The 69,335-nt window shown below is 47.6% G+C and overlaps 3 protein-coding genes across 5 annotated transcripts; 2 read left to right on the top strand and 1 right to left on the bottom strand.

Moving 5' to 3' along the window:
• The first annotated feature begins 10,859 nt into the window (after positions 1–10,859).
• On the top strand, positions 10,860–22,071 carry LOC121271660 (apoptosis regulator BAX-like). The gene is made up of 6 exons (XM_041177778.1): positions 10,860–11,062; positions 13,777–13,825; positions 15,464–15,631; positions 16,368–16,503; positions 18,721–18,825; positions 20,791–22,071. The coding sequence occupies exons 1-6, from the start codon at positions 10,948–10,950 to the stop codon at positions 20,884–20,886; spliced, it is 669 nt and encodes a 222-aa protein (XP_041033712.1). The 5' UTR covers positions 10,860–10,947; the 3' UTR covers positions 20,887–22,071.
• A 14,085-nt stretch (positions 22,072–36,156) lies between these two features.
• LOC121271643 (cytidine deaminase-like) lies at positions 36,157–45,755 on the bottom strand. Of its 2 annotated transcripts, XM_041177749.1 has the most exons (5): positions 45,648–45,755; positions 43,469–43,628; positions 40,826–40,937; positions 39,982–40,039; positions 36,157–36,531 (listed from the first exon to the last, which is right to left on the bottom strand). In XM_041177749.1, exons 2-5 carry the CDS (start codon positions 43,623–43,625, stop codon positions 36,418–36,420), a joined length of 441 nt encoding a protein of 146 aa, XP_041033683.1. In that variant the 5' UTR covers positions 43,626–43,628; positions 45,648–45,755; the 3' UTR covers positions 36,157–36,417. The 2 variants fall into 2 exon arrangements, with proteins under 2 accessions (XP_041033683.1, XP_041033682.1); XM_041177748.1 differs by lacking the exon at positions 45,648–45,755 and having other exon boundaries at positions 43,469–43,728.
• On the top strand, positions 44,213–64,390 carry LOC121271642. Of its 2 annotated transcripts, XM_041177746.1 has the most exons (9): positions 44,213–44,384; positions 46,378–46,503; positions 47,266–47,300; positions 49,804–49,912; positions 51,459–51,768; positions 52,421–52,588; positions 55,051–55,201; positions 59,623–59,718; positions 62,646–64,390. In XM_041177746.1, the coding sequence occupies exons 1-9, from the start codon at positions 44,369–44,371 to the stop codon at positions 62,736–62,738; spliced, it is 1,104 nt and encodes a 367-aa protein (XP_041033680.1). In that variant the 5' UTR covers positions 44,213–44,368; the 3' UTR covers positions 62,739–64,390. The 2 variants fall into 2 exon arrangements, with proteins under 2 accessions (XP_041033680.1, XP_041033679.1); XM_041177745.1 differs by lacking the exon at positions 44,213–44,384 and having other exon boundaries at positions 44,663–46,503.
• Positions 64,391–69,335: the final 4,945 nt, after the last annotated feature.

Genomic DNA, 69,335 nt, shown 5'->3' with positions numbered 1-69,335 from the left:
TACAATTCTGCTGCTGTTAATGGCCCACAGCATCTCATGGATGCCCAGTCTTGCGTTGCTAGATCTGTTTGAAATCCATCCCATTTAGCATGGTGGTAGGGCCACACGAAGCGATGGTGGGTATCCTCAATGTGTAGATGGGACTTTGTCTTCACAAGGACATGTGCAGTGGTCACTCCTACTAATACTGTCATGGACAGATGCATCTGCAACAGGTAGATTGGTGAGGACGAGAGCAAGTAGGTTCTCCTCTCATTGGTTCCCTCACCACCTGCCGCACACCCAATCTAGCAGTTGTGTCCTTTAGGACTCAGCCAGCTCCGTCTGTAGTAATGCTACCGAGCCACTCTTGGTGATGGACATTGAAGTCCTCCACCCACAGTACATTCTGCACTCTTGCCACCCTCTGTTCTTCCAAGTAGAGTTCAGCATGGAGGAGTACTAATTCATCAGCTGATGGGGGGTTTAGGGGGTGGGAGGCAGTATGTGGTAATCAGCAAAAGGTTTCCTTGCCCATGTTTGACCTGAAGCTATAAGACTTTGTGGGGTCCAGAGTCGATGTTGAGGACTCCCAGGGCAACTGTACACCACTGTGCCGCCACCTCTGCTGGGTCTGTTCTGCTGGTGGGACAGGACATACTAAGGGATGGTGATAGAGGTTCTGGAACATTGGCTGTAAGGCACGATTCCGTGAGGATGACTACATCAGGTGATGCTTGACACTGGGCAGAAGGCGCTGTCCGGTGCTCAGGTTGATGCTGAGTTCTCCACCTGGTTTTATTCTTCTTCAGCTTTTCTGCTGCAGTCTGATCTCACTTGGTCATTTCAGAGACAGTTAAAGGTCAACCACATTGCTGTGGGTCTGGAGTCATGTGTAGGCCAGACCAGGTAAGGAGGCAGATATCCTTCCCTATAGGACACACCCGACGGGGTTTTTAATAATTAGGCGGGTGGTTGGGGGGGGGGGGGGGGGGGGGGGGGGGGGGGATCTCCCCTCTATAGTGAAGCAGAATGAAAAGCCAGCACTTGTGGTTCAAATGGGGACGAATAGTTTGCCTATCAAGCTTCATTGCCCTTCAGTGGGAGACAGGGCTAACTTCCTCAGAATAGGAAACATAAATAATTCAATGGGAGATTGTGGCTGAGAGCAGATTATGAGTTCACTGTCGTATTGTTCATTGTGACAGATTGGAGTTAGGCTGTCTCAGATTTTCAATATTTGAGTATTGCTGTGAGTGTATGTTGTGTGTGTGCTGTGCATGCAAAAGTGTACATGTGATTTTGTGTATGCACAACTGTGTACATACATGTACGTGTGTCCACACAGGTGTACATTTATCCTATTGTTACATAAGTGCAATTCCTTCCTCCTGTCTCAGAGGGAGCAGACAATCCAGTGGTTGTTAGAGTTTCAGCTGTTTAATTAATGTAAGGAGTTGTTAAACTTTTTAAATTAACTATTCATGGGATATAAATGTGTTGTCTGTGCTGTCCCTGACCCATTTCAGAAGAAAATACTGAGTATTTTTGTAGAGCATTACAATCAAAATAAAATGATTACATGTGCAAATAAATGGGAAGTTGTGATTCGTCAGTGATTATCCATAATTGCCTTAAGGAGAGAAACTGCCTTAATAATCACAGCTTTCGTGATCATGGTACCTTCCAAAATATTTCACATCCAAGATAGTAAACCTCACAACATCAAATGTGATGAATAACAATTTCTAATTCACATCTTTCGACAGTGCCAGGGAAACTTTTAATCCAGCTGAACAGGTTGTCAGCAGGAACTCCCCTCCCTCAGCACTGACCCTCTGACAGTGCGGCGCTCCCTCAGCACTGACCCTCCGACAGTGCGGCGCTCCCTCAGCACTGACCCTGCGACAGTGCGGCGCTCCCTCAGCACTGACCCTCCGACAGTGCGGCGCTCCCTCAGCACTGACCCTCCGACAGTGCGGCGCTCCCTCAGCACTGACCCTCCGACAGTGCGGCGCTCCCTCAGCACTGACCCTCCCACAGTGCGGCGCTCCCTCAGCACTGACCCTCCCACAGTGCGGCGCTCCCTCAGCACTACCTCGGGAGTGTCTGCCTTGAGTTTCTGCTCAAGTCTTTGAATAATACTACATTAACTCTCCCATCAACAGCCACCCTTCTGTAGCCTAACTCTCCTATCTCAACCCATCCCTCTAGTGCTCTAACTTCATACCCTTCCCAACACCTACCCGTGATGCTCCCACACAGGGCCAGGCTGACACATGGAGACGAGAAACAAGGTCAAAGACAATTTGATGGCTTGGATACTCTTCTGAAATGGCCGAGCATGTCACTCAGTTGAAGGCAGTTCGGGATGGATCTGTTAATTTCCTTATCATTTCTGATCTGACCTACTGGCCTTCTTAAAATTTGATCAAGGATTTTTTATCATGGGGTCCTGTCCCTCGAAAGTGTCCGTGTTTCCTTCCTGTAGTGGTTCCCCTTTTCCCTCGGAGACCCTTCCCACACTCAAATTCGTAACACCAGATTCACAAGTGTATGACTTGAACAGAATGACCAGCGAAACAAGTTTCTTCTGACAATTCACAATTGCTTTATTGAATCACCCACAACCCCACAAAACCCAAGGTTTGAAACAACCTATTCCCAGTACCCGACACAAAGTCACCATGACTCGGTTAAAACTTACAAAAACACAGGCAAAACACCACATCCTGTCCTGAAACCTTAAGATCCAAGGAAGAGGCATACAAATTGGCTAAAAAAAAACAGACCTGAGGATTGGGAGCAGTTTAGAATTCAACAAAGGGGGACCTAGGGATTGATTAAGAAGGGGAAAATAGAGTACACGAATAAGCTTGTGGGGAACATAAAAACTGATTGTAAAATTTTCTATCGGTATGTGAAGCAAAAAAGATTGGTGAAGACAAATGTAAGTCCCTTACAGTCAGAAACGGGGGAATTTATAATGGGGAACAAAGAAATGGCTGACCAACTAAGTACATACTTTGGTTCTGTCTTCTCAAAGGAGGACACAAATAACGTACCAGAAATGTTGGGGAACACAGGGTTTAGTGAGAGGGAGGAACTGAAAGAAATCAGCATTAGTAAGGAAATGGTGTTGGGGAAATTGATGGATTGAAGGCTGATAAATCCCCAGGACCTGATAATCTACATCCCAGAATACTTAAGGAAGTGGACCTAGAAATAGTGGATGCATTGGTGGTCATCTTCTGAGATTCTAGAAAATTCTAGAGTCCATTCTAAAAGATTTAATAGCTGAGCATTTGGAAAACAATGGCAGAAACGGAGAGAGTTAGCATGGATTTACGAAAGGGAAATCATGCTTGACAAATCTGGAATTTTTCAAGGATATAACTAGTAGAGTTGATGAGAGAGACCCAGTGAATGTGGTTTATTTGGACTTTCAGAAGGCTTTCGACAAAGCCCCACATAAGAGATTAGTGTGTAACATTAAAGTGCATGGGATTGGGGGTAGTGTATTGAGATGGAAAGAAAACTGGTTGGCAGACAGGAAACAAAGAGTAGGAATAAACGGGCCTTTTTCTGAATGGCAGGCAGTGACTAGTGGGGTACCGCAGGGATTGGTGCTGGGACCCCAGCTATTCACAACATATATTAATGATTTAATATATCCAATGATATTTAATGATATCTTCAAACTTGCAGATGACACAAAGCTGGGTGAGCTGTGAGGAGGATGCAAAGATGCTTCAGTGTGATTTGGACAAGCTGAGTGACTGGACAAATGCATGGCAGATGCTGTATAATGTGGATAAATGTGAGATTATCCATTTTGGTAGCAAAAACAGGAAGGCGGATTATTATCTGAATGGCTATAAGTTGAGAGAGGGGAATGTGCAACGAGACCTGGGTGTCCTTGTACACCAGTTGCTGAAGGTAAGCATGCAGGTGCAGCAGGTGGTAAAGAAGGCAAATGGTATGTGACCTTCATAGAAAGAAAATTTGAGTACAGGAGCAGGGATGTCTTGCTACAATTATACAGAGCCTTGGTGAGACCACACCTGGAATATTGTGTGCAGTTTTGGTCTCCTTATCTGAGGAAGGATGTTCTTGCTATAGAGGGAGTGCAGCGAAGTTTACCAGACTGATTCCTGAGATGACGGGACTGCCATATGAGGAGAGATTGAGTCGGTTAGGATTATATTCACTGGAGTTCAGAAGAATGATGGGGGATCTCATAGAAACCTATAAAATTCTAACAGGACTAGACAGGGTAGATGCAGGAAGGATATTCCTGATGGTGGGGGAGTCCAGAACCAGGGGTCATAGTCTGAGGATACAGGGTAGACCATTTAGGACTGAGATGAGGAGAAATTTCTTCATCCAGAGAGTGGTGAGCCTGTGGAATTCACTGCCATTGAAAGTAGTTGAGGCCAAAACACTGTATGTTTTCAAGAAGGAGTTAGATATAGCTCTTGGGGTGAAAGGGATCAAAGGGTATGGGGAGAAAGTGGGAGCAGGCTATTGAGTTGGATGATCAGCCATGATCATAATGAATGGCGGAGCAGGCTCGAAGGGCCGAATGGCCTACTCCTGCTCCTAGTTTCTATTTTTCTATTGACTAGTAGTAAAAGCAAAGTTCTGTGGATGCTGGAAATAAAAACAGAAAATGCTGGAAAAACTCAGCAGGTCTGACAGCATCTGTGGAGAGAGAGAGAGAGACAGAGTTAGCATTTCGAGTCCATATGACTCTTCAGAGCTCTGGAGCTTCAGCTCTGAAGAAGAGTCATACGGAATCGAAATGTTAACTCTGTTTCTCTCTCTACATATGTTGTCAGACCTGCTGAGTTTTTCCGACATTTTCTGTGACTAGCGGTCTCAGCTACCACTGAGAAATTAGCTTTTCAATATATGTATCAATGAATTGGATGAAGGAATAAAGAGCCTAGTATCTGATGACACTAAGTTAGGTGCCACAGTAAGCCATGCACATGGGGGCATTGATAGATTAAGCATAAACTATATTCTGTAACCAAATCAGCTCCTAGATTGATCAGCAACCTTGTCCGGCCAGAATGTTCATCAGTTCCGACTAAAGATTGAAACATCCCTTCAATGAACATGTGTGAGGTTACAGTATTGAGTTCTCATGTTGGGGGAACATGAATTATTTGAATATTTTGAAATGCAATTTGAATTTTGGGCAAAAACAGAATTACCTGGAAAAACTCAGCAGGTCTGGCAGCATCGGCGGAGAAGAAAAGAGTTGACGTTTCGAGTCCTCATGACCCTTCGACAGAACTTGAGTTCGAGTCCAGGAAAGAGCTGAAATATAAGCTGGTTTAAGGTGTGTGTGTGGGGGGCGGAGAGATAGAGAGACAGAGAGGTGGAGGGGGTTGGTGTGGTTGTAGCGACAAACAAGCAGTGATAGAAGCAGATCATCAAAAGATGTCAACAACAATAGTACAATAGAACACATAGGTGTTAAAGTTAATTTTGGGATCTTCTTCTATATTTAAAGCACCATTTCAAAACTGGTAGTTGCTATATAGGCAAATGGAACAGTCAATTTGAAAGATAAAAGCAAAATACTGCAGGTGCTGGAAATCTGAAACAAAAACAGAAAATGCTGGAAAAACTCAGCATGTCTAACAACATCTGCAGAGAGAAAGACAGTTAATGTTTCGAGTCCGTCTGACTTCTTCAGAGCTAAAGAGAAGTAAAAATGTGATGAAATGTATACTATTTAAGGGGGGTGGAGCAGGTGAAGCTGGGTTGGTGGAGTGGGTGGTAAAGTGGCAGATGGATTTTAACACAGAGAAGTGTGAGGTCATACATTTAGGGAGGTCAAACAGTTACAGGGATTACAAAATAAATAGGAATATACCAAGAGGGGTAGATGAGAGATCTTGGCGTACAAGTACACATGTCCCTAAAGGCAGCAGTTCAATAGACAAGGTTGTAAAGAAGGAATATGGAATGCTCTCATTCATTGGCAGTATAGAATATAAAAGTAAGGATATAATGTTGGAATTGTATAAAACACTGGTGAGGCCACAACTGGAGTATTATGTGCAGTTCTGGTCACCACATTACAGGAAGGACGTAATAGCTCTGCAGAGAGTGCAGAGGAGGTTTACAAGAATGTTGCCAGGGTTAGAAAAGTGTAGCTACGAGGAGAGATTGAATAGGTTGTTATTGTTATTTTCCTTAGAACAAAGAAGGCTGAGAGGTTACTTGATTGAGGTGTACAAAATTATGATGGGAATAGAATGTTTCCCTTGGTGGAGAATTCTAGAACCAGGGGGCATAGATTCAAGATAAGTGGCAGAAGGTGTAGGGGGTACATGAGGAAGAACTTTTTTACACAGAGGGTAGTGGGTGTCTGGAATTTGCTGCCCAAGTTGGTGATGGAGGCAGAAACTCTAAACTTCTTAAAAAAGTACCTGGATCTGCACCTTAAGTGCTGTAAGCTGCAGGGCTATGGGCTGGGCGCAGGAAGTTGGGATTAGAAAGGGCACCTGGGTATCCTCGGGCTGGCATGGACAAGATGGGCCAAATGGCCTCCTTCTGTGCTGTAACTTTTCTATGGTTCTATGGATAGAAGGCCAGCAATAGGTGGGGGCAAAGGAGAGATTGACAGGGATGTCATAAACAAAAGGACAAAAGGGTGTTAATGGTAGTGGTTCTGGCTAAAGGAGGTGCTGATGGTGGCATTAAGGACAGAAAGCAGGATGTGGTAATAGCAGGACAAGGGTAAGGGCCCTGGAAAGAACAACATGAACAAGTGACAGATGGTCCTGGTGGGGGTGGGGGAATAAAGATCAAAAATAGGGTAAAAGTTGGGGACAAAACAATGAATAAAAATGAAAATAAATAAAAATAAGTGGATAAAAACTAAAAATGAATTTTGAAAAAAGGAGAAAAAGGGGTGAGGACGGAGGAGAGAGCTCATGATCTGAAGTTGTTGAACTCAATGTTAAATCCGGAAGGCTGTAAAGTGCCTAGTCGGAAGATGAGGTGCTGTTCCTCCAGTTTGCGCTGAGCTTCACTGGAACAATGCAGCAGGCCAAGGACGGACATGTGGGCATGAGAGCAGGGTGGTGTGTTGAAATGGCAAGCGACAGGGAGGTCTGGGTCATGCTTGCGGACAGACCGAAGGTGTTCCGCAAAGCGGTCACCCAGGCTGCGTTTGGTCTCTCCAATGTAGAGGAGAGTGCATTGGGAGCAGCGAATGCAGTAGACTAAATTGAAGCGCTGCTTCACCTGAAAGGGTTGTTTGGGCCTTTGGACGGTGAGGAGGGAGGAGGATAAGGGGCAGGTGTTGCACCCTTTGTGATTGCATGGGAAGGTGCCGTGGCGGAGGGGGGCGGGGGGGGTGGGGTGGTGAGGTGTTGAAGGTGATGGGGGTGTGGACCAGGGTGTCCCGGAGGGAATAGTCCCTATGGAATGCCGACAGAGGGGTGAAGGGAAGATGTGTTTGGTGGTGGCATCATGCTGGACATGGCGGAAGATGATCCTTTGAATGCGGAGGCTGGTGGAATGAAAAGTGAGGACAAGGGGGACCCTATCATGTTTCTGAGAGGAAGAGGAAGGTGTGAGGGCAGAGGCGTGGGAGATGGGTCGGACACGGTTGAGGGCCCTGTCAACCAACGTGGGTGGAAAACCTCGGTTAAGGAAGAAGGAAGACATGTCACAGGAACTGTTTTTGAAAGTGGCATCATCAGAACAGATGCGACGGAGGTGAAGGAACTGAGAGAATGGGATGGAGTTCTTACAGGAAGTGGGATGTGAGTCAGTTTGAAAGGTCCCATAAACAGCACCAAGGAAAATAACCAGTAAACCCGTTTGTGAGCTGAGGACAGGACAATATCGAATATTGGACAGGACAAGTGCTCTTCTTCGAATAGGATCTTTTACATCCAAATAAACAGACTGACTGGACCTCAGTTAAAATTCTCATTAATAAAGGCACTTTTGACCGTGCAGCACTCCCTCAGTACAGGGGGGTGATGGGGAGGGGGGAGGAGGAGGGGGGAGGAGTAGGAGGGGGAAGGAGGAGAGGGGAGGGGGAGACGTGAGGTGGGCGAGGGGCATGGGGAGGGGGGGGCTTGCACTGGAATCAGCCCAGATTGAAACCACCAGCTTCTGGCTCAGGTGAGCTTGTTATTCAGTGAACCAAACTGGCATCAATAATTTACAATCAGACCTGGTTATTTTTTGTCCAATTTCTGCCAGACAGAACCCCCTCCACATGATTCACTCACCCTCATCCCCCCTCCACATGATTCACTCACCCTCATCCTCCTCCACATGATTCACTCCCCCTCATCCCCCCTCCACATGATTCACTCACCCTCATCCCCTCCACATGATTCACTCACCCTCATCCCCCCTCCACATGATTCACTCACCCTCATCCCCCTCCACATGATTCACTCACCCTCATCCCCCTCCACATGATTCACTCAGCCTCATCCCCCTCCACATGATTCACTCACACTCATCCCCCTCCACATGATTCACTCAGCCTCATCCCCCCTCCACATGATTCACTCCCCCTCATCCCCCCTCCACATGATTCACTCCCCCTCATCCCCCCTCCACATGATTCACTCACCCTCATCCCCCCTCCACATGATTCACTCCCCCTCATCCCCCCTCCACATGATTCACTCACCCTCATCCCCCCTCCACATGATTCACTCCCCCTCATCCCCCCTCCACATGATTCACTCCCCCTCATCCCCCCTCCACATGATTCACTCACCCTCATCCCCTCCACATGATTCACTCACCCTCATCCCCCTCCACATGATTCACTCCCCCTCATCCCCCCTCCACATGATTCACTCCCCCTCATCCCCCCTCCACATGATTCACTCACCCTCATCCCCTCCACATGGTTCACTCACCCTCATCCCCCTCCACATGATTCACTCCCCCTCATCCCCCCTCCACATGATTCACTCCCCCTCATCCCCCCTCCACATGATTCACTCACCCTCATCCCCTCCACATGATTCACTCACCCTCATCCCCCCTCCACATGATTCACTCCCCCTCATCCCCCCTCCACATGATTCACTCACCCTCATCCCCTCCACATGATTCACTCACCCTCATCCCCCCTCCACATGATTCACTCCCCCTCATCCCCCCTCCACATGATTCACTCACCCTCATCCCCCCTCCACATGATTCACTCCCCCTCATCCCCCCTCCACATGATTCACTCCCCCTCATCCCCCCTCCACATGATTCACTCACCCTCATCCCCTCCACATGATTCACTCACCCTCATCCCCCTCCACATGATTCACTCCCCCTCATCCCCCTCCACATGATTCACTCCCCCCTCATCCCCCCTCCACATGATTCACTCACCCTCATCCCCTCCACATGGTTCACTCACCCTCATCCCCCTCCACATGATTCACTCCCCCTCATCCCCCCTCCACATGATTCACTCCCCCTCATCCCCCCTCCACATGATTCACTCACCCTCATCCCCTCCACATGATTCACTCACCCTCATCCCCCTCCACATGATTCATTCACCCTCATCCCCCCTCCACATGATTCACTCACCCTCATCCCCCCTCCACATGATTCACTCACCCTCATCCCCTCCACATGATTCACTCACCCTCATCCCCTCCACATGATTCACTCACCCTCATCCCCCTCCACATGATTCACTCCCCCTCATCCCCCCTCCACATGATTCACTCCCCCTCATCACCCCTCCACATGATTCACTCACCTTCATCCCCCTCCACATGATTCACTCCCCCTCATCCCCCCTCCACATGATTCACTCCCCCTCATCCCCCCTCCACATGATTCACTCCCCCTCATCCCCCCTCCACATGATTCACTCACCCTCATCCCCTCCACATGATTCACTCACCCTCATCCCCCTCCACATGATTCATTCACCCTCATCCCCCCTCCACATGATTCACTCACCCTCATCCCCTCCACATGATTCACTCACCCTCATCCCCCTCCACATGATTCATTCACCCTCATCCCCCCTCCACATGATTCACTCACCCTCATCCCCCCTCCACATGATTCACTCACCCTCATCCCCCCTCCACATGATTCACTCCCCCTCATCCCCCCTCCACATGATTCACTCCCCCTCATCCCCCCTCCACATGATTCACTCACCCTCATCCCCTCCACATGATTCACTCACCCTCATCCCCCTCCACATGATTCATTCACCCTCATCCCCCCTCCACATGATTCACTCACCCTCATCCCCCCTCCACATGATTCACTCACCCTCATCCCCTCCACATGATTCACTCACCCTCATCCCCCTCCACATGATTCACTCACCCTCATCCCCCCTCCACATGATTCACTCACCTTCATCCCCCTCCACATGATTCACTCACCCTCATCCCCCCTCCACATGATTCACTCACCCTCATCCCCTCCACATGATTCACTCACCCTCATCCCCCTCCACATGATTCACTCACCCTCATCCCCCCTCCACATGATTCACTCACCCTCATCCCCTCCACATGATTCACTCACCCTCATCCCCCTCCACATGATTCACTCACCCTCATCCCCCCTCCACATGATTCACTCACCCTCATCCCTGACTGTGGGATCTTGCTGTGTAAAACAGCTGTCATGTTTCTCCATAGGATACTCTGTCTTTTCTGTTCCGGGGCTGGGGAGAGAAGCTGCATCATTAACCTCGGGGGTGTCAGGTTAATTTTTTGAAGTCTATTTCATTAAATATTTAATTATTTTCGATGATTTTGGGGGCGGGGCGGAGTGACAAGCTAATTTGCATACCCGGCGAGGGGGCGTGGCCGTGCCTGCGCACCGGCCCTAGCAACAGCGCGTGCGCAAGCGCAGCCGGGGCCGCGGGTTAGGCCGCGAAGCCTCGGAGTCGGCGGCAGCGGAGGAGGTGCTGAGTCCCCCGTGGTGGAAATGGCTGAGGCCGGGGATTGCGGCTGCGGAGACGCCGATGGACAGAGGAGGAGAAACAGCAGCGGCCGTGGGTCCTGGCCCGTGAACCAGGCAGAAGCCGGGTCGCGCAGAACCGGTAAAGGAGGCCCGGGGGGTGGAGAGAGAGGGGGGCCCGGGGGTGGGGAGAGAGAGGGGCCCGGGGGTGGGGAGAGAGAGGGGCCCGGGGGTGGGGAGAGAGAGGGGCCCGGGGGTGGGAGAGAGAGGGGGGCCCGGGGGTGGGGAGAGAGAGGGGCCCGGGGGTGGGGAGAGAGAGGGGCCCGGGGGTGGAGAGAGAGGGGCCCGGGGGTGGGGAGAGAGAGGGGCCCGGGGGTGGGGAGAGAGAGGGGCCCGGGGGTGGGGAGAGAGAGGGGCCCGGGGGTGGGGAGAGAGAGGGGCCCGGGGGTGGGGAGAGAGAGGGGCCCGGGGGTGGGGAGAGAGAGGGGCCCGGGGGTGGGGAGAGAGAGGGGCCCGGGGGTGGAGAGAGAGAGGGGCCCGGGGGTGGGGAGAGAGAGGGGCCCGGGGGTGGGGAGAGAGAGAGAGAGGGGCCCGGGGGTGGGAGAGAGAGGGGCCCGGGGGTGGGGAGAGAGAGGGGCCCGGGGGTGGGGGAGAGAGAGGGGCCCGGGGGTGGGGAGAGAGAGGGGCCCGGGGGTGGGGAGAGAGAGGGGCCCGGGGGTGGAGGAGAGAGAGGGGCGCGGGGGGTGGGGAGAGAGAGAGAGAGGGGCCCGGGGGTGGAGAGAGAGAGGGGCCCGGGGGTGGGGAGAGAGAGGGGCCCGGGGGTGGGGAGAGAGAGGGGCCCGGGGGTGGAGAGAGAGAGGGGCCCGGGGGTGGGGAGAGAGAGAGGGGCCCGGGGGTGGGGAGAGAGAGGGGCCCGGGGGTGGGGAGAGAGAGGGGCCCGGGGGTGGAGAGAGAGAGGGGCCCGGGGGTGGGGAGAGAGAGGGGCCCGGGGGTGGAGAGAGAGAGAGAGAGAGGGGCCCGGGGGTGGGGAGAGAGAGGGGCCCGGGGGTGGGGAGAGAGAGGGGCCCGGGGGTGGGGAGAGAGAGGGGCCCGGGGGTGGGGAGAGAGAGGGGCCCGGGGGTGGGGAGAGAGAGGGGCCCGGGGGTGGAGAGAGAGAGGGGCGCGGGGGTGGGGAGAGAGAGAGAGAGGGGCCCGGGGGTGGAGAGAGAGAGGGGCCCGGGGGTGGGGAGAGAGAGAGAGAGGGGCCCGGGGGTGGGGAGAGAGAGAGAGAGAGGGGCCCGGGGGTGGGGAGGAGAGAGAGGGGCCCGGGGGTGGGGAGAGAGAGAGAGAGGGGCCCGGGGGTGGGGAGAGAGAGGGGCCCGGGGGGTGGAGAGAGAGAGAGGGGCCCGGGGGTGGAGAGAGAGAGGGGCCCGGGGGTGGGGAGAGAGAGGGGCCCGGGGGTGGGGAGAGAGAGGGGCCCGGGGGTGGGGAGAGAGAGAGAGGGGCCCGGGGGGTGGAGAGAGAGAGAGGGGCCCGGGGGTGGGGAGAGAGAGAGAGAGGGGCCCGGGGGGGGGAGAGAGAGAGAGAGAGAGGGGCCCGGGGGTGGGGAGAGAGAGGGGCCCGGGGGTGGGGAGAGAGAGGGGCCCGGGGGTGGAGAGAGAGAGAGAGAGGGGCCCGGGGGTGGAGAGAGAGAGGGGCCCGGGGGTGGGGAGAGAGAGAGAGAGGGGCCCGGGGGTGGGGAGAGAGAGAGAGAGGGGCCCGGGGGTGGAGAGAGAGAGGGGCCCGGGGGTGGGGAGAGAGAGGGGCCCGGGGGTGGGGAGAGAGAGAGAGAGGGGCCCGGGGGTGGGGAGAGAGAGAGAGAGGGGCCCGGGGGTGGGGAGAGAGAGGGGCCCGGGGGTGGGGAGAGAGAGGGGCCCGGGGGGGTGGAGAGAGAGAGAGGGGCCCGGGGGTGGGGAGAGAGAGAGAGGGGCCCGGGGGGTGGAGAGAGAGAGAGGGGCCCGGGGGTGGGGAGAGAGAGAGAGGGGCCCGGGGGTTGGGGGAGGGAGAAAGAGAGAGGGTGGGGGGGAGAGAGAGGGGGCTGGGGGGGAGAAGAGGGGGAGAGAGGGGGTGGGGGTGAGAGGAGGGGGAGAGAGAGGGGCCTGGGGGTGGGGGGTAAGAGGAGGGAGAGAGAAGGGCCCGGGGGTGGGGGGGAAGAGGAGGGAGAGAGAGAGGGGCCCGAGGGAGAGAGAGAGGGGTGGGTGGGGGGGAGAGAGAGAGGGGTTGGGGGGGAGGAGGAGAGAGAGGGGGCCGGGGCAGGTGGAGGGAGAGAGAGGGAGAGGGGCCCGGGTGGTGGGGGGGAGAGAGAGAGGGGTGGGAGGGGGTGGGGGTGGGGTGGGGTTGGGGAGAGGGGGGTGGGGGATGGGGAAAGAGGGGGAGGCCGGGGGGTGGGGGTTGGGGAGAGAGAGGGGGGGCCGTGGCGGGGGGGAGGTAGAGAGAGATGGGCCGAGGGAGTGGGGAGAGAGGGCGGTGCCGGAGGGTGAGGCGGTGGAGAGAGAGGAGGGATGTCGGGGGGTGGGATGGGGAGAGAGGAGGGCTGGGGTTGGGGGATAGGTTTGACCAGCCACCTTCCTTTTATCTTCTGCTTGGATTGCTGTCCATTTCTTGTCTAACCATGCCTCTGAGAGGTTCTGTTGGACAATTTTGTATGTTAATAGTGTGTTTTTCTACAATTTGTGGCTGATATTGTGCTGATGCTGTTTGTGATACACAAGATGCTTGGCCATTAGTGGGTAGTGTTGCCTCAGCCTGGTCTGAAGGCTTCTCTTTGTGCACGGGCAGGGCTGCAGTAATGGTTTCTTGTTTGGTGTAACATTCCCTAACTTTGTGTTTCTCTTTCAGACCAAGCTAGTGAGAAGATTATGCGTACAGGAGTCACACTTCTGCGGGGGTATGTGTCTAATTTGTTTTTCTTATTCCCTCTCTCTCTCCCCCCCGACAACCCTTCCCCCCCCTCTCTCTCTCTCTCTCTCTCTCTCTCTCTCTCCCCCCCCACCCCTGCTCCCCTCTCTCTGCCCCCTCTCTCTCTCTTCCCTCCCCCCGCTCCGTTCTCTCTTCCCTCCCCTTTGCTCCCCTTCCCCCTGCTCTCCCCCACCCCTCTCTCTCTCTCTACCCCCCCCCCCCCCCCCCCCCCCCCCCCCCAAAATCTCCTCAGGCTTCACTGGCTGTGCCAGCACTTATTGCCCATGCCAAGTTGCCCTTGAGAAGGTGGCGGTGAGCTGCCTTCTTCAACTCCTGCAGTCCATGTGGTGTTAGGGAGGGAGTTCCAGGATTTTGACCCCGTGACAGTGAAGGAACAGTGATATATTTCCAAGTCAGGATGGCAAGTGGCTTGGAGGGGAATTTCCAGGTGGTGGTGTTCCCATGTGCCCCGTTCTTCACAGGACCAGGACCACTGATTCCGTGAGGATGACTATGTCAGGCTGTTGCTTGACTAGTCTGTGAGACATCCCTCCCAATTTTGGCACTAGCCCCCAGATATTAGCAAGGAGGACTTTGCAGGGTCGACAGGGCTGTGATTGCAGTTGTCATTTCCGGTGTCTAGGTCGATGCCGGGTGGTCTGTCTGGTTTCATTCTTTTTTGAAGCTTTGTAGTGGTTTGACACAACTGAGTGGCTTGCTCGGCCATTTCAGAGGGCAGTTAAGAATCACCCATATTGCTGTGGGTCTGGGGTCACATGTAGGTCTGACTAGGAAAGGAAGTGGGATTTCTTTCCCTAAAGGGGAACCAGTTGGATTTTTACAACAATCGACAATGGTCATCATTAGACTTTTGCAGCTTTTATTTATTGAATTCAAATTCCACCATCTGTCGTGGCGGGATTCAAACCCAGGTCCCCAGCGACAATACCGCTATGCCATTACCTCCCCTTTTTTAAATTTAATACCAGCTTGTGTGTTACATTGCCCACAGCCTGGGCTCTGGAATTTGGTGCTGGCAATTTAGCTAATCTGGTCTGTCCCCTTAAGGGCTCTACACCGATTCACCTTGCGCAGTGGCGATCTAAATCAGTCGGACCTCAGTTTTAGGCAAACTATTTTTAGGAAGAGTTTGCTACTCTCCTCTTCCCTCAGCAGCTTCACTAGGTTATTGCAAGTTCAGGAAGAACTGACTTGCCCTTCAGCCCTGCTCTGTCTTGGAGCCTTTTGACTCTCCCAAATGTAGGAAGGTGGCATTGACTATTGGTGAGGAATGGTAAGCTTATTAATGTGTTGGGAATACGTTTGTGATTTACCAGGATTTACCTTGAGTCTTGTTGTCAGGACCCAGACAATATCTAGCTGGTTCTCTATGGGGGGAAAAATTCTGGAAACTCTGTAGCAAGTCTCCTGGAATGGGATGTGCTTGATTGTGTGGTTGGAGAGAGGCAGTGAAGGTCACATGGATATGAAAATATTTCTAATCGATTAAATGTTGTTTGAATGTTAATGTGTGGCCATTTCAGGTTAACTGACCAGTGGCAATTAAGTTTATGACATTAGTTTTGTCATTAACCTCAGCAGAATAATGATCTTTTTAAAATTTCAGATTTATCATTGATCGGACGAATCGAGGAGCCGAGGATTGTGAAAAACCTTTAACCATCACAGAGCTCGGGGGTAGAGAGGATGAACTATGTAACCCCGATGTAAAGCGTCTTGGCGTTTGCCTGCGACAGATTGGGGATGAGCTTGACAGCAACATGGAGTTACAGAGGTGAGGCTGCAGCCAATTGACATGTGCGCTGAGCTGGAACCTTGGCCTCCATTACTGCCTGACACTTCATTTCGTTACTAGTCAGTTTTTTGGGTCTTGGGTGAATCAACTTTCAATGGTAGGTCACTAGAGGAGGTGGAAGTGGGGACTGAACTCATGCTGCCTATACTCCCAGCCAGTAGATTGAGGAAACCTTAATCCCATCACTTGCATCTGGACTTGAGCCAGTAAACATAAACCTAACCATAATTCCTCTCAAAGCAATTAATCTGAATGAAACACTTAATGGCATTTACCAGTTACCTGATTTAATGTCAGTTTTTCCACAGATTGCATGTTTTGTGCAGACTCAGTGTTGTGAGATTTTTATTTTTGGTTTTCTATAAAATGCTGCATTGAGTAATGTTGCAGTCCGTGATTTCAAAGCTCTGCAACAGCGCAGCATGTGATAGGTGAGAACCTTTCCAATCCTGTATCCTGGAATTTCCTGCTTGCTAACCCTCAGTAACCTTGTGATCAGGTCTTGCACCAGGAAGGAAATTCAACACCAACCCTTGGCCGAGGGAACAAATTCCTAAAAAGTGAAGAGCAGTAAGCAGAATGCTGTACAATGCAGCGGATGTGATCTGATGGTATCTGAAATTCTTAGCTGGTTTCTGGCTTGCATCCTGTAACCTAGTGTGTTTTATGGTTATACTAGTCAGCCTGGTTAATTTGAGCTTCCTCCTGCACACAGGATGATCGAAAACATTGGCAGCAAGTGCCCCAAGGAAATGTTTTTCAGAGTGGCCAAGGAACAGTTTGCTGATGGAGTCATCAACTGGGGGAGAGTGGTGACTCTCTTCTACTTTGCCTGCAAGCTTGTTGTGAAGGTACAGCTGCTTTCTGTAGGGGAGGGCAGGAGGGGTGTTGATGCAGCGGCAAACAAATTAATCTGAATTCTGGTAGCTTCCCAGGGCCAGGGTTACTCAGATGCAATGTTGCAAGAGTGACATCCAAAGTATTCACCAAATGAGACTGGCAGTAATTCCCAGTTACCCAGAGAGGGACAGGTATAAACAAACACAAAACTGAGACTTGTGCATCGGACATGGACAGATGGTGAGGATAAGGGGAATAATCCCAAGTGTAAAGGGGCTGAACTGTGAGGAAAGGTTAGAGAAGCACAAGCTCTACAATCTAAAAGGAAAGAAGATTAATGGAGCATCAAGCAATATCAAATCTTAAATTCTGTAGTCTATAAGATAAAGGCAAAATGCAACTTCAAGGTAAGCCAGACGAAATAGAAATTTAATAAGTGAAAAGTAATTTTAAGATGGGTACTCAAATTCCTTTATTTGAGTTGTTAGGGTGATAGAGTCGGTGCACAAGAGGGGAAGGGTCTTGATGGGAGATGGGTTTCAATGGATAAAGCTGCCTTTGCTTCTCCTGGACAAGTTCCTACTTGTTTCATGTGTCTGTGTGTCCATCTATCTGTATGTATCTGCTTGTTTGGCTCCATCTATCTGCACATGTGTGCGTATGTGTGTGTGTCAGCATGCCTCCCTCTCTCGCTCTCTTCCCTCTCTCCCTCTGGCGCCATCCCTCGCTCCCTCTGGCACCATCCCTCGCTCCCTCTGGCGCCATCCCTCACTCCCTCTGGTGCCACCCATTTCTCCCTCTGGCTGCACCCTATCTTGCTCTGGAGCCACCCCTCTCTCGCTCTGGAGCCACCCCTCTCTCGCTCTGGCGCCACCCCAGCTCGCTCTGGCGCCACCCCAGCTCGCTCTGGCGCCACCCCTCTCTCGCTCTGGCGCCACCTCTCTCTCGCTCTGGCGCCACCCCAGCTCGCTCTGGCGCCACCCCTCTCTCGCTCTGGCGCCACCCCTCTCTCGCTCTGGCGCCATCCCTCTCGCTCTGGCGCCACCCACGCTTGCTCTAGCGCCGGCCCCACCCCACTTTCCTCTGTTTGTCTGGGCAGTGGGATTAACTCGTTTTTTGAGCTCTGCTGTTTATGACATCAAAAGCTTATCTAAGGATGAGTTAATCTCCAGCAATTGATGCAATTTTATGTGCCCTTTTGGTCTCTATTGTACAGTGCGGTTTGCAGTTATAACTTGCTCACCACACTCTGATATTCGGAGGGAAATAGTTTGGGTTGGATAGTTGTAAAGAATAGTTTCTTTACATCAGCTCATCCACTGTGTCTGTCTGAGTTGAACCCAGCGCTGATTTACTGCTGGGGCTCTGCTCTGGGTGAAACAGTGAATAATGGAAACTATGACGCTGGAGAACTGCAGGGAACTTTTAATCTCTGTTTCACCACAGCTGACCGATATTTTCTTTTATTGAACCTCACTCTGTTGGATTATTATCGGAATGCAATTAGACTTTTGGAATTTAAACTGATACTCCAGTTAGTGGGTGTGCCAGATTCCTTTCAACAGCCAACTAGGTATTAAGACCAGAGCAAGTTAGAGTTGCAGAATCTGAATGTACTCTGGGAAGTTTCATTACATGACCTCCAGCTGCCCCACCCTCACATTTGTGCCATTGGTCACCTGATATGCAAATCTTCACTGTGCTCCGCCTTCTATGCCAATTGCAAAGCGAGAGACCCGATTGGACAATTCTTGGCTATCGATCAAACAGTTCTCCAGTATTTCCAAATTAAATAAAATGTTCAAAGAAAATGCAAAAGCAGCTATTTCTTATGGTCCACTGATTTTACTCCCATGTTTCTAACAGATTCCAGGGCAATGCTGGAGGGTTGGTAATCCCAGGACAGGAAGCTCTGTCACTCAGGCTGTGATTTGCAGCTCAGCCACAAATAACCCTGCAGGTCTGTACACTGATGGATAAGGTGGACATGACTCAGCAAATCTTTTATAGTAAAAGTTTCAAACCAAACATACCAGTTTTCTAGCCTCTTGATTTCTGTTGAGCTTCACACTGAACTCCTATACTGTCCACTTATCAGAGTGTCTGTTGCTTCACTCCAGGACCTGGGTCTGTTTGCAGCAAGATATTGCGGTAGAAGGGCCATGTTGTAGCACCTTAGATATCCCTTTAAGTTGTGTATATAATGAATGATGTGTAATTATTTATAGGCCATGTGCCAGAAGATTCCAGAACTAATCCAAACTATAATCAGCTGGACTATGGAATATATCCAGGAGAATATTTTGCGGTGGATTCGGGACCATGGGGGTTGGGTGAGTGTTCAGAACTTGCTGCCTGATTTAAATGATAATTAATGATCTATTGTTGTGCTGTTCTTTCCTGCAGTGTGGTTCGTGATAGACTGACGGAGTAGCATTACTAACCCCTTCACTTAACTGTGAAACCTCCAGCCTTATATCTGGATTATTCCGTGTGGAGTGTGTCCGGATGCAGTAGCTAAGTATTGTTCAGCAGATTATTGTCGTTGGGGTTAGCAGCAATGGAAGCAGAACTCCCCGTGATTCTTTAAAATAGTGCAATTGGCTGTTTTATATCCATCCAAGAAGCCAAACAGCCTTGAATTAACATTTCATCTGAAAGAGGTCCATCCTGCAGTGCAGCACTCCCTCAGTACTGACCCTCTGACAGTACAGCACTCCCTCAGTGCTGACCCTCCGACAGTGCAGCGCTCCCTCAGTGCTGACCCTTCAACAGTGCAGCACTCCCTCAGTGCTGACCCTTCAACAGTGCAGCACTCCCTCAGTGCTGACCCTTCAACAGTGCAGCGCTCCCTCAGTGCTGACCCTCCAACAGTGAAGCGCTCCCTCAGTGCTGACCCTCCGACAGTGCAGTGCTGCCTCAGTGCTGACCCTCCGACAGTGCAGCGCTCCCTCAGTGCTGACCCTTCAACAGTGCAGCGCTCCCTCAGTGCTGACCCTTCAACAGTGCAGCGCTCCCTCAGTGCTGACCCTTCAACAGTGCAGCGCTCCCTCAGTGCTGACCCTTAGACAGTGCAGCACTCCCTCAGTGCTGACCCTCCAACAGTGCAGTGCTGCCTCAGTGCTGACCCTCTGACAGTGCAGCGCTCCTTCAGTTCTGACCCTCCGACACTGCAGCGCTCCTTCAGTTCTGACCCTCCGACAGTGCAGCGCTCCCTCAGTTCTGACCCTCCGACAGTGCAGCGCTCCCTCAGTTCTGACCCTCCGACAGTGCAGCACTCCCTCAGTGCTGACCCTCCGACAGTGCAGTGCTGCCTCAGTACTGACCCTCCGACAGTGCAGCGCTCCCTCAGTTCTGACCCTCCGACAGAGCAGCACTCCCTCAGTACTGACCCTCTGACAGTGCAGTGCTCCCTCAGTGCTGACCCTCTGACAGTGCAGTGCTGCCTCAGTGCTGAACCTCCAACAGTGCAGTGCTGCCTCAGTACTTACCCTCCGACAGTGCAGTGCTGACCCTCCCGACAGTGCAGCGCTGCCTCGGTGTTGACCCTCTGACAGTGCAGCGCTGCCTCAGTGCTGACCCTCCGACAGTGCAGTGCTGCCTCAGTGCTGACCTTCCGACATTGCAGCACTCCCTCAGTACTGACCCTCCGACAGTGCAGCACTCCCTCAGTACTGACCCTCCGACAGTGCAGCACTCCCTCAGTCCTGCAGTGGAGTGTTGGTGTGAATTTTGTATCTGGAGTGAAACCTGAACCTCTGACTTCTGACCCAAAGAAGGGAATGCTCAAATTGAGTCATGCTGAATATTGTACTAATCTGCTGAATAAACTTAGTGTTAATAATCTTTTTAAATTAACAAATCAAACATCATAAAAGCAAAATACTGCAGATGCTGGGAATGTTCAGGGTTTTATTTCTGCTCCTATATTTCTACCTCTCTTCTGCTCTGAAGAAGAGTCATACCGACTCGAAATGTGAACTATGTTTCTCTCTACACAGATGCTGCCAGACCAGCTGAGTTTTTCCAGCATTTTCTGTTTTTAAGTCAAACGGAATTCTGGGCCATGTGGTAAAATTGAAAGTAAATTGAAGGAAGACTGGATGCACAAGTGGTTCTTCATCGATGTCAATTTTAAGATAAGCTGATAATTGCACGCTGACACTGTGAGCTGGCTGCATTATTGCCCAGCTTATGAAATCTGTTTAGATTGATTGTTGCTCCTGGATCATTGGGGTGTGGAAACTGGCAAGCTCCTTGTTTTTGTCTAACCCATTTTTGGTGACGTTGTTTCATAGGAAGCCCTCCTGGGCACACCAACCTGGCAAACCATCGCCATCTTCTCCCTGGGAGTCATCACCACGCTGGTGGTGGTGCGATGGAAATCTTCCTAGAGCAGAGCTCAGAGCCCAGGGGGAGCAGCAGAGGAGAACACATTGGTGTGAAGAGACCCTGCTGAGAGAGGCTCGAAACAGCCATGGACCATCTCCTCAACAAGACCAGGGAAGCAGATTCCAGCAACTTGAGTTCAGTTCTTCTCACTGATTATGCAGAGATCTCCTCAGCTGAGCTGCTGGGGGAGTGGGTACCCTGTGATTGAGGGGTTCCATGTGGTTTCACTATGTGGAGGAGATAGGTTTTTTTAGTGCCGAGCAATGTGTGTCTTTGGTTGTGAGTTCATCTGAAACTGCACATGCTTTATGTGGGTGGAAAGGGGAGAGGGTAGGCAAAGGGGCAGAATCACTTTTAGCTGCCAGCTCTCCAACATCCTGTGGTAGTTTGTTTTTTTACAGACGGCCTTTTTATCTGTAGAGATGCACTGAATGTATTAAAGTCACTTTATTATAAGGTAAAAACTGATAATGCTTGTGAAGTTGAGTTGGCTTGGATATGGAGCAGTATATGAATGCTGACTGTATCTCTGGGCATTGATTAGCAATAAACTGTCCGTTATATGAGGCATATTGAGACTCAGCTGCTACTTAGATGTTCCAGCTTCATATAAAGAGGACACATTCCTATTGATTGAGTTCAAACCCTGTGCCTGCTGCTTGCTTCAGGCAGTGTTAGGTTGCGGTGCGGTTGTATGTTGTACAATGTGAGGACACCATCTTAGAATGCAGGTAAGCATAAAGGGATCTTGTGATGTATTCTGCATGGTCAAACATGCTCAACAACCAGGAGCACTTTGCCATTTAGTTTTGGAACAGGATAGTAAGGGTAGTGATTTGCCTTGTGGTGATCTGGAATGTAGTAAGGATTGGTCATTCAGGCAGTAGCTGTGAGTGGACCATAAATTTAAAAAATCTTTGCCAATTGGAGAGGCAACCTGACTGTGACATTTCTAAAACTGGGAACAAATGAGAATGTTATGCTTTACTGCTGAAGTGTGCATTAACTTGAATAGTAAATAAGCAAATCATATAATCATTACAGCATAGTTGCTCACTTTAGAGCAATCCAATCAGTCCTATCTTTACCCCCGTAGCCCTGCAAGTGCTCATCCGATTTCTTTTTGAAATTGATCTCCTCCATCTCCTTCTCCCACCCTCCTAGGCAGTGAGTTCCAGGCCTTTACTGCTCACTGCATTAAAAAACATTGAGCCTCACATTCTACCCCCTCCCCCCCCACCCACCCCATTATCTCTTGCCCAAAATGTGAAATCTGTATCCTTTAATCCTCAAATGATCAGTAATGGGATCAGCTTTTCTTTGACTACCTTTCTAAACCGGTCATAATGTTGTACTCCTCTATCAAATCTCCTGACAGCATCCTTTGCCCCAAGAAGAACAGCCCCAGCTTCTTCAGCCTAACCTTGTAGCTAAAATCACTCATCCCTGGAACCATTCTGATGAATCCACTCTGCACTCTCACATCCTTCCTAAAGTGTGTGGTCAGAACTGAATGCAAAACTGTAGTTGTGCCCAAACCCGGCAAAGCTTTATAAACATTCAGCATAACTTAACCTGCTTTTGTACTCAATTTCCATGCTTATGATGTGTAAGATCCCATATGTTTTGCTAAGTACATTCTAAGTATGTCTGCCACCTTCAAAGATCTATGCATGTGCACCCCCAGGTCCTTCTGTCCTTACACACACTTTAGAACTGTGCCATTGATCTACATTGCCTCTCTATCCCTTCTGCCAAAATGCAACACTTCAAACTTTTATGTTAAACTCCATCTGCCATTTGTCTGCCCAGCTGCCAAAGTGTGCTGTAGTAGCGTGCTGGCGTATTTTTGAACATTCTCTGTCCGTTACAGTCATAGTTTAAGACTACAGTGAGATTGAATTAACCCAGTATTAGGACAGGATTACCTCTCCTCCTTAACCCCTTGTTGCTAAGACTTTAGAAAGTGAAGCAAAAATTTTGCCTGGTGGGGTAGTGGAACATGAGATACATCCCCATGCTCTGCCCTGCTCCCCCCCCCCGCCCCCCGCTGCTTCCCTGCCTCTCCGCCTGCCCAGCTCTGTGGTCCCCTCTGCACACCCTGCGGCCTGCTGGTTTCCCACCTCCTTGTCTGCCCAGCTCTGTGCTCCATACTATAACCCCGCACCCTGCTGGTTCCCTGCCTCCCCCTCACCAGCACCCCCGGCCACTGCCCAGCTCTGTGCTCCCCACTGTACCCCCTGCCCTGTTGTGGAGGGGACAGTTCGGAGCCTATTCCAAGGTACATGACCTGGGCCTGGGTCTAGCAGCTGGTGCATTTTCCAACAGCTCTGCATCCATGTTAAGGAGGATGATTACTGACAGTTCGGTGGAATTACAATGGTGAGAATTCAAACATATTTTCCTTCATGTGAGGGGGAATGGGGAGGGTTGTAATGGTCACTGGGGGTATGGGGGGCTGTTCCAGCATAGACTTTTCAACTGGAATAAGAAATAGATGGTTTGTTTCATCTGTACAGTGAGATATAAAGATAATTTTCTGCCTGAAAGGTAAAGGTACTGGGTATCAAATCAATGGCAACTCTTTTAAAGCTAGGTCACCTGTTTAAAGCCATTTGTTCATCCCAACCTGGACATCCAACAGCCTCCTGGGCCAGTCCATACTCCAGTGTGCTGCCCCGTCCTGAGCCAGGCCATACCCCAGTACACTGGTCCATCCTGGGTCAGTTGGTGCTTGTTCTGGATTACCATTTCCTGGTTGCTTGCCTCAAGTCAGTGATTCTGTCACCTCGCAAAACAGAAAGCTTTGGCTTGAACCCCCATTCCAACCCTCCAGTAATACAGGTGTGCATCATTGTCAGAGGAGCCATCTGCCTTTTCCAGTGAATGTTGGCACCACCCAAAGAGCAAGACATTTTCCCTCTGAACCATCTTCCCAGCAATGTCTGTTTTTGCTGCTGTCTAAATGTGGATTTTGTGTGATCTTCTAAAGGTGGAATTTTGAATATTTCCACACAGGTCAAAATGAGGTGCAGTGCCGCAATCTGTGAAAACCAGCCTCTGAATCCACTGCACACTCTGGGACACAGCCACCCACATCTTACTTCCCCATAACCTGCTACACACCAAATTGATCTCTGTCTGCTCAGGGCCTGTTCTAGTGATCCTGGAACACATGGCTTGAGTTCCCTATGCACTTACTCGGAGTTTCTCTGTTTTAACAGTGCGCTGGGTTTGGGACTTGCAGGCATTGGACACTCTTCAATCAGACACCTTCCTTGGATAGGCATGGATCACATCAAAGGTCAAGATGACTCAGCTGTTCCTCCCTCTGCCAACTCATCATAAATGGAGAGGCCTAACAGAGTGCAGGATGAGATTCAATCACTGGGCTTTCCCACTTAGGTGGAACTGAGTTGGGCATTGTGTTTTCAGTGGAGAATCTTGCAGTGGAGGGGGAGGGATGCTAACAAACTGTAGTTCAAGGAATGTGTACCCTGATGATGACCGTGTAGAAGATGCCTTAATGGAAAATAATCATCACTCTGCCTAACAGTGGTGAATCTGCCATTTTAAATGTTTTTAATTCTGGAACCAACACAAGGCCTTTATTCCCATTGGACACTGATGTAGCCACCGCAGCTCTCAAGGAAACTGAATCATTTCCTTCGGCCTTTTGTGTACGACGCATTGACTATAGTGTAGTGAAACATCGGCAAGGAATTGTTTGAAATAGCCCTGTGCATGATTATTTAAACACTTGAGGGCCCAAAGCTGAACAGAGATCCCTTGCAGATATATCCATACAATACTGGATATATCCATACATTGCTGGGTAGATCCAGGTACCCCTGTAAAATTAGTCCATCCCCACTAAACCACGTGGTGCGTAGCTCTTAAACCTGGGGAACCTCCAGATTGTGGAGGGGGGTGGTTAGAACTCTTGGATCAGGCTTGGGTAGCATGTGTGAAAGTCCCTATTTGTCAGTTTTAATGGTAGCTGGGTACCCAGTCTGCATCAATTTATTTCTGGTTTGTTGTTGCTCCAAAGCTGTGTTTCTGTCCAAGTCTTCTTTCAATTGCCTTATTTTTTATATATAAAAATGTGAAATGACATTATTCCTGTTAGCATTTCAGGAGCATTGAATTCTGTTCCTATTGAATTCTATTCGCATATTTTTAACCATTGGAAATTCCTTGAGCTGATCCTGTGTGGTTCATTCTTGGTGCTGTTTCTGACATGCGGTAGGCTTGGCTGGCAGTGACTTGCACTGTGGTGTGTTGCTCTCTGCCCTGCACGTGGTTTGGTCTCCGTTGTTGAATCTACCCCAGTCAGGACATAGGATCACTTCTATTAATTAGTGGTCCAATCTTGTGACTTTGTTTAAAAGGACAAGGCTTTGGTACCCTACTTACCCTTTGTGGGATGATTGTTGGATTATCTTTGATATGTCCTAATTCTGGGATTTTATAATCTTATATTAATATGTGTGCTTGTTTCTGTATGTCTGAATATATGATAAAACCACTGACTGGCAGCTTTACAGGTTGCTATAAGAATGGTTTAGGAATGAGAAAAGATGTTGGTACATATGGAGGTGACCATCAGACTTATCAATTCCCAAAATAATAAAGTTTTACAGCCTTTTTATAATACACAGTTCTCCCTGTATGCTTCTGGCCCTTTTCTAGCTGTGCCCATTTTACTATGGTTTCAGACTGAGACTGGATTCCTTCTGACATCACAGCTATGATAAATTTGCACAGATTGGGGTCCAATCCAGAATCCTCCTGTTTGGCAGGTGATACAGAAGTCATTGTTTTTAAAATTTCTTGGATTCTAACACTCTCTTCGAGCATTTATAAAATACCTGCCAACTGGTGTTGAGGTGACTGTGACCCTGCTATGCTAACAGTAACGTGGGGTTGTTGCACAGTGCTGTGGTTTCACTGTATAGCTCCCTGTGTATGGGGTATAATGTAACAACTTTTAATGTATCGTGCAGGAAAGTACGAGTGACATTACTTTTAGGATTCATCAACAAGGGAATATCCCAAAAACTCTTTCTCTTCTTCATGCTGTTAATATAAACCACAACTTGAATGTCATCAAAGGGCTGTTTTTCTACTGTGGTAAATTTCTTATTTTTTCATCATTTTTTTTCCAGAATAAACAATAACTTGAAAAGAAGCAGTGTTGAATGTTGAGTTTTTGCTTCCCGCTTTCTGTATTCTGCGCTGCGAGGATCCATTCCTCCAACATCAGAACTGCCCCAGGCATTTCTAATTTGCTCATTGTGCTTGGAAGGGAGGGAATTCCACCAACAAACCCCACACAGGGCAATAAAGTATAAGATGCTGGTAGCCTCAAAGAGCAACGGATACTGAGGAAGGGCAAGAGTTCTGAATAGAAAGGTGCTACATGGGATAGATGGAGTTGGGGGTACTGGATGGAGCTTGGATTAGACTTCGACCACCCACTACACTATCCCCATCAAACACTCCAAGGGCAGTTACAGCACCGGGTTAGATACAGAGCAAAGCTCTCTCCACACTGTCCCCATCAAACACTCCCAGGGCAGTTACAGCACCGGGTTAGATACAGAGCAAAGCTCTCTCCACACTGTCCCCATCAAACACTCCCAGGGCAGTTACAGCACCGGGTTAGATACAGAGCAAAGCTCTCTCCACACTGTCCCCATCAAACACTCCCAGGGCAGGTACAGCACGGGGTTAGATACAGAGTAAATTTTCTGCTGGATTAAGCGAGGATCTGATCACACGCAAGAGGAGATTTATAAGGATATTGTCAAGAAAGACGAATTTTAGCACTGAAGAAAGATTGAATAAACTGTGTTGTTCGAAACAGAGGAGGCTGAAGGGCAATTTAATTGAGGTGTATGATATTAGGATGGGTTGAGATAGACTTCCCCTGGCAGAGAGGTCAGTTACTAGAAGCACAGATCTAAGGTCATTGGTGGAGATATGGACTGCTGGGGTTCAAGAAGGCAGCTCACCACCACCTTTCCAAGGGCAATTAGGGATGGGCAATAAATGCTGGCCCAGCCAGTGACACCCACATCCCGTGAGAGAATTTTAAAAATTGCTGTCGGCTGTCCTTCAATTTGAACATGTTGTTTACTCAGTCATGGGTTTCTCTATTCTTAAGAATGACAAGCCTGACACACACACTCCTGAATCACCCACTTCCTGTGGCTGAGGATATCCTTACAAAGATACACTGAGGTTCCAAAGGAACCTCTGACATAGTCTTTATTGCCAAACAAATCCAAGAGAAATGCATGTTAGAAATATTAGAGGGGTGTTTTACAGTATTTTTTTTCACCCAGAGGGTGATGAGGATTTGGGACTTTCAGCCTGAAAGGGTGGTGGAAGCAGAAACCCCCATTTCATTTGAAATGCTTGGGATTGCATTTGAGATGGCATAATTACAGGGTTACAGGCCAAGAGCTGGAAAGTGGGATTGGTCTGGATGGCCCTTCTGAGCTTCTTGACTGTTGGAGCCACACTCATCCAGGCAAGTGGAGAGTATTTAATTACAGTCCTGGCTTTCACATTGTAGATGATAAACAGGCTTTGTGGAGTCAGCAGGTGAGCCACCCATCAGAGAACTCCCAGCCTTGGACCTGCTCTTGTAGCCACAGTATTTATATGGCTGGTCCAGTTCAGTTTCTGATCATTGATGTTGATGGTAGGGGATTCAATGATGGTAATATTGAATGTCAAGGAAGGATAATCAGATTCTGTCTTATTGGATATGATCATCGCCTGGCACTTGTGTGACACGAAGCTGCCCAAGCCTGAATGTTGTCCAGGTATTGCTGCACATGGACACAGACTGCTTCAGTATCTAAGGAGGTACAAAAAGTACCAAACATTGCAATCATCAGCAAACATCTCCATTTCAGAATGATCATGGAAGGAAGTGTAGAATGAGCTTTACTCCACTAACCCCATGCTGTACCTGCCCTTGGAGTGTTTGATGAGGACAGTGTAGAGAGAGCTTTACTCTGTATCTAACCCCATGCTGTCCCTGTCCTGGGAGTGTTTGATGGGGACAATGTAGAGAGAGCTTTACTCTGTATCTAACCCTGTGCTGTACCTGTCCTGGGAGTGTTTGATGGGGACAATGTAGAGGAAGCTTTACTATGTATCTAACTCTGTGCTGCACCTGTCCTGTGAGTGTTTGATGGGGACAGTATAGAGGGAGCTTTACTCTGTATCGAACCCTGTGCTGTATCTGTCCTGGGAGTGTTTGATGGAGACAGTGTAGAGGGAGTTTTACTCTGTATCTAACCCCGTGCTGTATCTGTCCTGGGAGTGTTTGATGGGGACAGTGTAGAGGGAGCTTTACTCTGTATCTAACCCCGTGCTGTACCTGTCCTGGGAGTGTTTGATGGGGACAGTGTAGAGGGAGCTTTACTCTGTATCTAACCCCGTGCTGTACCTGTCCTGGGAGTAGTGTTGCCAACTGCGATTGAACGTGTTCCTGGAGATTTCATCAGATGACTACCCCAACCCCACACCCTCCAAATCCCAAATAAATTATTCAGCCAACACATCCACCCTTGTGAGGCACTGCCTTCCTCGGACAATTGGAAAGCAAGAAGACTCATTACCCCATGATGTTTGCCTGTCAGCTAAACAGCCCCCACCCCATTTCAACATTTTTATATCTGATAAAGAGAATTTTTTCAAAGAAAATGCCAATAAAAAAAAAAATCATTTTTGAATGTCCCGATGTTTGGTCTCCGGGGGGGGGGGGTGGCACAGAGCAATGTCCTGGGGACTCCAGGCCAGTCCTGGAGGGTTGGCAACCCAGTGATCAGAGGGAGGTTTTACTCCCGTCAATCGACTTCCGCAGCTTCTCGCTGCCATTGTGGGAGATGCAGACAGGAAGAGGGTGAGTGACCGGGGGCGGGGGATTGGGCGGTGAAGGGGGAGACGGGGTGAGGGAGAGCCGGGCGGAGGGAGGTGGGGGAGGGAGGCCGGGGGGGATGGGGGGTGGGGTGGGGTGGGGTGGGGTGGGGGGGAGCCGGGAGCCGGGGGGTGGGGGACGGGAGCCGGGGGGAGGGAGGCGAGTGACGGCGGCCGGGGCCTCACTCGAGTCGCGGCTTCTGTCGGCGGCTTTCGGCCTTTTCCGAATTGGGAATGTTTCCAACCTCCAAATACCCCAAATCCCCTAAATACCCCAAACCCCCTAAACACCCCCCAATCCCCTAAATACCCCAAATCCCCTAAACACCCCCCAATCCCCTAAATACACCCAATCCCCTAAATACCCCCCCAATCCCCTAAATACCCCAAACCCCCTAAACACCCCCCAATCCCCTAAACACCCCCCCAATCCCCTAAATACCCCCAATCCCCTAAATACCCCCCATCCCCTAAATACCCCCAATCCCCTAAATACCCCCAATCCCCTAAACACCCCCCATCCCCATAATACCCTCCCATCCCCTAAGTACCTCAATTACCTAAATACCCCCAATAGTCTAAATATTCTCAAGTACTCCAATAATATACAGAATTTCCCTTTGATAGAGCCTGTAGAAATTGGAGAGAATAATTGAGTCTGAGGCTGAGAGACAGACGGAAAAACTCAATGTGAAAGACCGAATTTGTTGGACAGAAAAACTGGAAATAGACCAGCAGCATAATTTCAGCAGCGAAAACAGCAAAGACACTCAAGATTAAAGCTCGTACACTATCCTGGCCAGCCTTTTCGATGTGGTTTGGTTTATGGATTCCTGGTTGTTCTGCTTCTCTCTGGAAACTGAGAACCCCTTTCCTCAGTTTAGGTTGAGATAAGGACAATGGCATTGGGATCGTTCATGTGCAATTTTAGCATTGGGTTCGATCTGTTTTTCTTGCCAAACAAATATCTGAATAAAGTCAATGAAATTTTCATTTCTTCAAACGTCCTTGGTTCCATTTCCTTCCCTTGATAAGATGTGCTTGTGATGCACAACAGATTAAGTTCATGTTCTGTTCATGTTCATGTTGAGCACAGACAATTGGATGGTTGTGCACTGTATTGTTTGTGTGCTTTGTTTTGGCAGAGGTTTTTCCTCAGTAAATTTGAACCACATGAAGTTATAAGTGAACAAAGCACTGTAACCATATGAAAGTATTGAAGGCCATGTGTGTAATTGTATTTTTGTGATGCACTTCCAGTGCATTTACTTGTCAGCCTATCCAATCTGTTAACAGCGGGGGGGGACCTTCATCATCTCAGGCTACGGAGCGTTAAGCAAACTTTTGTTTTGTCTGTTACCCGGTATATGTATAATTTGAGATAAGTTAACACTTTACTTAATTGTGGACAGCTTGTCCCATCAAACATTCCCAGGACAGGTACAGCACAGGGTTAGGTACAGAGTAAAGCTCCCTCTACACTGTCCCCATCAAACATTCCCAGGACAGGTACAGCACAGGGTTAGATACAGATTAAAGCTCCCATAAATACATTGTTGCAAACACTATTTGGTGCAGGTAGTTCAATCCTTTTGCTGCTTTATGAATATACGAACATACAAGTTAGGAGTATGGCATTCGGCCTCTCGAGCCTGCTCCGCCATTCAATAAGATCATGGCTGATCTGAATGTGGCCTCAACTCTACATCCGCCTGCACCCGATAACCTTTGACCCCCTTGTTGGTCAAAAATCTATGTACCTCCACCTTAAAATTATTAATTGATCCTTCCTCTACTGCTGTCTGGGGATGAGAGTTCCAAAGATTCACAACCCACCGAGAGAAAGAAATTCTCCTTATCTCCATCTTAAACGGGAGACCCCTTAGTTTTAAGTTGTGTCCCCTAGTTCTAGTCTCTCCCTCAAGGGGAAACATTCTTTCAGCATCCATCCTGTCAAGTCCCTTCAGAATCTTATATGTTTCAATAAGATCACTTCTGTGATCTCCAATGGACACAGGCCCAGCCTGTCCAACCTCTCCTCGTAAGATAAACAAACCCACGCCCATCCCAGGAATCTGTCAAGTGAACCTTCTCTGAACCATTTCTAACACACTTAAATCCTTTCTTAAGTAAGGAGACCAAAACTGTACACAGCACTCTAGTGGGGTAATGCAAGGATCAGTGCTAGCTGACTGCAGCTGTTCACAATTTATGTAAATGATTTGTATGTGGGGACCAATTGTAATATTTCCATATTTACTGATGACACTAAACTGAATGGAAACATAAGTTGTGAGGAGGATTCAAGAGGACTTGGACAGACTAAGTGAATGGGCTAGATCATGGCAGATGGAATATAATGTGAATAATTGTGAAGTTATTCACTTTGGTAGAAAAAACAGAAAGGTAGAATATTTCTTAAATGGTGAGAGGTTGGGAAGTGTTGGTGTCCAAAGGGAACTGGTGTCCTTGTTCATGAGTCACTAAAAGCCAGCATGCAGGTGCAGCAAGCAATTAGGAAGGCAAATGGTACTTTGGCCTTCATTGCAAGAGGATTTGAGTACAACAGTAAAGATGTCCTGCTGCAATTGTATAGAGCCTTGGTGAGAGCACACCTGGAATATTGTGTATAGTTTTGGTCCCCTTATCTAAGGAAGGATGTATTTGCCATAGAAGGAGTGCAGTGGAGGTTCACCAGATTAATCCCTGGGATGGCAGAATCGTCTTATGAGGGGAGATTGGGGGAGACTGGTTTGTATTCCCTAAAGTTGCAAAGAATGAGGGGTGACCTCGTTGAAACTTTCAAAATTCTTACCAGGCATAACAGGGTGGATGTAGATAAGATGTTTCCCCTGGCTGGTGAGTCTAAAACTAGGGAACATAATCTCAGGATAATGGGTAGACCATTTAAGACTGAGATGGAGAGGAATTTCTTCACTCAGAGGATGGCGAATCTTTAGCATTCTCTACCCCAGAGGATTGTGGAAGCTCAATCATTGACATGTTCAAGATATAAATCGATAGATTTTTGGACATCAAGCTAATTGGACTAATGACATCAAGAGATATGGAGATAGTGGTGTTGAGTGGTGTTGGGTAGGTGATCAGCCATGACCTAATTGAATGGTGGAGCAGGCTCGACTGGCTGAATGGCCTATTCCTGTTCCTATGTTCCTCTACAACACGAGTTCTTATTTTGCATAGTAACCTTTGATGTAACAGCTTGTTGGATGCCTTCTGGAAATCTAAATACAGCACATCTACAGGTTCCCCTTCATCCATGTGGCTTGTACTTCCTCCAAGAACTCCAATAAATTAGTCAAACATGATTTCCTTTCACAAAACTGTGTTGTCTCGGCCTAATTGCATTGACGTTTTCTAAGTGCCCCACTATAACCTCCTCAATAATAGATTCCAGCAATTTCCCTACAACAGATGTTAAGCTAGCTGGCCTGTTGTTTTCTGCTTTTTGTTTCCTTCCTTTCTTGAATAGAGGAGTCACATTTGCCATTTTCCAATCTGGTGGGACCTTTCCAGAATCTAGGGAATTTTGGAAAATTAAAACCAATTCATCTACTTTCTCAGCAGCCACTTCTTTTAAGATCCTAGGAAGAAATCCAACAGGACCTGGGGACTTGTCAGATTTTAGTTTGAATAATTTTCTCATACCCTTCCCCTGGTGATTGTATTTGTTTTCAGTTTCTCCCTCCCTTTCACCTGATTCACAATTATTTATGGGGTGTTATTTGTATCTACAGTGAAGAGAGAGAAAAATATCTGTTCAATTCATCTCCCATTTCCATACTTTCCATTATTAATTCCCCATCCTCACACAGCTATATGCTTTTTCTTTATCTTTTTTAGTTAACTACAGATGGTGGGTCCTCCACTTGGAATTTTTCATTCTCATTGGAATGCATCTGTTCTAAGTAATCTGAAATATCCCTTTAAATGTCTGCCACTGCCTCTCTATGGACCTATCCCTTAACCTAATTTGTCAGTTCACTTTAGCTAGCTCTGCTTTTAGGCACTCATAATTGTCCTTGTTTAAGTTTAAAATACTAGTCTTAGAACCACTCATCTCTCCGTCAAACTGAATGTCAAATTCAATCATATTATGATCACTGCTACCTAGGGGCATCTTCATTATGTGGTTATCAATTAGTCGTTCCACATTATCAGATTGAATATAGTCTGCTCTCTGGTTGTCTCTAGAACGTGCTGCTCTAAGAAACTGTCCTAAAACATCCTATGAACTCATCATCCAGGCTACCTTTGCCAACCTGATTTGTCCAATCTATATGTAGATTAAAATCACCCATGATTATTGTCATACCTTTCTCACCATTATTTCTTCCTGTATACCCTGTCCTACAGTGTGGTTACTATAGGGGGTCTATAAACCACTCTCACAAGTGATGTCTTACCTTCACTATTTCTCATCTTTACCAAAACTGATTCTACATCTTGATCTCCAGAACCAAGATCATCTTTCTCAATTTTACCAGTGTCATCCTTAATTAACAGAACTACCCCTTCCTAGCTTCCTGTCCTTTCTAAATGTTATGTACCCTTGAATGTTCCAGTCTTTGTTATCCTGTAGCTATGTCTCTGTTATGGCTATCAGATCATACATATTTATTTGTAGTGTGTTGTCAGTTCATCTATTTTGTTATGAATGCCACGCATATTCAGATACAGAGCCTTTAGGTCTGTCTTTTTACTTTTTTTGTAACCTCTAGCCTTACCTGGTGGTGCACTGTTAGGTTTGCACGCCCTGTCCCTTTCTGCCACGCTCTGATCATCATTTCCCTTATTCCTATTTTGCCTTGTCTTCTCAATTTAATTTATCACATCTTCCCAAACTTGATTAACAATTCGCCACAACACTCCTCCCAGCACAGTTCAGGTGAAGACCATCCCAATGGTCCAGCTCCCCCTTTCCCCATTACAAGTGCCAGTGCCCCATGAATTGAAATCCATTTCGCCCACACCAGTCTTTGAGTCACACTCTCTAATCTGATTTATCCAACACCAATCTGTTAATCCAGAGATTATTACCTTTGAGGTTCTGTTTTTTAATTTAGCCCCTAGCAGCTCATAATCCCTCAGTAGAACCTCTTTACTAGTTCTACCTACATCATTGGTACGTACATGGACTACAACCATTGATCCATCCCCTCCCACTGCAAGTTCCTCTCCAGCCCAAAGCAGATGTCCCGAACCCTGGCACCGGGCAGGCAGCACACCCACCTCAACTCCAGCTCTTGGCTGCAGAAAACTGTGTCTCTTCCACTCACTATGCTACCCGGCAATGTGGAAAATTGCCCAGGTATGTCCTGAACACAAAAAAGCAGGACAAATCCAAGCCTGACAGTTACTGCCCCATCAGTCTCCTCTCGATCATCAGTAAAGTGAATCAAGGGGTCGTCAACAGTGCTATCAAGTGGCACTTACTCAGCAATAACCTGCTCACTTCTGCACAGTTTGGGTTCCGCCAGGGCCTTTCAGCTCCTGACTTCATTGCAGCCTTGCTTCACTGTGAAGCTCAATGCAAGCAGGAGGAACAGCACCTCATCTTCCAACTAGGCACTTTACAGCCTTCCGGACTGAATATTAAGCTCAACAGCTTTAGATCATGAACTCTCCCCTCCATCCCCACCCCCTTTCCGATCCCCCTTTTTCCAATAATTTATATAGATTTTTCTTTTCCCACCTATTTCCATTATTTTTAAATGTATTTCCATCCATTGTTTTATCTCCAACTTTTAGCCTATTTCGATCCCTTCCCCCCCAACCCAACCCCACTAGGGCTATCTGTGCCTTGCTTGTCCTGATTTCTACCCTTAATGTCATTTCTTAGCTAATATCACCACCATCAACACCTCTTTGACCTTTTGTCTATGACATCTTTTGGTTATTCTATTTTTCCTTAGTTCTGGTGAAGAGTCATTCGGACTCAAAACGTTAACTGTGTTCCTCTCCGTAGATGCTGCCAGACCTGCTGAGTTTTTCCAGGTACTTTTGTTTTTGTTTCGGATTTCCGGCATCAGCAGTTTTTTGCTTTTATCTTGGAAATATTACATTTGGTTCCCTCATCCAAATCATTGCTATAGATTGTGAATAGCTGGGGCCCAAGCACTGATCCCTGCAGTACCCCACTAGTCACCACCTGCCACACCAAAAAAGACCCATTTATTCCTACTCTCTGTTTTATGTCTGCTAACCAGTTCTCAATCCATGCCAATATATTACCCCCAATGTGTGCTTTAATTTTACACACTAACATCTTATGTGGGACTTTATCTATTCTGTAGCAACATCTTCAAAAAACTCCAGTAGGTTTGTCAAACATGATTTTCTTTTCATAAATCCATAGTGACTTTGTCTAATCCTGTTGATATTTTCTAACTGTCCTGTTACCACATCCTTTATAATAGACTCTAGTATTTTCCCTACTGCTGATGTTAGGCTAACCGATCTGTAATTCGCTATTTTCTCCCTCCCTTTTTTTTTTGAATAGTGGGGTTACCCTCCAATCTGCCAGGTCCGTTCCAGGATCTGCATCATTTTAGAAGATGACAACCAACACATCCACTATTTCCAAGGCCACCTTCTTTAGTCCCTGGGATATAGATTATCAGGCCGTAGGGATTTATCGCCTTTCAGTCCCATTAATTTCTCCAGCACTATTGTTTTAGTAATAATTTCCTTCAATTCCTTCTTCTCATTAGACCCTTTGTTCCTTAGTATTTCTGGGAAGTTATTTGTGTCTTCCTCTGTGAAGACAGAACTAAAGTAGTTGTTTAATTGCTCTGCCATTTCCTTGTTTTCTGTTATAAATTCTCCCGTTTCAGACTGTAAGGGATCAGCATTTGATGGGGAGGCAGTGGCAGTGGTATTGTCACTGACTAGTAATCCAGATAGCCAGGGTAATGCTCTGGGGACCTGGGTTCAAATCCCACCAGGACAGATGGTGAAATTCAAATTCAATAAAAATCTGGCATTAAAAGTCTGATGGTGACCATGAATCCATTGCCGATTGTCATAAAAACCCATCAGGTTCACTAATGTCCGTTAAGGGAGGAAATCTAAAATTTTTTCTTACCTGGTCTGGCCTGCATGTGACTCCAGACCCACATGAATGTAGTTGACTCTTAGATGCCCTCTGAACAAGGGCAATTAGGGATGGACAGTAAATGCTGGCCCAGCCAGCGACACCCACGTCCCATGAACAAATAAAAAAATATTGTCTGCACTAACCTTTTTCTTTTTACATACTTATAGAAGCTTTTAGTCTGCTTTTATGTTCCTTGGAAGTTAATAACATAATCTTGAGCGAAGTAATTTTATTTGCACATATTTTCTATACGTATCACACTTTGATGTTTCTGAGTAATGGTTCAAATGTAATGTCAAGTATGAAACGCAGAAACATTCCATAGTCTCCTGGAGATGTTTAAGAAGCTACTTGAATGCATTAGGAAATTGCAAATAATGTTACAAGAGTAAATCTAAAAATTCCTTATTATCCTCATGGGGAGAAGTACTCCGCTCTGAACAATTCCACATGTAATTACTCAGTGCATCGCCCACTATTTGGTTGCTAGGTCTGAAGGTCCAAAGGACATTGGCAAGAGTTCTTCAACTGTCATCGTCTTGTAGGACTTATCTGGTTTTGTCAAGTGGACTTCCCACTTGGTTCCAAACTGCAGTGAGAGAGAATCAGGAAAGATAATTTATTTTGGTAAATAGATATAAACTTTGTCAGTACAAAATCTCACATCCCTCACAAGCAGCAGCCCCAGACTGATCACACCCCCGAATCACCCACCGAACCCCAGACTGATCACCCCCCGAACCACCCGCTGAACCCCAGACTGATCACCCCACCGAACCCCCCCACCGAACCCCAGACTGATCACCCCCCGAACCATCCGCTGAACCCCAGACTGATCACCCCCCGAACCCCCCGCTGAACCTCAAAATGATCACCCCCCCGAACCCCCCACCCGAACCCCAGACTGATCAACCCCCCGAACGCCCCGCTGAACCCCAGAGTGATCACTCCCCGAACCCCCTACCCGAACCCCAGACTGATCAACCCCCCCCCGGACCCCAGACTTATCATCCTCCCTGAACCCCATACTGATCACCCCCCGAACCCCTCGCTGAACCCCAGACTGATCAGACCCCCTGAACCCCAGACTGATCACCCCCCCGAACCCCAGACTGATCACCCCCGAACCCCAGACTGATCACCCCCCGAACCTCAGACTGATCACCCCGCAAACCCCAGACTGATCACCCCGCAAACCCCAGACTGATCACCCCCCCAAACCCCAGACTGATCACCCCCCCCGAACCCCAGACTGATCACCCCCCAAATCCCAGACTGATCACAACCCTGCTGAACCCCAGACTGATCACCCCCCGAACCCCCTCCCGCTGAACCCCAGACTGATCACCCCCCAAAACCCCCGCTGAACCCCAGACTGATCACCCCCAGAATCCCCCGCTGAACCCCAGACTGATTGCCCCCACCGAACCCCAGATTGATCGTCCCCCCCCGAACCCCAGACTGATCGCCCGCCCCGAACCCCAGTCTGATTGCTCCCCCCGAACCCCAGACTGATTGCTCCCCCCGAACCCCAAACTGATTGCTCCCCCCAAACCCCAGACTGATTGCTCCCCCCGAACCCCAGACTGATTGCTCCCCCCGAACCCCAGACTGATTGCTCCCCCCGAACCCCAGACTGATTGCTCCCCCCGAACCCCAGACTGATTGCTCCCCCCAAACCCCAGACTGATTGCTCCCCCCGAACCACAAACTGATCAACCCCCCGAACCACAAATTGATTACCTTCCTCCAGAACCCCAGATTGATCACTCCCCAGAACCCCAGACTGATCACCCTCCCAAACCCCAGATTGATCACTGCCCCAGAACCCCAAACTGATCACACCCCCAAATCCCAGATTGATCACCCCCCGAACCCCTGATTGATCACCCTCCCAGAACCCCAGACTGATCACCCCCCCCCCAAACTGCAGACTGATCACCCCCCAAACCCCAGACTGATCAGACCCCTAAACACCAGATTGATCACCCCCACCAAACCCCAGACTGATCAGACCCCTAAACACCAGACTGATCACCCCCCAAACCCCAGACTGATCAGACCCCTAAACACCAGACTGATCACCCCCGCAAAACTCAGATTGATAACCCCCTGAACCCCAGACTGATCACCCCCACCAAACACCAGAATGATCACCCCCACCAAACCCCAGACTGATCACCCCCCAGAACCTCAGATTGATCACCCCCCCCAAACCCCAGACTGATCACCCCCCCAGAACCTCAGATTGATCACCCCCCAAACCCCAGACTGATCAACCCCGAACTCCAGACTGATCACCCCCCCAAACCCCAGACTGATCAACCCCGAACTCCAGACTGATCACCCCCCCCAAACCCCAGACTGATCACCCCCCGAACCCCAGACTGATCACCCCCCCAAACCCCAGACTGATCACCCCCCAGAACCCCAGTCTGATCACCCCCAGAACCCCAGACTGATCACCCCCCCAAACCCCAGACTGATCACCCCCCGAACCCCAGACTGATCACCCCCCCAAACCCCAGACTGATCACCCCCCAGAACCCCAGACTGATCACCCCCCCAAACCCCAGACTGATCACCCCCAGAACCCCAGACTGATCACCCCCCCAAACCCCAGACTGATCACCCCCCTGAAACCCCCCTGAACCCCAGACTGATCACCCCCAAACCCCAGATTGATCACCCCCCAAACCCCAGACTGATCACCCCCCCAGAACCCCAGACTGATCACCCCCCCAGAACCCCAGACTGATCACCCCCCCAGAACCCCAGACTGATCACCCCCCCCAGAACCCCAGACTGATCACCCCCCCAGAACCCCAGACTGATCACCCCCCCAGAACCCCAGACTGATCACCCCCCCCCCTAAACCCAGACTTATAACCCCCCCGAACCCCAGACTGATCACCCCCCGAACCCCAGACTGATCACCCCCCCCCCCGAAACCCAGACTGATCACCCCCCCCGAAACCCAGACTGATCACCCCCGAACCCCAGACTGATCACCCCCCCCAAACCCCAGACTGATCACCCCCACCAAACCCCAGACTGATCACCCCCCTGAACCCCAGATTCATCACCCCCCCGAACCCTAGATTGATCACCCCACCAAAACCCAGATTGATAACCCCCAGAACCCCAGACTGATCACCCCCAAACCCCAGACTGATCACCCCCCCGAACACCCCCTGAACCCCAGACTGATCGCCCCCCGACCCCCAGATTGATCACCCCCCGAACCCAAGACTGATCACCCCCTAAACCCCAGATTGATCGCCCCCCCGAACCCCAGACTGATCACTCCCCCCCCCCCCCCCCCCCCCCCCCCCCACACCAAACCACAGACTGGTCACCCCCCCAAACCCCACTGGTCACATCCCCCGAACCCCAAACTGATCACCCCACCCCAGAACCCAGACTGATTACCCCCCGAACCCCAGACTGATCACCCCATCCCCCCCGAACCCCAGATTGATCACCCCATCCCCCCAAATCCCAGACTGATCACCCCATCCCCCTGAATCCCAGACTGATCGCCCCATCCTCCCAAATCCCAGACTGATCACCCCATCCCCCCGAATCCCAGACTGATCGCCCCATCCCCCCGAATCCCAGACTGATCGCCCCATCCCCCCGAATCCCAGACTGATCGCCCTATGCCTCCCGAATCCCAGACTGATCGCCCTATGCCTCCCGAATCCCAGACTGATCACCCCATCCCCCCGAATCCCAGACTGATCACCCCATCCCCCCGAATCCCAGACTGATCACCCCATCCCCCCGAATCCCAGACTGATAACCCCATCCCCCCGAATCCCAGACTGATCACCCCATCCCCCCGAATCCGAGACTGATCACCCCATCCCCCCGAATCCCAGACTGATCACCCCATCTCCTCGAATCCCAGACTGATCAACAGGCAATCCCTGCTAACCCACTGACTCACTGCACCTTTCCACAAAACCATTGGCTTGAAATAAAATTATCCACTGGATTAAAAGACCTTTGGCAAATATTTAAAAGGAGGCCTCACCTCATTCATGACTTGTCTGCATGCACCACATGGAACAATGAAATTGTCTGTTTTATCACTGCGAGAGAGCAGAATGTGCAGCTTTATTAATCAAATTTAAAGTCCCCCAGCTCTGCTGCTGGGACTTGAACTCATGTCTCTGGAGTACTCATCCAGGTCTCTGCGTTACTTGTCCAGAAACATTATTGATTGGAATTCTATACAATTCCAGTTAATCCAAAAATTCCATGGATCTATGACAACTTTTATCCCCATCCCATTTTACAGAATTCCCATGGACTATCCCCATCCCAAATGTCACTCTGCAACAGCAGCATTTTCAGAAAAGTAGGAGACTGAAGAATGGGGTGCTTTCAAAGGCTGGTCCGAGTAATCAGCACTCAGGTCTTGAACTCGAATCCCAGACTGTCCCTGACATATCTCCAATTGTCCATTGCCACTTCATCTCATTGTTGGCTCCCTATGCAGTCACCACCCTGTGTGTAAAGCACTTCATCTAAACTGTCTGTTCTACCTGGCCTCCTTGGTCCTAGAGTTCCTGAACCAGACTCTCGGTGTAGTGCTTGTTGAGAGATGAAGTGAAGAGTCAAAATCCAGGGTGGAGGATTTGGATGAGATTGAAGAGAATAGGGAGAAGGTGAATTAAGGAGCAGTCTCTAGCTGAGGCCAAACCCTGGGTTTAAACTCTGCATGTAAGGGAGATGAGAGGTGTCATGTTTGAGATCCCAGAAGAGACTGGGTTAGAATACGAGACAGTGAGAAAAGTCTTGATTTTGACTCGTGAGTGTCTAGCTTGCCAGGTTTCTGATATAATACTACAGCATAGCAGAGTCTGAACCAGTACCTAGAAATAGCTATTGCCTTGAATTTTTTGGAACCTTCTGAGATAGCCTTGTGAATGGCTGTCCTTTCAGCACAGATTCCCAACGGGAAACACGAATTTTCAACATTGCAGCCTAAAGAGGAAGAGATGAAATAAGTCACATTATTAGAAATCTGCTACATCTGCTCTCTCTCTCTCTCCACCTAGTTTCATCCCTCTTCTTTTAAAGTTGCCGTGCTTCATCTCCACAGATGCTGACCCCTCCTGGGCCTTGACCAAACGGCTGAGCACAGACAAACTGACAGCAAACAAATAGCCATCAGGGGGCTTCACAGCCTTAACTGATCCTGTCCTCACGAACTTCATTCCCTGGCACTTTCCAGCAGGAGTGACTGGATAGAGATCAGGAGCAGGATCCTTGTCTATCCCATTGCCCACCTCCCCAAAATGGCATTGAGGTCAATTATAGCTCTTACCATCGCTCCAGTTGTGATCAACGCAAATGGCGCAGATGTGCAGATTGAGCCTGAGCTTATACAGTTATGGAGTAGGAGGGATGCCCAACTAATGCAATTACCACACAAATGAATTAACAAGGTCTAGTCCCTTCTCGCAGGCAGTAAGAGCAGGAGAGTTTCCTGGTCAGCCACACTCCTAGAGTCAGAGATTCATAGAGGTCTATAGCACAGGAAAAGACCCTTCAGCCCATCGAGTCTGTGCAAGTCAAACAAGTACCTAACTATTCTAATCCCATTTTTCAGCACTAGGCCCATGACCTCGTGTGCCAAGTAAACCTCCAAATATTTCTTAAATGTTATGAGGATTTCTGCCTCTACCACCCTTTCAGGCAGTGAGTTCCAGATTTCCACCACCCTCTGGGTGAAAACATTCTGCCTCACATCGCCTCTAAACCTCCTGCCCCTTACCTTAAATCCATGCCCCCTGGTTATTGATCTCTCCACCAAGGGGGAAAAGTTCCTTCCTGCCTACCCTATCTATGCCCCTCATAATTTTATACACTGCAGAGGACAACGGCAAACAACTGCCGAGTATAATCATGGACCAATCCAATGGAAGTCGATGGTCACCAACAGCCTGTCAGGGCAGGGTGCCTGGGGCAGGGGAAGGAGGAATCCCTTCTCAAAATGTCCTGTGGTGTGCGCAAACACAAATATGTGTGATGTTCCTCCCCCACTCTATAACAGATATGTTTTTGCCTGTTAGTGGTGAGCTTGGCACTCAGTCTGCTGTGTCAGCTGTTTGAATGGTGAACAGTGGAAATTTGAGCTGTTGGTGAAAGGTTGTTGCTTAGTTCCTGGGTAATATTTTATTAGGATCTGTTGATTGCCGCAGGATTATCAGTGACTCAAGCAGCAGTGTGGGATGGGACTGTGTTACTGTCTGATGCTGATTATGGCCAGAGCTGTTGAAACCTATTGTTGGTATTTTGTGATATAGTTTGTAACCTCGATTCTAATTTAAATTTGACACAGACAGTTTTAGTTTGCTGTTCACTGTTACTTTGCTGTATCTCATCATCACTCTGCTCTTGCCTTTGCAGCATGTCCTAGCTGGTGACTTTTTTTTAAAGTAGCTAATACATGAAACTGTCAGTTATCGTTAGAGTTTATTCTGCATATCTACTGTTGCGAGTGAGGACGCAGAAAGCATCATGTGAAAGAGGTCCTGAAGTTTGGGGTTTCAGTATACAGTGGTACTGGTCAGTTTAATCAGTATGGCAGGTAAATGTTTATAAGCAGCAATCATAGGAGTTTGAGAAGCTGAACAACCGAAGCCTGAAAGGATTTAATGACATTTCGAGAGGTGCAAACAGTTGTTTAGCTGCCTTCCAAGAGAGTCTCCGCCCCCAACCCCACCCCGCCATTGGTGGGAGCATGCCTGATGCCTAGGGCATTCCAGTTTTGCAAGGGGTCCTAAATCAGGTGTTTAGCCCCCTTATAAGTCTATGTAAAGGAGTAAATGCCCATCTTAGACAACCACTCTGAATGTCTGCAAAGTAGCTTGTCCAAGTTTTGGATCGGAAATCTTCAGGTATCTTTGGGATGCAGGACGTTAGTCCCTAAAACTTGTTACACTCAAAGAGAGCAATAATATAATTTTTGTAAAGCCCTCCGACGGATAGAGAATAAATAATAAGGTTTATATAAATCAACCGTTAATCTGAATCGGTTTATATTTGCAAAAACAGCAATCTATGATTTTTAAACTAAATCTCTCGATTTTTAAGAGTTACTCATGATTTATGAGACAGTGATAATGGTATTGCTGGAGATATAGTTAAATGCAGGTACATGGGATCAGAATACTGCTTGTGTGGATGGTAAGCAACAACACAGACTGGTTAGGCTGAACTGTCTACTCTTATGTTGTCATTTCTATGTATCAATTCTGATTCAGGGAGCAGGTACATGTGTCATGGTGACTGGGGAAAGGACAGGGGAGCGGGGAGGAGTACAAGATGTGGTCTCATGCTGCTCTATCCCAGATGGCTCCAGGTGATTTCCTTTGAGCAGTTTAACCTACAGCAGCATTAACTGAGTGGGAATGTTGTTAGTCAAGTCAGGGTCTTCCTTATCAATGGTTCTTTTAGTTAAAATTCAATGATGAGCATATTGAGAGTAAGGTAATGAGCAGATTCCTTACCTGTGAAGATTTTTCCATCCTCAGTCAGTAAAGCAGCTCCAACCGGGAACTTGCTGTATGGACAATAGGCAAATGATTTGGCCTCTTGGCTTTTACTAACTAACTTTTCCACCTCTTCCTTTTTCTGGAGGGCAGTTGCTGCTGTGGGAGTACACATCCTGTCACAAAAAACATCAGTTTTAGTGAATGGTGAGATGGTCAGGGAGCTCATAGCAACTCACTGTGTCTGCTGTTGTCTGTCTGACCACATTCCCGTTAACAAGAAACAGCGATGTGCACTATGGGTCTCTCGTGCTGGGTAAACAAACACTGCGCTATACTGGCCTTCAGCCTGTGAAACATCACTTCCTGCAGTTACATTATCATGTGCTGTCTAACCAGGGGCCCCATGACTATCATATAGGAATATGTACAGGGAGTGTGTATATGTGTAGGATCAGATACTGTGTGTGTGTGTATATGTGTATATATAGGCTGGGATCAGATACTGTGTACGCTGGGGTCAGGTATTGTGTGTGCGTATGCTGGGATCACGTACTATGTACGTGCGTGCTGTGGTCAGTTACAGTGTGTGTTGAGATCAGATGTGCTGGAGAGGTTGGAAGAAGTGGGTGGGGTGCATGGGGGATCGGGTGGGAAGTGGGTGGATGATTGTGGGAATGGGTGGGTGCCAGGAGGGAGCCACGCTGTTTGGTGGGGGTGGGGGGGGCGGTGGTGGTGAGTGGGTGGCATACGTGTGGAGACTCTATAAACCTTGCTGAGGATGTTCCGGAGGGCAACCATATTGCAAGAGGGATCAGAGCTAATTCACGCTTAGTCTGGCTACGGCAACACCTGCTGAACAGAACCTTTAGGCCCAGCATTGAATCTGTGAGAGAGAGAGAGAGAGAGAGGCTGATCATGGAGCTCCTGAAAGGTGAGTCCTGCTGGAGCCCAGTTTCACAGTGTCAGCTGTCCTTTGATTTCTTATTATGGCAATTCTTCATTTACACGTCAGGGTGTGAAGCATTGTTGGACTATCATTCTCACAGTGGGTGGGTCATAGCTTGATTCTTCATCTCTCAGCCATTCACATCATCACATTTGATACACAACTGATAAAAATGTCAATCATTATAGATATGGAACATGTAAAACCTTAAAACAGACCTGTGAAGACTTTCCAAAGCCCACTTAGAGTAAAGATCTTGTTCAGTAACTTAGATCAAATATATGCTGAGCTGCTTGGCCCAGCAAGTGCAGTAATATACTGAATAATGAAGTTACGGATGACAAGCTCTCCCCATTATGGAGAGGATGAACATATATAGAGGGTGAATAAACTACACAACAATGTCTGAATTTACTGACAAGCCAGTACCTCCCTTTATGGAGACGATGGTTATATATGGAGAGTTTATCCTTCCCACCAAATTCATTACAGATTGAACATATGAGAAAGATCTCCAGCCTGTGCCATACAGCTGTGAGTCCTTATGAATCACAAACCGTGGTTTCACTACCTCCCTCCCTCCACCCAGAATCAAATAAACCAATTGGAAGAGACAGAAAACAGAGGGAAAATAAACTGGAAAATTCCCTTCTGAACACCTTAAGCAATTAAAACTAGTCCAAGAGATGACATTGGCCCTGTTACAAGATACTCACCTCTTGGACAAGGTGACCACAGCTCTGGCCAGGAACAGGTACAGCCCCTTGTTGAAGAAATACAGGGAATCAGCACTCGCTGCATGCGCTAGCTATCTCATCCCCAGGTCCACTGTTCTCTGGGAGAGGAACCACCCAACTGCCTAATCTGATTCCGCCCTTACAGATCTTGTAACAATGACCTCTAGTTCCTCCAGACTTCTTCAGTTGAAATAACTTCTATATAAACACAATCTGTTTGATAGAACTGAAGGACAAACATTCAGTTTTTTTCTGTCAATAAAGAAACTGTAAAAAAGGCAGCAATTTTATTTTCAGTCACTCAGAACCCATCATTAGTTATGATTGTCCTCCGACTATGAGGAACACTAGAGAAGGGAGTGTGAGCCCTAGACACTGCCCCCTCTTTAAGTGAAGGTGCAAGTTTAGACCTAATATATCGATCAGTGTGACTGATGTCTTGGAGGGAGATATTAGAAATCAGCCTCTTGACTGTTGGGTGATGCCCCTTCCCCTTTTAAAAAATTGAAATCTTTTTCAATGTCTGTGGTTTACTGTTAGTCTCAGGAATATTCGGCTTCTCACTGAATGCCAAAAGTCACATTGCACAAAGCAGCTGTAACTCATGATGCACTTTAGTCTGAAAGACACAGGTTAGCCGAGGTGTGTCGTGTCACTAATAATGGGAGGGGCATTTCTGGGAACAACACTGCAAAACTGCCAATGAGATTGAAACAGGAAGTTAAAAGGTAGTGAGATCCACTGATAGACCGGAAAGAGAGAGGGGGAGAGAGAGGCTTACTGTCAGAGACAGACCCGAGAGAGAGAGGCTCACTGTCAGAGAGAGAGACAGACCAGAGGGAGAGATTCACTATCAGATACTACAGAGGGGGATCCACGGATAAGGAGACCAGAGAGAGAGATCCATTGGTCAGCGAGATCAAAGGAAGATCCATTGGGAAGAGAAAGTCTGGAGATCTACTGTGTCCTGTCTGGGAACTGAGACCAAAGAGTGATTCATTGGGTTGGGGAAAAGGTTTTTACTAAACAAAGAGGCACCTGATAGAGATTGATTAGGAGGGAAAGATCAGAACAATTTGGGGAGCAGGGACAGAGAAATCCAGTGGCCAGAGAGAGAGAGATCCAGTGGCCAGAGAGAGAGAGAGATCCAGTGGCCAGACGGAGAGGTTCACTGGTCAGAGAGAGATCTAGAATCCACAATTAGCAGATGAACCCTTCCACCCATCCCTTCCTATTCACAGTTCGCACTGATCAGCCAGCTGAATCACAGAAGAGAATGGAGTGCCCAGTCTGTGGTGATTGGTTTTCTGACATGGTAATTCAGCACCACGCTTGGAATTGTGATGGATCGAAAGTATTTGAGGAAGGTAAGCCGTGAACTACAGCGAAAAGCATGAATTAGGAGCAAACTGAATGGGCAGAGCGTGATGTGAGATCAGACCCACAGACCCCCGGGCATCAGACCTACCACTCAGGCACATACGCCACCCCATGCCAAGGGCAGACCCACGGCTCACCCCCCCATCACCACCCCCACACTTACTCCCGCCCAACCCCCCAACCCAGAGGCTTCAGACCCACCGTGCTCTCTCCCCTTCAGGATCAGAAACATACCATCGCCCCGCCTAATGCCAGGATTAGACCCACAGCTCCCCCCACCCCCACACCAGGATCAGACCCACAGCTCCCGCCCCCATCACCTCCCCCGACACTCCCTGCCCGCCCCCCTCCCCCACCTCAGGGGCTTCAGACCTAACACTCTCTTCCCCCCTCAGGATTAGATGCATCCCGCCACCCCCTCATGGGCGGATCAGACCCACAACAGCAGTGAGTTATTTTGATGTGGCCAATGTTCCTTCCTCAACCAACACCCTAAAAACACAATAGCTCATTCATAACGTTGTTGTTTGTGCTATTTTGCTGTGTACAAAACCCCAGTCCTGCGTTTACCTACAATACACCAGACTGTTAATCAGAGTAACTGGGTGAATGGGCAGTGATTGTATGTTTGATGTGTGTTGTTACTCAACATTTAAGTGACTGTTAAACTATAAATAACACTCAAAATATACTTAACTGGAAGTTCAGGTTTGACAGGTAAATCATCATCTTTCCTTTCTGTTTTTAAGGGTTAATGACTCAGCGAGAAGCAGCTGCGATTACAGTGAGTTGGTTTTATACTTTTTCTGGGTAGTTTCATTGATGGTGACTATTCCAAACAAATAATGTGGTTTCCAGGGACCTAGAGTTTATCCAATAGTGTCCCAGCCCCATAGATACAACTGCCTCCCACCTGCCAACAAAGGCTCCATTCTCCATGAATACCTGGAAAAACTCAGCAGGTCTGACAGCATCTGCAGAGAGGGATATAGTTGATGTTTCGAGTCCGTATGACCCTTCATCAGAACTAAGGAAATATAGAAATGAGAGAGTTCATGAGTTCATTACTACCCGCTCCTCACCATCCTAGGGCCCAAACACTCCTTTCAAGTGAAGCAGCATTTCACTTGCACTTCCCTCAATTTAGTCTACTGCATTCGCTGCTCCCAATGGGGTCTCCTCTACATCGGAAAGACCAAACACAGACTGGGTGACCACTTTGCGGAACACCTTTGGTCTGTCCGCAAGCATTACCCAGACCTCCCTGTCGCTTGCCATTTCAACACACCACCCTGCTCTCATGCCCACATGTCCGTCCTTGGCCTGCTGCAATGTTCCAGTGAAGCTCAACACAAACTGGAAGAACAGCGCCTCATCTTCCAACTAGGCACTTTACAGTCTTCCGGACTTAATATTTAGTTCAACAATTTCAGATCATGAACTCTCTCCTCCATCCCCACCCCCTTTCCGATCCCCCTTTTTCCAATAATTTATCATTTTTTTACAACTATATTTTTTTCTTTTCCCTCCTATTTTTAAATTTATTTCAATCTATTGTTTCATCTCCACCTATTAGCCCATTTCGATCCCTTCCCCCCACTCCACCCCCACTAGGGCCATCTGCCACTAGCTTGTGCTGCTTGCTACCCTTAATGTCCCCATTAGCACATTCCTTAGATAATATCACCACTGTCAACACCCCTTTGACCTTTTGTCTATGATATCTTTGGCAGTCTCTTCTTGCCCCTGCCTATCACTGGCTGCCTATTGAGCTCCTCCTGTCCCACCCCCCTCTACCAGCTTATATTTCATCTCATTTCTATATTTCCTTAGTTCTGATGAAGGGTCATATGGACTCGAAACGTCAACTGTATCCCTCTCCGCAGATGCTGTCAGACCTGCTGAGTTTTTCCAGGTAATTTTGTTTTTGTTCTAGGTTTCCAGCATCTGCAGTATTTTGCTTTTATCGTAATGCTCTGGGGCCTGGGTTTGAATCCTGCCATGGCCGAGGGTGAAATTTGAATTCAATAAAAATCTGGAATAAAAAGTCTAGTGTTGACCATGAAACCATTGTCGGTTGCTGTAAAAACTCATCTGGTTCACTGATGTCCTTTAGAGAAGGAAATCTGCCATCCTTATCTGGTCTGGCTTAAATTTGACTCCAAATCCACAGCAATGTGCTTGATTTTTAAACGTCCTCTGAGCAAGGGCAGTTAGGGTCATAAATGCTTTCCTAGCCAACGCTATCCACACCCCATGTGCATTGCCCTCTCCCACATTACTGCAATGCACACAATGCTATGAACCCCAGAACTGAGCTGCACAGACTCATTTCCCATGAATGTGTACCTCATTCCCACTGACTAAACCCCTCAGATCTTTATTTCACTGACCCGCACCTCGCAGACCTGAAGAATCCCATAATTCATGGATGGACCTGTATCCAAAGGAGTGTGCATAAAGGAGAATGAGAATGTGATGGGGATGGGAAATGGGGTTCCATTTCACATTCTGTCCTTGGAGTTGTTCAAAATCATGAATGGTTTTGATAAAGTAAATAGGGAAAAACTGTTTCCAGTGGCAGAAGGGTCAGTGACCAGAGGAACACAGATTGAAGGTGATTGATGAAAACTGGTGGTGAGATGAGAAACATTTTTTAATGCTGCGAGTTGTGAGTTGGAACGTGCTGCCTGAAAGGCTGCTGGGAGCCAGTAGTAACTGTCAAGATGGGAGTAAAGTATTTGCAGCACTTTGGGGGAACAGCAGGGGGAATGGGCTAATCGGATAGCTCTTACAAAGAGCTGGCCCATACATGATGGACTGAATGGCCTAAGCTATATGGGTCTTTGAATTTTCTGTTATGAACATTTGCAGTAACCATGAGTTACACACAAAAACACTGATGATGACAGAAACCACTGACTACAGCACCACCACCAGCAATTAAACAGCACTGCAGCTCAATCAGAACTCCAACTGCCTGAGTGCACTGACTCTCAAACTGGGCACTAGTCATACTCCAGTACCTCCACAGGTCAGGCACAGCCCAGTCAGTCAGTGTTGGCAGCTATTCAGTCATGGGAGAATCACAATTGAATCGATTCTGTCCTAAACTAATTCATGTTCTTCATGTAGCAATCTTCACAGTGAATGCGTGGGACAGTAAATTTGGCAGCTTGTAGCAATTCTATTTCCTGCGTGGGCTTCTGATGGACGAGGGCTGAGCACAGTTTGCTTTCAGAAGGATTTATTGGAAGTTAATGTTGCTTCTCTTTCTGCTGATTCAGGGCGAGGAACATCCATCTGCAACTTGCATGAGTTACTTCCACCAACACGTGAATGATGTGGGCTCTGTGGTCTCATCAGATACGTCTTCAGTTTCACACTCTGGCACAGGTACAATCAGCAGCTACCTGAGGCGTCACCAATGTTGTTGTGACTACCCGCAGCCTGTCAGTTTGCTCCCTGGTCATATCGGGGAATCATAAAATGGTTTCAGAAGGAGGCCATTCAGCCCCACGTGTTCATGCCGGCTCTCTGCAGGAGCAATTCACCTAGTGCTACTCCCCTGTCTTCCTCCGGTGATCCTGCACATTTTTCCTTTTCAGATAATGATCCAATTCCTTTTTGAATCCCTCTATTGACCCTGCCTCCACCACAATCTCAGGCAGTGCATTCCAGAACTTAACCATTTGCTGCGTGAAAAAGTTTTTCCTCATGTCCCCATTGCTTCTTTTACCAATTACCTGAAATCTGTGCCCTCTGGTTCTCGATCCTTCCACCAATGGGAACAGTTTCTCACTATCTACTCTGTCCAGACCCCTCATTAGTTTGAACACCTCTAACAAATATCCTGTCAGCCTTCTGTTCTCCAAGGAAAACACTCCCAACTTCTCCAATCTTCTCACACAGCTGAAATTCTTCATCCCTGGAACCATCCTCTTGAATCTTATTGCACCCTCTCGAATGCCTTCATAACTTTCCTAAAGTGTAGTGTCCAGAACTTGATGCAAAACTCCAGTTGAGGCTGAACAAGTGTTTTATATCCCGATCAGCCTCGCCCTGCCCCCGATCAGCCTCACAGTGACCCCGGTCTGCTTCACTCTGTTCCCAATCAGCTTCTCAGTGATCCCGGTCTGCTTCACAGTGAGCATGGTGTACTAACTGTGTCCCCAATCAACTTCACAGTAAGCCTGGTCTGCTTCACTCAGTTCCCAATTTATCCCCAGTTTCTCTCCTGGTCCCTGATAGGTTTTGACTCTCACTGGGGGATAGTTCCTGAAGGTGCTGACTCTCCCTGGTTGCGGGGGGGCGGGGGGGGGTGGGGACTGTTCCTGAAGGTGTTGACTTTCAGTGAGTCGTAGTTCCACAGACACTGATTTTCATTGGGGTACATATTCCATGGATTTTGATTCCCTCTGGGGTACAATTCCATCAGCACTTGTTCTTATTGGGCAATCCTTAGCTCATATTACCACCGTCAACGCCCCTTTGTCCTTTTGTCTATGACATCTTTGGCAATCTCTCCTTTGCCTCCACCTATCACTGGCCCTCTATCCAGCTCCACCTGTTCCATCCCCCTTAAACAGCTTATATTTCACCTCATTTCTATTTCTCTTTAGTTCTGATGAAGAATCATATGGACTCGAAACGTTAACTCTTTGTCGTCTTCTCCACAGATGCTGTCAGACCTGCTGAGTTTTTCCAGCTATTTTTATTTTTGTTTGTTCTTATTGGGGTTTTGATTGCATTGATTTTGCCCCTTGTTGAATTACAAGTTCCACAGACTCTGACTATCCCCAGGGCATGGGTTCCACGGATATGAATCTCACTGGCCGCCTGTTCCACAGGCGCTGACTTTCACACTCTCACTTGATGGGCGCAAGATATCTGATAATCCAGGCTAAGCTCTTATTTTTGTTTGTGCTTTTGTTTAATCCAGAAAATTCTCAGGAAACAGCAACATTAGAGACTCAGGAATGCCCACTATGTTGTCAGTGTTTCCCTGCTGATCACATAGTAGAACACGCAGCATTCTGCAATGGTCCCAGTTACTACAAGACGCAAAATCGCGAGATTCCCAGTTGTAGCAGGATCCAGGATCAAGAGATTCCCAGTTGTAGCAGGACCCAGGATCGCGAGATTCCCAGTTGTAGCAGGATCCAGGATCACGAGATTCCCAGTTGTAGCAGGACCCAAGATCGAGAGATTCCCAGTGAGGATGCCAGCAGCACAATGGAACTCTTTTGGAGGTATATGCGGCTTAACAATCCTGCCAATGCCTGAGCCATCTACCATATCTAGAAACTCTTGTCACATTGATATTGGTCTCTCTCTCTCGCTCTCCCCCTCTTGCTCATTCTCATTTGGGACAGTCAGCTTTGAAGTGTAAACTTCTCCAGAAATGTCAATATTTGCAAGGGATCCTGGGAAAGTACCAGTACTTACAGGGGCTCTGAGAGGGTATCAATATTTAAGAGGCAGGAAGCTGCAGAAACTTTTACTACAAGTTCCCCACTCTGTAATAACACTAAAACATCTCGCATCAATACAGATTTTCATTTCCCAGTCCAGTCGTGCCATAAGTGGGATTACCAGTCTAATTGTGAACTAAAGGCAGTTTCATGCTGAGGGCCCAAGCCCCAAGTGGGGAAATGGACTGAGACAGCCCAGTGCATTTGATACAGAGCCCTTACAGACAACAGTCTGAGCTGGATTTGCACCCAGGCCTCAGGGCTGAAAGGAAAATGTCTTACGCACTGTGCCAATTCACCAAGCAGCAGTTAGATGCTTGAATGTATAGGATGGCACCGTGTCAGCCTGTGGACTGTACGTCATTTCAAGCTGACGGTAGGACTTTCCTGCCTCAGATCGTTGTAAATCCTGTTAATTTCTTCCTTTCAGCTACATGAATACAAAGGAGCATGTGGCTCCTGGAGCAGCAGCTGGGACTGAGGGGCCCAGCAGGGCTCTCAGCAGCAGAGGGACAGAGGGAAGCATTGATCTAGAAAAAGCATTACAATATTTGGTAAAGATCGAGCATGGCATAACACAGGATCCCGAATTCAAGCAGTAAGTTTACGGTGTGCTAATGATTTTTAAAGATGTTGACTGGATTTTGGCTACCGAGGCAATTAGTGTGAATCAGGAACTGTCCTGACTCATTGGACCCGCCTCGGTGAAATGTACCTCGAATCATGCGATTTTCACTCTGGTGGGGGCAGATGCAGGGTGAAGCCGACCCGGAAGCGGCTGCGAAGGTGACCGAGAGGGCGGGTGAGTGTCAGGGCGAGCTGGTTAGAAGGCCAGCCTTGGTTCTCTGGGATTTCTCAAACCTTTTAGTACCCATACTTTTCAGTTGTTTTAGAATCTGTTCGGCCCTCTAGTCTTCATTCCTCACACCCCCCCCTCACCTCCACACACATCCCCCATGGTCCCTCATACCTGCCATGCCAATTCCATAGCCACTCACCCAGTATCCACCATGGGCAGACCTCAGGAGCCGTATGGAAATGAAATAAAATAAATTTCTAAGAATCTATACAAACATGATAGTCAAAAAAAACCCCATTTATGAAAGCATTGAAACTTCTAAATCTCCTCAAGTGGTTAATCTGTTATAAAAACAAACTTCTGTTCATACCATAATCCTTTAATAGACTGTTTAAGCTGTTGATCAAACTGTAACCTCAGAACCCCCACTGAGATCATTGTAGTTTTTGAAACTCAGCCAAGCGTTCATAACGAATAACCCCTTAGGGAAATGTCATCAAAGCTGAAATTGCTCCAACAGATGCTACCTGCCGTTGGCTTGTCAATCAAAGCAGTCCAGCAGACTTTTTTTAAACTGTAATTGATAGCTGCAGCCAGTTTTTTTAAAGAGTCTGGGATTTAAAAAACTTCAGATCATGACTGTTAAACAGACCCCATCTGCTCTTCAAGAGTGTTTATGTCTACTCCATAAATTTGTGCCTCCCACACTGCGAGTTAAGGGCCTTGCAGCAGCCAAAGTGGAGTCTGTTTGAACTCAGCACAAGTTCAAATAGCCCCTGCTGACTTAAGGTTTCCCTTAGGTTTGAGACAAACCTTGCTGCCTTTCTCCTACTGGCAAAAATGGGATCTGCCAAAAATGGGAGCGCAACTTCAGTGTCGGAGTCCCGCCATCATTTTTAAAGGTCCATGGAGTCTTCTCAACTCCACCAAAATCCTGCCCTTTATGTTTATGATTCTTTTAGACCTGAGATTATCTTGGCTCTAACCCCTCCCAATGGTGAGTGGCTGCATCTCAAACCTTCATATTGCCTATCTAGTTCTAGGTAGGCTTTTGGCGATGAGCAAGGAAATGAATACAGAACACTGCCCATTCATCGCTTTCAGCTTTAGACTGTTTTCAAAGTTCTCACTGTGAACTATGAGAGTGATAGAGCACCATGCCAGAACTTGTGTTAAATTTAAAATTTCAACCAAACTTGCTTTTCAAAAATGAACCAGCAAATAAGTGACAATGATATAATACATTTACATTTAAATATTACAACTCTTTCTCCAACTGCTTGAGATCACACCTTCTAAGTATAAAGCTATAAATAACTTTTAACTAACAATAAACTAAATTGTTACTACAATTTCTTAGCACTGTTTTGTGGAAATTCAAATTTCTTTTTCTCTCCTGGGAGTTTGGAATTTCTCAATACTTTTCAAGCTGACTCCTTTAGCAGACTGTCTGTGAGTAAGAGCACTCAGATTTAAAAAGGGATCTTTCACTTGTATACAAACTGAACCAATCGCTCAGCTCTGTTTCAGTTTGAATTTCTCTAGTTTTAAAGAATGGAACTTGCAAAATAGCATCAAATTAAGATTGGTACAGGAATTAAACAATAGTTGACCTTTTTAAATTGCTTGTCTAATGTGACTGAATGTAACAGGATAGTTATTAAATCAAAATTAAACAAATGTACTTGGTGTTTGTCACACGCTGGTCTTGGCTCTGAATCTCATTCACTACATCAAATCCAACCACCGCATCCGAAGGGCATGCTTTGGAGCCAGAAATAAGCATAAACTTTTAGGTGCCCCCTGACATATCTTTCCAAAAGTTATTTGTACAGTTAGTGAGCAGTAGTGTTTGTACTGTTAGTTTCGTTGGACTTTCCACTGAGGCTATCCTGCTCCTGCTTTAGTCCGTATCACAGACTCATATCCATATTCCACCAACATTTATAAGGGTAATGCTAGCTAAAGCAGACATGACCTGCTGAAATGGTGTTAATGTGGGTAATCAGGAGGACCCCCACAGAAATTCAATCGCTATATTTTTAATTCCTAGGTGTGGCTTCTAACTCATCAAAAGTATTACCAATTGTGGTTCAGAATACTGAACTCTTCTCTCTAAAGCTGCTACATGTTACAGAGCAGAACAAGAATTCACTTAAATATAATCCTGAGGGATGGATGGATGGTTGGGGAGGGCGTAGTAGGGGGAGGTCAGCCAGGTAGAGGCCACAGGTCGCATTGTTTCTCTGTTTGTGTTGCAGGGTGTTTGGGCCCATCCTGAAAAACCCCAACCCGCTACAAGTTCTACAGTCGTTGTCGAAAGCCATCTTCAGCAGAAGTGTCAGTACAGGAGCTGGGAAGGCTGCCCCTGTCTTTGTTTTCTTCCACCTGGCAAAGCTATTTCTGCCAACTGTGAGTATTCTGATCATTCAACCAGTAATGCAGAAATCAAACAATGCTCTAACCAATGGGTGCTCACTGCACACTGAGCAATAGCTGGATACTGTACCTGGGTAATGCTTTGAGAATGCTTGTTGAGACAGTAAAAGAGGAAGCTTTACTCTGTATCTAACCCCCACGTGGAACCTGCCCTGGAGTGTTTGATGCGATCAGGAGCCATTATAAATTAACAAGGACAAGTGTATTGGGTTAGCAGGATGCACACGGGCAAGAGAGTTTTTGATGAGCTGAAATTTATGGAGGGCACGGGATGTGTGGCTGGTAGTACCGAGGTGAAAATAGGCAGCCTTTGTGGTGGAGAGGGTATTGGTCAGAAGCAGAGCTTAGGATCAAACAGAATGACGAGGCATAGAGTCTGATTCAGCCTGACATAGTGCCCAGGTAGAGGAGTGTAAACGCTGGCAATGGAGTTTGTGGTGGGGGCCAAAGAAAGTGGCTTCGGTTTTCTCAATGCTTAATGGGAAAAGATTGTAGCCCATCAAAGATTGGATGTCGGACAGGCAGCCTGACAAGACAGAACAGTGAAGAGGTATTGTCAGTGTACACGTGCAAGTGATCGCATGTCACTGGATGATGGCACAAAAGGACAGCCATATATATGAGGAAGTTGGGTGTGCTCAAGGAATGTTTTTGGGAAAACTCCAGAGGTAATAGTGCAGGGCCAGAAGACAAGCCTTACTGCAGATACTCTGCTTTGATCATTTGAATATTTGTGGAAACAGTCCTCCTCAGCAGAAGAGGCATTGGAGAAAGATGGCATTTTGAAATAATTATTCATTTATGGGATGTGGGCATCGCTGACTAGGCTCATTTATTGTCCATTCCTAGTTGCCCTTGAGAAGGTGGTGGTGAGCTGCCTTCTTGAACCTCTGCAGTCCATGTGGTGCAGGTACACCCACAGTGCTGTTAGGAAGGGAGTTCCAGGATTTTGACCGAGCGACAGTGAAGGAACAGTGATATATTTCCAAGTCAGGATGGTGAGTGACTTGGAGGGGCACTTGTAGCTGGTGGTGTTCCCATGTGTCTGCTTTCTTTGTCTTTCAAGGTGGTAGAGGTCGCAGGTTTGGAAGGCGCTGTTGAAGGAGCCTTGGTGAGTTGATGCAGTGCATCTTTTTGATGGGACACTCTGCTGCTACTGTGCCTTGGTGGTGGAGGGACTAAATGTTGATGGCGGTAGATGGGGGTGCCGCTAAGGTGGGCTGCTTTGTCCTGGATGGTGTCAAGCTTCTTGAGTGATGTTGGATCTACACTCACCCAGACAAGTGGAGAGTATTCCATCACACTCCTGACTTGTGCCTTGTAGATGGTGGATAGGCTTTGGGGAGTCAGGAGCTGAATTATTCTCCACAGAATTTCCAGTGTCTGACCTGCTCTTGTAGCCACAGTATTTATATGGCTAATCTAGTTCAGTTTCTAATCAATGGAAACCCCCAGGATGTTGATAGTGGGCGATTCAGTGATGGTAATGCCATTGAATGTCATGGGGAGATGGTTTCTCTCTTGTTGGAGATGATCATTAGCTGGCATTTGTGTGGCGCGAATGTTACTTGCCACTTATCAGCCCAAGCCTGAATATTGTCCAGGTCTTGCTGTATTTGGACATACTTCAGTATCTTCAGTAAAAATCTTTTTCACACAGCGAGTAGTTAGGGTTTGGAAGTTTGGAATGCACTGCCTAGAAGTGTGGTGGAGGCAGATTCAATTGGGGCATTCAAGAGGGCATTGGATAATTATTTAAATAGAAACAATGTGCAGGGTTACGGGAAAAAGGTAGGAGATTGGCACTAAGTTAAAATGCTCAGAGAGCCGGTGCAGGCACGATGGGCCGAATGGCCTCCTTCTACACCGTAACAATTCTGTGAGTACCTGAGGAGTCGCGATTGGTGCTGAACATTGTGCAATCATCAGTGAAAATCCCCACTTCTGACCTTATGATGGAAGGAAGGTCATTAATGAAGCAGCTGAAGATGGTTGGGCTGAGGACACTACCCTGAAGAACTCCTGCAGTGATGTCCTGGAACTGAGATGATTGACCTTCAACAACCGTAACCATCTTCCTCTGTGCTAGGTATGAATCCAACCAGTGGAGAGGATTTTCTCTGATTGCTAGGACTCCCTGATGCCACACTCAGACTGTCATTCTCACTTAACCTCTTGTGTTCAGCTCGCTTGCCCATGTTTGGACCAAGGCTGGAATGAGATCAGGAGCTGAGTGGCCCTGGTAGAACCCAACCTGAGCATCAGTGAGCAGGTTATTGCTGAGTAAGTGTCGCTTGGTAGCACTGTCAAAGACCCCTTCCACCACTTTACTGATGATCAAGAGTAGACTGATGAGGCAGTAATTGGCCGGGTTGGATTTGTCGGGCAATTTTCTACATTGCCAGTTAGATGCCAATATCGTAGCTGTACTAGAACAGCTTGGCTTGGGCGCAAATAGTTTTGGAGCACAAACCTTCAGTACTATTGCCGGAATATTGTCAGGGCCCATAGCCTTTGCAGTATCCAGTGCCTTCAGCTGTTTCTTGATATCACGTGGAGTGAATTGAATTGGCTAAAGACTGGCATCTGTGATGCTGGGGACCTCTGGAGGAGGCCAAGATGGATCATCCACTTGGCACTTCTGGCTGAAGATTGTAGCAAATGCTTCAGCCTTATCTTTTGCACTGATGTGCTGGGCTCCCCCATCATTGAGGATGGGGTTATTTGTGGAGCCTCCTCCTCCATTTAGTTGTTTAGTTGTCCACCATCATTCACGACTGGATGTAGCAGGGCTGCAGAGCTTAGATCTGATCGTTGATTGTGGGATCGCTTAGCTCACTTACTGCTTCCACTGTTTGTCATGCAAGTAGTCTTGTGTTATAGCTTCACCAGGTTGACACCTCATTTTAGCTATGCTTAGTGCTGCTCCTGGCATATCCTGCAGTTGATCCCCTGGCTTGGTGGTAATGGTAGAGTGCAGAATATGCCAGGCCATGGAGCTACAGATTGTGGTTAAGTGCAATTCTGCTGCTGATGGCCCACAGTGCCTCATGGGTGCCCAATCTTAAGTTGCTAGATCTGTTTGAAATCTATCCCATTTAGTACGCTGGTAGTGCCACACAACACGATGGAGGGTATCCTCAATGTAAAGACAGGACTTCGTCTACACAAGGACTGTGCGGTGGACACTCCTACCAGTACTGTCAGATGCATCTGCGATAGATGGAATAGTGAAGACAAAGTCAAGTATGTTTTTCCCTCTTATTGGTTCCCTTGTCACCTGCCGCATACCCAGTCTAGCAGCTATGACGTTTAGGACTAGGCCAGCTCGGTCTGTAGTAGTGCTACCGAGCCACTCTTGGTGATGGACATTGAAGTCCCCACCCAGAGTACATTCTGCGGCCTTGCCACCCTCAGTGCTTGTTCCAAGTGGTGTTCAACATGGAGGAGCACTGATTCATCAGCTGACGGAGGGTGGTACATGATAATCAGCAGGAGGTTTACTTGCCCTTGTTCGACCTGATGCATTGAGACTTCATGGGGTCTGGAGTCGATGTTGAGGACTCCCAGGGCAACTCCCTCCTGACTGTATATCACTGTGCCACCACCTCTGCTGGGCCTGTCCTGCCGGTGGGACAGGACATACCCAGGGATGGTGATGGTGGAGTCTGGGACATTATCTGTAAGGTATGATTTCGTGAGGATGACTATGTCAGGCTGTTGCTTGACTAGTCTGTGAGACAGCTCTCCCAATTTTGGCACCAGCCCCCAGGTGTTAGTAAGGAGGATTTTGCAGGGCCAACAGGGCTGAGATTGCCGCTGTCGTTTCCGGTACCTGGGTCGATGTCGGGTGGTCCGTTCGGTTTTATTCCTTTTAGACTTTGTAGCAGTTTTAATACAACTGAGTGGTTTGCTGGGCCATTTCAGAGGGCAGTTAAAAGTGTACCACATGGCTGTGGGTCTGGAGTCACATGGAGGCCAGACCAGGTAAGGATGGCAGATTTCCTTCCCTAAGGGACATTAGTGGACCAGGTGGGTTTTTATAACAATGGTTTTGTGGTCACTTTTTAATTCCAGATTATATTAATTGTAATTAAATTCCACCAGCTGGTCTGTTGGGATTCGAACCCATGTCCCCAGAGTATTAGCCTGGGCCTCTGGATTACTAGTCCAGTGGCATTACCACTATGCCATGCCTCCCACCCCCCCACCCTGCACCACTCACCACTTTGACTGCAAAGCTAGACAGAAAGAAGAGTGTCAAGTGGTATGTCATTTGTAACTTTGGTTATGGCTGTTTCAGTGCTGTGACAGGGCAGTTACCTGATCTGAGAGATTCAAACAAGGAGCAGTCATGCATAGCAGTAATTAATTGCTCTATTTCTGTTCTTAAGATCTTGGAATCGGAAACCTTTGCTATTTTTAAGAAATGGGTTGAAGTGTTTATCCTGGAGATGGTGCTCCCTCGAATCTCCCAGATGGGTGGCTGGGTGAGTAACTGTGTCTGGGCATTGGCTGTTGTTCAGATATTGATTTAAATTGAACCGTGATCCAAAGATGTATATGCATGTGCCACATTCATGTATACATGTATACAGAAGTATCTCCCTGTGTTACAGGTACACCTAACCTCCTGCGCTCCTGAAGATGCCACTTCTTGCTAGGGCACAGATCCGTATACACTGACTCTTATTGGGATACAGATCCATATACATTGACTCTTGTTGGGATACAGATCTATATACACTGGCTCTTGTTGGGATACAGATCCATACACATTGACTCTTGTTTGGGTACAGATCCTTATACACTGACTCTTATTGGGATATAGATTCATATACGCTGACTCTTGTTGTGGTACAGATCCATATACACTGATTCTTGTTGGGGTACAATTCCATATGCATTGACTCTTGTTTGGGTACAGATCCTTACACACTGACACTTATTGGGATACAGATCCATATACGCTGACTCTTTTGGAATACAGATCCATGCATGCTGACTCTTGTTGGGGCACAGATCCATATACACTGACTCTTGTTGGGGCACAGATCCATATACACTGACTCTTGTTGGGATACAGATCCATATACACTGATTCTTGTTGGGGTACAATTCCATATGCACTGACTCTTGTTGGGAAACAGATCCATATACATTGACTCTTGTTGGGGTACAGATTCATATACATTGACTCTTTCTGGGATATAAATCCATATACACTGACTCTTGTTGGGGCAAAGATCCATATACACTGACTCTTGTTGGGATACAGATCCATATACACTGATTCTTGTTGGCGTACAGATCCATACACACTGACTCTTGTTGGGGTACAGATCCATATACACTGACTCTTGTTGGGGTACAGATCCATGTACACTGACTCTTGGGATACAGATCCATTTACACTGTTTCTTGTTGGAGTACAATTCCATATACTATGACTGTTGTTGGAGTACGGACCCATATACACTGACTCTTGTTGGGGTACAGATCCATATACACTGACTCTTGTTGGGAAACAGATCCATATACGCTGACTCTTGCTGGGGTACAGTTCTATGGGCACTCATCTCCCTCCAGTCCCTGAATCAAGTAGCCATTCTTCACGTGCGAATCTAGAATGGGGAGACCTTCAACCTGCTCCCGAAATGTGTAGCAACTCAGAGCAATTGCTGAATGTGCCGGTTTGTGCTGGGTTAAGGCCCGAGGGAAATTCAGACCTGATTTGAACCATGCATTTAACTGGACGTTCTAAAGGAGTTGTCCTGCCCCAGATCCCCAATTGCTACAGGCAGGTGCTGAAATCGTGGAGTGGGGGAGAGGCAGCCCTGGGTTCTACAATCACTCTAGTGTATTAGGAAGGCAAATGGAATGTTGTCATTCATTGCAAGAGGAATGGAATATAAAATTACAGAAGGTTTACTGCAGCTGTACAGGGCCTTGCCCCAACTACCTATTCGCTCCCAAAGCCCACCTTTTAAATAAGAACAGGAGCAGGATAATCTTTTTCTCTGTGTCAGGCCCATTTAAGATGGAGATGAGAAGGAATTTCTTCTTTCAGAGGGTAGTTAGCCATAGAAATTCTCTTCCCCAGAGAGCAGTGGAGGTTGGGTCATTGAATATATTCAAGGCTGAGTTAGACGGATTTTTGATCAACAAGGGAGTGAAGGGTTATGGGGAACAGACAGGAAAGCTGAGTTAAGACCACAATGAGATCAGCCATGATCTTATTGAATAGCTACTGAATGTCTGTTGTGGCCTACCCCTACTGCTGTTTCTTAAATTCTTATTTACGGATGGATTTTGGGAGTGAATGGGGGGGCCAGAAAACTGTTCTTACTCCCAGCTTTCAACTACCCTGTCTGCCTGACTTTCAGAGGCAAAATTGACCGGTGTAAGTTGAATTTCTCCTTCACAGCATCAGCAGGATTTTGCACTGTGAGCTGAACAGGATCTGGCTTTTACTTTTATTGTAGATGTTGACCAGAGATTAGGAGCTTTAGCTTTGACTGATTTTTTTTTTCTGCCCCTGTCCCAGGAAGTTCAGTCGAATTTTAGAACTTGCATCTTGAATTCTGCGCAGACCAGCACTTCAACTTGCAGCTTTGTGCACTACTTACACACAAAGCCATCAGATCTCACTTTCACTTAATGCATGTGCAAAGAAGCTCCCACAGGTGGCCAGAATACATTTTGCAAGGGCACACTTTCAATTGTCTGTATAAATTCTCAATACAACCTTGAAGAAACAGAAAGAATATTTATTCCGAACAACACAGATAACATTGGACAGCCAGTTCACTTCAGAATTTGCAAAAATATCACACTGGATTGAGAAGGATAGGAATTTCAGGCTGACCAAGGAATATTGATCGCACAATATGCAGGAAGCTTTTACTCTGTATCTAACCCCGTGCTGTACCTGTCCTGGGAGTGTTTGATGGGGACAGTGCAGAGGGAGCTTTACTCTGTATCTAACCCCGTGCTCTACCTGTCCTGGAAGTATTTGATGAGGACGATGTAGAGGGAGCTTTACTCTGTATCTAACCCCGTGCTCTACCTGCCCTGGGAGTGTTTGATGGGGACAGTGTAGAGGGAGCTTTACTGTGTATCTAACCCCGTGCTGTACCTGTCCTGGGAGTGTTTGATGGGGACAGTGTAGAGGGAGCTTTACTGTGTATCTAACCCCGTGCTGTACCTGTCCTGGGAGTATTTGATTGGGACAGTGTAGAGGGAGCTTTACTCTGTATCTAACCCTGTGCTGTACCTGTCCTGGGTGTGTTTGATGAGGACAGTGCAGAGGGTGCTTTACTGTGTATCTAACCCCGTGCTGTACCTGTCCTGGGAGTGTTTGGGACTGAGATGGGAATCCCTGTGTGTAAGTTTGTCTGTCTTTTTCTGTTTACAGGGATCAGTACTGTGTGCTGTTGGTGCTCTCATAGCGAGTGGTCTGGCAGTGGGTTTGATGATGCTGCTGATGACTCCAAACTCAAATAAATAAGCAGCAGACTTGAATGTACCAGAGCAACTGGTGACTAATGCCCATGCCCAACACACCTGGGCTTCAGGAACTACTTTTAGACAAATCATCATGAATTCAGAAACCAGAAAGGATGTTCCATGACCCTTGATTCTTCATTCTATCAACAAGCAGCTATTCCTAGAAAGTTGATGAGCAGCAATTCTTTTCCACACCCTAAGGCAAAGGCAATGAAGTGTCTTGTTCTGCTTAGTCACAGTCAGCTACAATCCAGAAAAGTCACCAACAAAACCTTTGGAGGTGGGCAGAAGCAAGGACAGGGTGAGGTGAAGGAGGGGGTGGGGGTAGGGGCGGAGGCAGAGAGACAGTTGGGGTGAAGAGGGGCAATGAGCTGGGTGCAGGAGGGTCATCAACTTGAGTTCTCAAGCTTGTTGCTGATGGAAGTTGGTTGCAAGATGAGTGATGGAACTCATGAATTAGATGGAAATCTGAATTTTTGCTTAAAAATATAGAACTTTGAAATCTGGTGAACATTTACAAATTTCTGAAAACCCAGCTCTAAAGGCTGGGTTTCATTTATTGGCTGGGTTTCATTTATTTATTCTCGGGCTCTGGGTGGTGCTGGCACAGCTGCTTTCTAATGGCCATTCATAGTTGCCCTGTTTTGATGTAACCGAGTGACTTGCTAGGCCTTTTCAGAGAACGATTAAATCAACCACATTGGTGTGGGAGTGGAGTTACAAACAGGTCAGACAAGGTTTCCTTCCCAAGAGGATATTTGTCAGTTGGGTTTTTTATAACAATTTGACACCTTCATGGCCTTTCACTGACACCAGCTTTTTTAGTTCCAGCTTTTTTACTGAAACTGATTTCAAATTCTCAAACTGCCATGGTGGGATTCTGAACCCATGGCCCATGCAGTATGTGCGTGGTCCCATTGCCCAGCAGAGAACATTGTTCTGGATCTTGCAGAATGTACCAGTGTTTTGTGGGCCTTTGGTACAGAAAGCTTGAAACAGTGTGGGTGAGAAATTCTTGATGTTTTAGTGAGAACACCTCATGTGCCTAAATTTGTGGCATTTTTTACCCTCAAGAAAGTTGGACAATGGGAAAGGAAGTTTTGCCACTACTAGCCTCTGAAGGGTTGACTTAGTGAGGTGAGCGCATTACCGGTGCCTAGTAGATGTGGCATTTCCATCTACCTCCCCCTACTCGCGTGCCAACACAAGAACTCTTTTAATCTGTTGATGGGATGCAACCATTGCTGGAATTTGCTGCCTGCCCCTAATTGCCCTTCAGGAGGTGATGGTGAGCTGCCTCCTTTAACTGCTGTTGTCCATCCGGTATAATCTAGGCTGTTAGGAAGGGAGTTTCAGGTTTTTCCACCCAGCATCAGTGAAGTAACGGTGATATAGTTCCAAGTTAGGATGTTATGTGAGTCTTGGAAGGAAATCTGTAAGTGGTGGTGTTCCCTGGTGTTTGCTTCCCATCAGCTAACTGAGGAGCGCTGTTGACCGTAGTATTAGAGACTTTTGCATCCTGGACCTTTGCATCTTAAAGACCCATGGAGATTGTGTAGAACGAAGTGCCTTGGACAGAGATTGAGGAGAACTGTCTCACAAAATGCTTCCATAATCTTTGTTCAAAATAAATTATGACGTTGATTTTCAAATTATTCATGTTTGTGTTCATTGCTGGTGATGAGCAATTCTTTTCCACACCCTAAGGCAAAGACAATGAAGTGTCTTGTTCTGCTCAGTCACAGTCAGCTACAATCCAGAAAAGTCACCAACAAAACTGGTGATGCAGTGAAATGTAATTATCAGCATGACGCTAGGATAGCCTAGGATAGGCTACAGCACATATTGAGCCTGGTTGCTTCTCTTCACCACCACAAGCATCTTCTTAAACCACCCTCTGCTGCCTCCTGTACCCTCACCTGTGACAATAGGGCCAGGAGCTCATGGACTTTTTGGCCACGTAGATCCAGTCCATCAATTCATCTGCTTCCATTTCCCTCCCTTCCCCTAGTCCATTGGGACAAGCTTCCCAGATGCCCCCTAAACTCATGTTGTTCTCTAGGTTCGATTCCATCTGCTGCAACGCTCTCTCAGGCCTCATCTCCTTCATGAAACCCACCTCCTGCTCCTTTGCTCCCACACCCAGTTCTACCTCACCACCGCCTCTCTCGACTCCTTAATGTCCCTAAATAATCAGACTGGTTTCTGACATCCAGTGCTGAAGAGCAGAAATGTTCTTCAATTAAATGTTGAGAAAACAGAAGTCATTACCTGCTGTCCTCGCCACCAACTCTATCCCTCTCCCTGGCAACTGCTTATGGCTGAACTAGACAGTTCACAACCCTGATGTCATATTTGACCCCAAGATGAGCTTCCAACCATTCACGTCATCACTAAGATGGCCCATTTCATCTCTGTTACTTTACCTGGCTCTGCCCCTCCTTGACTCACCTGCTGCACATATCCATGCCTTTATTACCTAGAGACATTGGGCAAATCGTCCCAGATTTGCATTAAGTGCTGTGGCAGGCGGGTAAAACTCCCACCAGCCGCAATGGCAGCTTTTCACGCCACATCGTCCCAAACCCGCCGCTTTAATTATGCATTCCCAGGAAACACACCGTTTCTATGGTGGACGGGCTCTGATTCGACTACCAGGCCATCACCTCACTGCTTCCTCACACCAGGCACCACATTTAAATTACAGCCGCACTCAGTGCTTCCAGCCCAGGACAGCAGCAAAGAAGACATGGCCTCGAAAGGCAAAAATACTGCAGCCCTCAAGCGTCTTTTGGACGCTATGGAGGCCGCTGTGATGTCCTCTATCCGCCCCCCCCCCTGCTCTGGCCACAGGAGGGACAGTAACATTACCCACTCCGGCTTGGTAGGTGATGGCAGTGGTGATCAGTGCCAATGCTGCACAGAAGAGGCTGGCATCCAATGCAGATAGAGGATGAATGATCTCATCTGTGCAGCCAGGGTATGGCAACCATCTCACCACGCTAAACCCACACACTCAAGCCCATCACACAACTCACTCATTGCCAGCTCAAGGGACATCACCACCCATTCTCACACACATACCCTCACATCTCCATCTCCTCTGGAGACTACCTTCTCAGCCCTCACTATCTTGAGGCTGTTTGCACAGATCAACATGTTCCCCCCCCACCCCCCCACATGCCCTGGGATACCCTCCTTCCCCAATACAGCTCTTGTCCTGCAGCCTCTTCCCTTGTCTGAGGCCACTTGTCCCTCTTCCCCAAGCAAAACCCTAGCCCTGCAGCCATTGAAAAGCCACCCTTGCCCTAAGGCTGGTCTGGTAGGTAGAGACCTGCCCATGACCCCCCCTGAAAATGATGTGGTTCTGTCTGTGAAGCCTGGAGCTGATGACAGCGACTGCTGCCAGAAGAAAGGTTGGCAAACAAACCTCAAAGTCCCGAATGAAATGGAGCTCGCCAGGTGCACGCCTTATATCTGCTGTTGTGAAACACATCGGCGTGTTTTCCCACCAATGTGGGCAGACGATCCAGCTGGGGGGAGGGGGCAATGATTCCGGTGGGCTAGCCAAATAATGATATGCTGATGTATTACAATGAGGTTCCCGATGTCCGGTGCTGGGGAATACTTTGTGAAACCATTTTTTGGCCTTCTTGCCATTTTGACCCCTGACATCACCTAACAAGCCCGACACCAGTGGGCACAGAAAATCCCGGCAATTGCAGCAGAGAAGGAAGCCACTCGACCCATTTAGTCCAGCCAGGCTCTCGACAACAATCCAGTCAATCCCATTCCCGCGTTCTATCCTCGTGGCTCTAAGAGCTTATTTCCTTCGAGTGCCCATTCCATTTCCTTTTGAAATCAAAGCAGAAAATGCTGTAAATACTCAGCAGCTCAGGCAGCATCTGTTGAGAGAGAAACAGAATTAAAGTTTCAGGTCAATAACCTTTTGAAACTACTGATCATTTCAGCTCCCGCCACATTTGTAGGTAGCAAGTCACAGGTCAGCCCTGCTCACTGCATTAAAAAGTTCTTCATCACATACCCCCTGCATCTCATGCCCAAAACCTTAAATCTGCATTCCCTAGTTCTTGTACTATCAGCTTATGGGAACAGCATTTCTTTGTCTACCTTATCTAAACCTGTCATAATCTTGTACCTCTATCAAATCTCCCCTCATCTCCTTTGCTCCATGGAAAACAACCCCAGCTTTTCCAACCTAACCTTGTAGCTAAAATCCCTTATCCCCGGAACCATTCTGGTAAATCTCCTCTGCACCTTCTCAAGGACCCTCACATCCTTCCTTAAGTGTGGTGACCAGAACTACATAAGAAACAGAAACAGTTGTAGATCATTCAGCCCCTGGAGCTTGCTCCGCCATTCAATAAGATCATGGCTGGACACATGTTATGGCAGGTGGATGGTAAATGCCAAGCTGCCCAAATCCCAGAGGGAAACTTGAAGCAACTGCCACAACTATTTGCAATTTGTACTTATTTCGAGATGCAGGCTTTGAATTCAGTAAAACGAAGGCTACTAACCTTTATTAATAGAAGAAATTATTTTAAGGACATACATAGATTTACTTCAAAATCCCCTAATTAATCTAACTCCCAGTTACACCTCCATTAAGGCAACAGTAAAAACAAAATAGATTTTAACAGACCCAGGTAAAGCATGCACCCTGGACAGTCAAATTCAAAGTGAGTTTTTCTCAGCTTTGGCTCCTTGTAGATGGCAGCTTGAGACTTAGATGCTGGAGGCTTTTCAGACTTGTGTTAGATCTTAAAATACCTTCCCTTGCACACAGCCTTCTCTCCTTTATACATATATTTCACTTTGAATGCAAGTTCCCATTGTTTCACTATGTCTTTGGACTTTACCTCTCTAATAATAAAAATCTTATCATAGTATCAGTTTTACCAGTTTAGATTTCTTTGGGAAAAATAAACACACAGTTTCTTAACTTCTGCCTAGGTGTAACATTTCACCCCCTCTTTTGAATTCAGGCTACTCTGGTTTATTTAAAAATGCAAATGTTCCCTTTACACCTCACATTCTAAAACTCTGGTCATGTTTACCTAATTAACGTTTCAAACCTAGCTTATCATCTTACATCAAAGCCTTCAGTCCAACTGCCTTTAACTCAATTAAGTCCCACACATTCATAGACCCATGGACACAGACCCCACTATTACTCTACAATAAATTACAATGACATGAAAATTATTATATCTTCCTGACGCACAATATTCTAGTTGTGGTCTAATGGGAGCTTTATAAAGGTCCAGCATAACTTCCCTCTTTTTGTACTCAATACCTATATTTATGAATCCCAAGATCCCATATGCTTTGCTACTTACTTCTCAATATGTCCTGCTACCTTCAATGATCAGTGCACATGGACGCCAAGTTCTCTCTGTCCCTGCACACTCTTCAGAATTGCGCTATTAGTCTATAGTGCCTTGCTATTGCTTCTGCCAAAATGCACCTCACACTTCTCTGTATTAAATTCCATCTTGTCTGCCCATTCTGCGAGCCTATCTGACTTCTGTTCCAGTCTTGATTTCTTAGACCTCTAGACTTGACTTTTCTAACACACTCCTTGCCTTCCTCCCATTTTCTGCTCTGTGTAAACTTGCCAAAACTCTGGTGCCTGCTTCCTAACTCGAATCAAGTTCCATTTATCCATTAGCCCTGTGTTCACTAACCTACATTGGTTCCCCATTAAGCAACACCTCAATTTTAAAACTTTCATCCATGTTTTCATGGCCTCGCCCCTCCCTATCTCTGGAACTCCCTCCTGCCCCACAATCTTCTGAGATGTCTGCGCTCCTCTAAGCCTGGTCTCTTGGGCCTGCCCAATTTTATTCACTCCATCATTGGCAGCCGTGCCTTCAGCTACCTGTGCCCAAAGCTTTGGAAATCGCTCGCTAAACCCCTCCGCCTCTCTACCTCACTTTCCTCCTTTAAGACATTCCTTAAAACCTAATTCTCTGACCAAGCTTTTTGGTCTTCTATCTTAATATATTTTTATGTGACTAGGTGTGATATTTTGTTTTGTAATGCTCCTCTGTAGCGCCTCAGGACATTTTATTACATTAAAGGTGCCATATAAATATAAGTTGTTGTTGTTCTTGACCCATCTGTAGCCTTTGATAGTTGATCACACCATTCTCCTCCAACATGCTGCTGGGTGGAACTTCCCTAGTGTGGTTTTATTCATATCTATCTAATCCTGGCCTGAGAATCAGTTGAAATGGCTCCTCCTCCCACTCTCACCTCTGGAGTCTTCTGAGGATCCATCTTTGATACACTTCTATTTCTCATCTATATGCTACCCCTCAGCACTATCATCACACATCAGGTTCCACATATATGCCAACGACACTCAGCTCCATCACACCACCACACCTGTCTCTGATTTGTCAGACTGCTTGTCCAATATCCAATGTGGATGAGCAATAGTTTCTCCAACTAAGTGTCAGGAAGACTGAAGTCACTGTCTTTGATTTCTGCCAGAAACTCTATTCCCAATCCACTGTTTTGGGCACGGCATCTGTGTTAAACTAAGAATGACTGTTGACAATTTTGTTTT

This window comes from Carcharodon carcharias, chromosome 31 (assembly GCF_017639515.1).
Source record: "Carcharodon carcharias isolate sCarCar2 chromosome 31, sCarCar2.pri, whole genome shotgun sequence".
NCBI lineage: Eukaryota > Metazoa > Chordata > Chondrichthyes > Lamniformes > Lamnidae > Carcharodon > Carcharodon carcharias.
Note: the sequence above shows the minus strand (reverse complement) of the source record. Positions and strands in the feature narration are given on the sequence as shown.

Excerpts from the sequence above, each read along its gene's own strand:
- LOC121271660 (XM_041177778.1), top strand. The coding sequence starts at position 10,948 with ATGGCTGAGGCCGGGGATTGCGGCTGCGGAGACGCCGATGGACAGAGG. Across the intron at positions 11,063-13,776 it reads AGCCGGGTCGCGCAGAACCG|ACCAAGCTAGTGAGAAGATT; the intron begins GTAAAGGAGGCC and ends TTTCTCTTTCAG. Across the intron at positions 13,826-15,463 it reads GGAGTCACACTTCTGCGGGG|ATTTATCATTGATCGGACGA; the intron begins GTATGTGTCTAA and ends TTAAAATTTCAG.
- LOC121271642 (XM_041177745.1), top strand. The coding sequence starts at position 46,344 with ATGAACCCTTCCACCCATCCCTTCCTATTCACAGTTCGCACTGATCAG. Across the intron at positions 55,202-59,622 it reads CAAAGCTATTTCTGCCAACT|ATCTTGGAATCGGAAACCTT; the intron begins GTGAGTATTCTG and ends TCTGTTCTTAAG. Across the intron at positions 59,719-62,645 it reads TCTCCCAGATGGGTGGCTGG|GGATCAGTACTGTGTGCTGT; the intron begins GTGAGTAACTGT and ends TTCTGTTTACAG.
- LOC121271643 (XM_041177748.1), bottom strand. The coding sequence starts at position 43,679 with ATGAGCTCCCTGACCATCTCACCATTCACTAAAACTGATGTTTTTTGT. Across the intron at positions 40,040-40,825 it reads AAGGCAATAGCTATTTCTAG|TGATAAAACAGACAATTTCA; the intron begins GTACTGGTTCAG and ends GCTCTCTCGCAG. Across the intron at positions 36,532-39,981 it reads GCAGACAAGTCATGAATGAG|TTTGGAACCAAGTGGGAAGT; the intron begins GTGAGGCCTCCT and ends CTCTCACTGCAG.